The sequence below is a fragment of the Eublepharis macularius genome, chromosome 16 (genome assembly GCF_028583425.1).
Source record: "Eublepharis macularius isolate TG4126 chromosome 16, MPM_Emac_v1.0, whole genome shotgun sequence".
Lineage (NCBI taxonomy): Eukaryota > Metazoa > Chordata > Lepidosauria > Squamata > Eublepharidae > Eublepharis > Eublepharis macularius.
Window position 1 is genome coordinate 39,030,491 of NC_072805.1, and position 71,860 is coordinate 39,102,350.

Below are 71,860 nucleotides of genomic sequence, written 5' to 3' on the forward strand. Positions count from 1 at the left end.
CTAAGCAGAGTCAGCCTTGGTTAATAATTGGATGGGAGACCTGCAACGAAGATCAGGGTTGCAGAGGCAGGCAATGGCAAACCACCTCTGTTAGTCTCTTGCCACCAGGGGTCGCCATAAGTCAGCTATGATTTGAGGGTAGGATTTCTTTCACGGTGATAGATTAAGGGCTTGTCTTTTTCTACATACTCTAAAGGCTGTTTTGTGCATTCATATGTGCGAGTGTGTGTGTGGTGGGGACTCCTAGGCAAAGCCACACAATTTAGTAAACTTACAGTGCAATCCTAAACAGTTACACCAGTCTAAGCCCATTTACTTCAATGGGCGTAGACTGGAGTAACTCTTCTTAGGATTTCCCTATTAAACTATGTCAAGGTGAGGAGGAAGTGAGCTACTTACATTACTGGCAAAAGCCAACCAGGGTTTCCAGCATGGATGGCTTCTGCATAAATAGCAGGAACTGGTTTTCCCTGATATCACATGAATTGATAAAAAAAAGATCTGGTTAACGGACAAGTCTAATATTGTCAAATATTGACAAAGCATTATCTTTATTAGGAAAAAAAGGATACATTATCTATGGGTTTGATACTTATACTAATTGCAAATACAAATTACTTAACTGTTACTGTGATTTTTTTTTAAAAAAGATCATGATATATTCTAACTTTTAAAAACATTAAATATGTTTTTTTTAAAAAAATACATGAGAGTGAATCTTTTATTGTGGAGCGCTAGGGTTTAGCCTACGGTTTCAATGTCATTGAAAAGAAAGTAGGCAGTGGACCAATTCTTCCTGTTTGGAGAGGCCTAAGGTTCGAACAGGTGGCTGGTAGGAGAAGCTTGGCTGAGCGACTAGGTCTTCCCCTGATGGCTGCTGGTGTGGGAGGCACAGAGCTCTCGTCCCAGTCCTTGTTGATAAATGACACCATAATGAAATTTTTAAAAGGTCTGCGACCACCTGCACAGCGGTGTTCTTGGCTTGCTGGAATATTTGGCTGCCATCAAATAACAGAGAGTCAATTAATTGGTCAATTGACCGAATCTGACTTGTTAAAGCTAGCTGGATGCATTTATTTTATTTTATTTATGTGCTTCATCTATACCCTGGGGACCCAAAGCAGCTTATGTAGTTCTCTTCCCCTTTGTTTTTATCTTCATAATGATCCTGTGAAATAGTAAAGAGTCCAGTAGCACCTTTAAGACTAACCAACTTTATTGTAGCGTAAGCTTTCGAGAGCCACAGCTCTCTTCGTCAGATGCATCGTCAGCTTTCGAGAGCCACAGCTCTCTTCGTCAGATGCATCGTCAGCTTTCGAGAGCCACAGCTCTCTTCGTCAGATGCATCGTCAGCTTTCGAGAACCACAGCTCTCTTCGTCAGATGCATCTGACTCTGTGGCTCTCGAAAGCTTATGCTACAATAAAATTGGTTAGTCTTAAAGGTGCTACTAGACTCTTTACTATTTTGCTGCTACAGACTAACACGGCTAACTCCTCTGGACCTGTGAAACAGGTTACACTGAGAGTGTGTGACTGGTCCAAGCTCACCCACCAAGCTTCCATGGCAGAATAGGGGATTCGAACCTGGGTCTACCAGATGCTAGTCTGACACTCTAATGACTATGCTACATTGGTTCTCATATGGTAAGAATACTTCCAGTGCATTCATACAGAAATGATGCATGTCTGCACCCAACACGCCTATGTTTATGAAGGAAGACTGATAAATAGCTCCTTAGAGGAACCAACTATGCAGACCACGTCCCCGTACACACTGAAATACATTTAATGAAAATGAGTTTGTCCTTCCAAGGGAACAATAGCAAAATAACCTTATATGTGAATATTCCTATGGGATAGTTTTTCTGCCATTTCCTTGCAAGGAGTATTTTCTCTGCAAAGGATAAAGATGAATCATACCAAATTCTATGCTATGAGAGGTATTAGGGAGCCAGCCCATGACTTCTGTGCTTGAAAGAGACATAACTTTAGGGTTCCTCTGAGTCCTGGATCGCTGCATTTGGTATGCTGTATGGAGATAGAGGTTCTTCCTTAGTTGCATCAAGGACGCCAGAGGTCCCCTAAAAATTCAAAAACAAGCAAGATGGATATGGAGTGAAACTCTTTCCTACACCAGAGAGCGAATCATGACTCCTTATTTCTGCAGACTGAAGGAATCTGCCAAAGTCCAGAACCAGGGGAGGACAAGAGCACGCATCCTGACTCAACATCAGAGTAAAAATCTGTCAATGTAATGAAGAAGATCGGGGATCTGGAGGAGCAAAGATTCGATCCAGGTTTCCCCCTGCCAGTGAACACCTCCATGATAATCAACCTGACTCGTGTTAGGAGCCCATATACAAGGAGCTCTTTTGTATCTGTTTCCCATAGAGAATGGCATCAACTCCAGAAGAATCTCCTCGGCTGTTTCCTGGCGTGCTACCTCCTTCAATGTAGGAATGTGGGAAAACTCGTTGTTCTCCTCCCATTGCCATTTCTGGCAGTTCAGGCTTGCTCTTTGTTTCCATGAGAGCTTTTCTCTTGCATCCCTCATCTGTTGGTATCTCTGTTGTCCTGCCTCCTTCCACTTCCTCGCTTGGTAATTTACCATACACTTTTCCACCCTCCACGGAATCTTGGTGCTGTAGCCCCAAATCTTCCAGGTCTGCGTCGTCCTCTAGACAAAGCTCAGAAGAGCTGTTCAACAAGTCCGCGTTGTCCTTTGCAGCGTGCATCATCGCTGTGATCTCCAGGCAGTCCCTGTCCCTAAGCTCTGGGATATCATTTGAAAGGATGTCATGTACCATCACGGGCTCCCGATTACGAGCGCTCCACTTGGTTCCAGAAATGATAAGCATCTTTTCCATAGACCTGTATGGAAAGCGAATTTTTATTATCGGGTGAAGATCTGAATTTTAAAGGCAACGACTTCATTTTTCTTTCCATATTTCAGGGTGACTAACTGCATGATCATGCACAGCCTTTTTAAAACTATAGAATCCCCACGGTCCACTAATGCAGCTTGCCAAGAATCCAGCAGCTGCCCTTTTGAATCAGTTGTAGTTTGCATACACTCTGCAAAGGAAGCCCCACAGAGAATGGAAATACACGTTGCAAATTACGTGGGGATGTGTGGTCCTCGATTCACGTGCAGGCTGTTCTTGCTCAGCGCATGTGCATGCTGCTTTCACAGGTACTCCCTTTGTGTGATTGCAGCTGCAAGTGTGTCCAGAGGGCAGAGAGGCAATTCAGCTGTTTTTGCTGCAAGAACAAGTACTGTAGGCTCCTTTGAATGGTCAATTTGCATTTCTTTAAGGTGTGAGAAAGAGTCAAAATCTGCATTTCAATGAATTGAAGTGGAAGGTGGGGGAAACTGGGATACTTTTAGCAGTTGAGGAGGAACTGCTATCAAACACATGAATGTATTCACACAGAGCAAATTGAACTGTGACGGTGTGAGTGCATGGAAAGTTGGAGGGGGGGGGGACATGTGAAATGAGGTTCACTTGAGCATCCCTAGGTACTTGGTAACATGTATTTCCACCCTGGATTCTTTCACACAATGCTAGACCTGTTGCATTTCTTAAACAAGATCTCTGAGCAATAGAGGCACAGTGGATCTGTGTTAAGAGATCCTGATCATGCATAGTTGCTCAAGAGCAAGGCCTTTCTAATCCAGGTTTGTTTGCATTTTTATGAGGCCAATCAGAGTAGGCAATATTGACCTTGATAGACTAATGGTCTGCCTTGATATAAGGCTGCCTCGTGTGTTCAAAATGAAGATACAACCAATAAACTCGAAACCGTGATCACAAATAGCAACTTTTTCATCCAGAGGCCAGGTTAATCAGTGGGCTTTCCTTCCAAATTTAGATACTCTTCTTTCTTTCCTGGAGCCACAGTCATGTTATCCTTCTCTTTAACTCTCTGGAAGGCTTGAGCTTCCCTAGCCAGACCTGCCCTTCGTTTTAACAGTCCAACGAACAGAAAGAAACTGTACCTACCTTCTCTTTGTCCTGAAACAGCAAAGACAGCAGAAGATGGCCTCCTGGAAGGTTCTCCAGCCTTTTGAGGTCTTCATACCCTTTGACTGCAGCTTCCAATGACTCTTAGGAATGACAACCAAGTCCAAGACTCGAACAACAGGTAATCAGGTCGAGCTACTAACATCTAAAGTAACACCAACCCCTACCGGACTTTCAGCATCCTCTTGTAGCATGAATGGAGGTTCTTGATTAGTTAGCACCAAGTTTCCATGACCCTATGGTACGATCTCAGCGGTTGGGTGCTGCCATTGTGACACCTCTCAGCCAATGATTTCTCCCCATCCTTCCAAATAATTTGCATACAAGCAGCGCATTGGTGGAGATGTGCAGGCCGGGGGTTGCAAAAGCGGAGAGGGAAACCGAGCAAGTGGTTTGCAAGGGTGAAAAGTAGACCTACTCCGTAGGCACCAAGGGATGCTCTACTGACATTGGTAATGCAAAACTGTTTGGAATAATGAGGTTTTTCCGCCTTCGGCTGTGTGGGATAGTGGTTAGAGTATTTGTCTGGGATGTGGGAAACTCACAGTGCAATCCAATGCAGAATTACTCCCGTTACAAACTCATTGATTCCAGTGGGCTTACATTGGAGTAACTATGTACCAGATTCTGCTGCCAGGTATGAATGCGCATGTTGCCATCAAAGCTCACTGGGTAATCCTGGGTAGTTGTTCTCTCTCAGCCTAACCGGTTGGTGTGAGGATAAAGCGGAGGCGAAGAGAGCAATGGGTTCCCACGGAGGAGAAAAATGGCCTAAGGTTATTGAGTGAGCTGCCATTGCAGTGAGGATTTGAACCTGGCAGAGTGAGGATTTGAACCTGGGTCTCCCAGATGGAATCTGACACTTGAACCAGCACACAACACTCGCCCATTTAGAAATCACAAGACAGGCTAAATTGCTGTTAGCTGAGAGACAGTCCTCCTGTCACTAAACGAAAGAAACTCCGTCCCATAACCAGGCATATCATGCCAGCTGTTGCAAAGATAAACTTGTGACCAACACTGTAATCCTAAATAGAGATACATCCTTTTAAGCCCACAGACTTCAAGAGAATCAACTGAAACTGTTTAGATTTGCCCATCATTAACTCACTAGGCGGCTGCAGGTAAGCCACTCATGCAGTGCAATCCTAAAAAGAGTTACTCCAATCTAAGCCTAAATTAATGGGCTTAGACTGGAGTAAATCTTTTTAGGATAGCATTGTTGGTTTCTGCCTTGGGGATAACAATAATGGCCTGTCTTATAGGGCTGTTGAAAGGCATACAAATAGAAAATTTACCATATGCCACGTGTTTCGAACACTGAAAATGAGATACAAATATTAAGATGATGTACATTTCATTAAAAATCTAAACCTATCCCCATACACGTATTGCAGTTAAAATATTGCATACCTATTACATATTATCTTTGTATACCTGATTAAACCTTCTGCTCGTGTATTATATTTTAATTGTATCTATGTACAAGCCTGGAGGCGAATTACACAGTATGAGATTAGTACAGTCAATATGAAGGACACTTCGATAAACAATGCGATAGGGTAAATAAATCCAAGTTTACAAAGACGTTAGCAAGAATCCAATACAGAGTTGAAGAAATGCTGAAACACAGAACATAAGCAATTCTAGGACTGACATTAGACCACATGAAGCACAGGTAGCGCATAGATCTAGAGGAGTCTGTAGCAGCAAAATAGAAAAGAGTCCAGTAGCACCTTTAAGACTAACCAACTTTACTGTAGCATAAGCTTTCGAGAACCACAGTTCTCTTCGTCAGATGCAAGAGAAGTCTGTATTGGATTCTTGCTAACGTCTTTATAAACTTGGATTTATTTACCCTATCGCATTGTTCTCTTCATCAGATGCAAGAGAACTCTTCGTCTGATGAAGACAACTGTGGTTCTCGAAAGCTTATGCTACAGTAAAGTTGGTTAGTCTTAAAGGTGCTACTGGACTCTTTTCTAAGTAGCGCATGGGAGAACATATTTAAGACAACAGGTAGTATGTAAGGCAACATAGTGGGGATCTCTAGGGTCCTTAAATCATTAGCGAAGCATCTTAGAGCCCTTCCCTACAATACTTTTTTAGGTTTTGCATCGTTTGCGGAAAGCTAGGAGAGTGGGGGCTCTCCTGACCTCCTTGGGCAGGCTGTTCCACAGGGTAGGGGCCACCACAGAGAAGGTCTATGTATGGGCTGCTGTTGATGTTGCCCACGTGCAGGGTGGCACCTGCAGGAGACCCTGTTCAGGCAAGCAAAGCTGCTGTGGAGGAACATAGGGAGGGAGGCGGTCCGGTAGGTATTCTGTGCCAAGGCTGTGAAGAGCTTTCAGTATAAAAAAACCCCCTAAATATGCATTCAACAAATTAATGTGCTTTCATTCAAATTATAGTTTTAATTTTAATTAATTAAATGTTAACGGTAACTTAATTTTTAATTATATAATTAATTTTAATTGAATAGATCAATTAATTCATTAAAATTAAGTAATTTTTAAAAATAACGTCAATTCATTCGGAAGCTCGAAAGTAAGCGAGCCCACGAGCTAAATCATCAGCAATGATCTCTCTTTACCCTTCTGCGTTACATATATTGCTTTCTTAACCAATCGCGTGCAGACGTAAATTTAGAGATTTCAGCCAATGAAAAATCCTCTCTACCTTTCCCCTCCCGCCCCCTTCCCTTCTCCAATCATAGCAGAAAGAAAGCTAAATGGGCAGGAGCAGGGCGAATGAACCAATCAAATCCAGGGACCCGAGTGGGAGGGGTGGGACCTGCCCCCATTCCTCAGCCACTTAAAACCCGACAAGGAAACGAACCGTCCAATCCCACGCCTGCCTGTCTCCGCCTGTCGCGCCCACCAAACTTGCTTGGGGGAGGGCGGTGGGAAATCCCCCTCCGTTCCGGACGCCCGTGAGAGGCGGGCTCGGCTTTGGCCCGGAGCCAATCGCAGAAGAGAATGAGCCGCAGGGCGGCGCGCCATTGGCTGCTCCGGAGGACGGCTGGGCCTCGCGCGTGTGAGCGGGGTAGGGTGCGCCGCGCCCGCGGAGCTCTCGCCTGTGAGGGGACGGGACGAGGAGGCGGGCGGCGGGCGGCGCCTCCGACCGGGCCGTGAGGGGGAAGCGGCGTCCGCCGGAGCCGGGAGCGAGGAAGGGAAGAAAGGAGGAAGGAGATGGCTGCGCCGCAGGCGCTGGGCCCGGCGGGAAGCGGTGAGAGGCGGGGGGCCGAGGGAGCGGCTCTCCCTGTTCCCCAATTAGGCTTATTTCTGTTTCATCTTCTGTTTATTCTTATGCCTTATGGAGGGGGAGGGGGGACCTTTAAAAAGCGGTTTCTAAACAAAGGTAAAGATACACACAAAGTTATCATAAGAGGTAAAAGACAGCAAAGCTTGCCCTTTTATTATAACTTTAATTTTTGTGAAGATTTTAAAAAAGTTCTCCCCAAAACTATAATATTTGGAAGCTTTATGCCCCCCCCCCCTTCCAAGCTTTCAACATACTATGCACTCAGTATGTTTATTTCAATAAATTTATGTAATGTTTATAGATTATATATGGATTATTTATATATTATGCTTTCAGAATATTTATTTCTGTAAATTTGTGTAATGTTTGTAGATTTATATATTTATTATTTATATATATTTATGCATTATATATGTTATGCTTTCAGTGTATTTATTTCAATAGATTTGTATAATGTTCACAGATTACATATTTATTTGTGCATTATATAAATGTATTTATTTATTTTGAAGTATTTATGGTTTTTCAATATAGTTATCTTTCCATATGTTGATTTATGCCAGTATGTTTGTATATTATATACCTATATTTCACTATATTTGTAAAATGTTTATATATTGCATATTGTTCATTTATATATGAATTATATAGTTATTTAAATATTTATTCATATATTTATTTTGATATATTTATACTTAGGATATATTTATTTCAATGTTTTGTGCTTTCAATATATTTATTTTTCATTAAGTTTATTTATTCCGATATATTCATATATTATATACGTATATTTCTCTGTATTTATATAATATTTTATATATTGCATATTCACAATTTATATACATATTTATTTTGATATATTTATGCTTTTGATATATTTATTTCAATATTTTATGCTTTATGGAGATTTAAAATTTTGTATTCCTTCCTCCGCTCTTGGAGGTATTGAACTTCTGGTTTTGGGCATTAAAAATTCTTTCTTGTTCAGGTAGTTAAGGTAAGTTACAATGTTGGTCTGCAGTAGAAGAGCAAAATTCTAGTCCAATAGCACCTTAAAGACCAACAAGATTTCTGGCATATACACTTTTGAGAGTCAAAGCTCCCTTTGTCAGATACAAGGGATCTCCATTCCTAATTTTATCTGACGAAGGGAGCTTTGACTCTTGAAGGCTCATACAGTGGAAATCTCTAAGGTCCTACTGGACTTGAAATTTGTTCTCTCATGCAGGTATTTTAGATTTTGTGCAGTTACTTGAGTGTTGTTGTTATATTGAGTGCATTATGGCTATTAAATTTTAATAGGGTTCGGAAGATTTTAAAATTTGTATAAGGGAATTTAAGGCCTCCTTAGGGGATTTTATATTTCATGTCTTCCAGAGGAATTTTAAATATTGTTTGGTCTTTTCTGCTTTTTGAGTTTGGGGAATTTTGGACTTCAGATAGTTTGAGGAAATTTCAAGTTTATTTTGAGGGTTTTACTTTTTTTGTCTTAACATAGTTTTAAAATTTACTCTTGGGGGATTTAAAAGCATTGATACTTTTTGATGATGGCAGATTTGGGTACAGATGTGGAAGTCAGAACTTCCTTCCTGTTCAGTTATTTAATCTTTTCTTTGCCTTTCCTTTTGTCTTATTTACTTAATTTATGTTTTACTTTATCATAGGGACTATATTTATTTCAAGAAATAACTCTCCTAACTCATAATTAGTAATTTATGGAGTGCTGTTCCATGGGATGGATAGAGGAATATAAACAGGTGTCTTGTGCCAACTTTTTAATCACGTGGTTTTATTCTGGCACAAGTTTTTGTGAACTTGAGCCGTCTTTGACAGATGCACATAGTGTATTTCACTAAGCCACAAGGGGCTCTAGTCCTTGAAAGTTTACTCTAGAATTTAAAAATTGCCTTTAAAATGCCACAAGTTTGCAGCTTATGTTTTCTGTGAGAGGCTACCATGTCATTCCTTTGAAATAAGTAAGTAGCAGTTGGCATTGATAGTGGTAGCCAGGAGCCTAAATCGCTGTTAAAGGGAGTCTGATAGATGAATGGAGAATATCACCGGTGGTCACTGGATAGAACATCCATGCTCAGTCAGTCATCCTCTTCATATGACATAGGAAACCTGTGGTCCTAGGGGGGAGTTGGAAAACATGCTGGCTCCATCCCAGCGTATGGCTGAGTGTGTTGGCCATGCCTATTGGTGGGGCGCGCATATTCAGTTGAAAGGAGGCCGGCTCAAGATATCTGCGTCTTCCCCATTTATGCACGCTGGCTTCTACTTAAATATGTTGTCTGAAGAGGGCCAGTGCACTTCTGAATACCAGATGTTTAGAGAATAAACCACAAGCGAGGGCTGTGTCTTCCTGTCGTGCTGGTGGGCTTTCCAGAAACATGCTTGGCTGCAGATGGGAACAGCGTGATCCAGAAGAGTAGTTATTGTGTTCATGAAGCAGTCTCAGACTAGGCTATAACAGAGGATAAGCTGGGTGATAAAAATGCTGTATAACCCAGTTCTTGTTTTTTGACCACTAAGTTTCCTCCCATACAAATCCAGTCTGGTTTTTTTTCGGCAGCATATTAGATTTGTTGCCACGTAGCATTATGTCAGGATTCCTCCAAGGTGAAAGAGAAAGAGGGAGAGAAAAATATGCAGTCCATTTCACTGTCACTAAGCCGCTTCTATGAGATTGTGTTCCTCATCCCTCCCTAACCCCTCCCTATGTAACTCCTTTGAGCAACAAGTGAAAAAAGAGAGCGGTAGACAAATAAGATGGAAAGGTAGAAACAGGGTGAGTGGTATTTTCATTCTGTTTTTCTTGTTCTGAGAACTTCTTTAATGGAATGTTTGTGTTTGGTGGCAAAGAAACTCTGGGTATGTTGGGGAGTATGAGGTCAGGGTTTGGCCTCCATGCCCTTCCAGGGGCAGCTGGGTAGCCACTGTGGGAAAACTGGATGTCTGACTGGATAGACCATAGCGCAGCCATTCTTACTTTGTTACGAGCATGAAGATTCCCTTAGCTGTCATAGCAAACAGCCTTCAGTAGACCTGTCTCTTACTATTTTGTCTAATCTTTTTTTTTGTTGAAAGCCATATAAACAAATGACTGCCCCCACACTGCGTGCTTCTCAATTCTTGGCCTGTTGGAGAATAAAGCCTGTTCTTTGAAACAATTCTCATAGCTTCGTGGGAGCGGGTTGGTGAGTACAGTGCTTCCCACATGAATGGAAGAATGTGTAAGAGACCAAGTTACGTGGGTAGGGCCAGTTGCATGGGTCTTTTTGATGGAACTCTGCATCTGTGGGGAAAACCCATGTGATCAGTCCCATGCATATGGTTTTGTCATTCTTTTGACATTCTCACACTATGTGGGAAGCATTCTCGGATAAGCTGCTCCCATGTAACTGGGAGACTGTTTAAAGGGCATCAATTTCTCTCAAAACAAAATTATATAAGTAAAAAGTGTGATTCAGTGGATAGAAATTTGTACTTGAATGTGAGGTGCCAGGTTTGATTCCCACACCTGTTAGGTGCTTTATATTTTAAAAGCTTTCCCTCCGACTAGTTTACTCAATATGTGGTTTTTAGTTACCTGTCATTTGTGGCCTCTTCGGGCTTTCTTTTATTTCTGGAAGCATCCTTTATATCGCTGTAATAATAAGCTTATATAGTGAATGGTGTAAGAATCTACAGAGACAACTAATTCTACTCACTCAGAAATACTGTGTAAGGCTTAGTCTCACGCTTTGTATGCATTCCACCTGTGTCACAAAATGTGGATCTGTCCCAATCATGACTAAATGGTATTATAAAACATTGTGTATATGTATGTGCTTTCTTGCTTACATGAATACATGTATGTAGGTGCGTGGTTATATCTTGAACCCTCCCTCTGCATTCCGCTTTCCCCTAATCTGTCCCCCCCCATGTACTTATCCCAGTTGGGCTAACTTTTGACACTATTGAGTGGTATTGGGGCATGGCTTTATGGGGCGGTAGCCTGGAGAAGGTTCAGAAGTCCAGATGTGCCTTTTTGTATCTTTAAATTGCACCACCTGTTTTTAAAGCAAATACTGGATTCATCCTCCTTTATAGCATATACTTGTAAATTATTCTGTGGTTTCCAATAGCAGACCAGATGTGCACTTGTTCAAGTTTTAAATTAGGGCTTCACAGGTAAATGATTTGTACTAAGCATGGCCAGTCTTATGAAATTTCCGTTACAGAGATGATGAGTAAGCAAGTATTGGATCAGTTAGTTTTATCTGTCAGAGAAGATCCTCAGCTTGACCTGTGTTGCTACCTTAGAAGCGTTCTCGTTCTTGACAGCTGGTTGCTGTCATAGGTCTATAAAAATCAGTGATGTCGTTTGCTGTTGAAATGTGTTTGTTTTCTTGTGGTTTACTCTTATTACGGGTCCTTCAACCTCCAGTGATGCCATCTTTTATTTTTGTTTCCCAGATCATCTGCTCCGGATTTAGCTCACGAGAACATGAATGAAGAATCTTTAACCTGTTACTGGGGCCAGGCCTAGTGGAAACTTCTAATTCCTTTACAGCTATGCTGGCTGCTCATCTCCCTTGAAGATCTCTCTTTGTATTTGTACAAAGCTTTTGCCACAATGAATTCAGGCTTGTGGAGTCAAGAGAAAGGAAGTCCATCCTATTGGGAAGAACGCATATTTTATTTGCTTCTCCAAGAATGTAGCATTATAGACAAACAGACTCAGAAGTTACTGAAAGTACCTAAGGGCAGCATTGGCCAGTTCATTCAAGATCGTGCTTCTGGAGGGCATACCAGAAGTATCCCTAAAAGTAAAAAAGTGCAAATAGGAATCAAGATTTTGGAGCAGCCTCATGCAGTCCTGTTTGTGGAAGAGAAAGAAGTTGTAGAAATAAATGAGAAATTAGCGGAGCTGCTCTTGGCAATTACCAATTGTGAGGAAAGATACAGTATATTTAGGAACAAAGACAGACTGACTAAAGGCCTCCACATAGAAGTTGGTTTGCCGGTGAAAGTACAGCTGAGATCAGGAGATGAAAAATATCCTGGAGTTGTGCGCTTCAGAGGACCTTTGTTACAAGAAAGATCACTGTCTGGGATTTTTTTTGGAGTAGAGCTTCTGGTAAGTTTTTTGTATAAGTGTCTGTTAATTTTACAAGGGAAAGCATTTTGAAGAATGAATGTCATTAGTCATTTTTTAAACATTTCTTTCCGTCTCTCCCCCCCTCCCCTCAATTTTATGTTTCCAAACCTGAATTTGGTTGGAGAGAATAACTAGACCAAGGTCACGCAGTGAGCTTCAGAACTAAACAGGGATTAGAACCTGGGTCTACTCATTCTAAGCAGAATGGAACTTTCCTACCTTGTTCTGCCCACTGATCTCCACCAAATGCTGCTGAATGAATAATGTGAGAGGGTCCACAGGTGGAATCAGTGGAAATTGGTGGCCCAGTCTGGATCCAACCCATTATCAATATCCTAGTCACTGCCAACGATAATGCTGAATGATTTGTGTGTGGCTTTTTTCTCCTCCCTCAAATCTAGGAAGAAGGCCGTGGCCAGGGCTTTACTGATGGACAGTACCAAGGCAAACAGCTGTTCAGATGTGACGAGGACTGTGGCGTTTTTGTTGCACTTGACAAACTGGAGCTGGCGGAAGATGATGACAATGAACTGGAGAATGACTATGCAGCTCCAGTTGACTCAATGCAGGTAGAACTTCCTCCTTTGGAGCTCAACTCCAGGGTTTCTGTGAAGATAGGAAAGAATATAGAGTATGGGACAGTTATATTCTGTGATGTCTTACCAGGAAACGAGAGTTTAGGATACGTTGTTGGAGTGGACATGGTAAGAAATTCACCTGATTTCTTGTAACTTTTTGCATGTGTGTTAAATAGAAGTACATGCAACATTGAAGGGGATTGGTGTGTGTGTGTGTGTTTCATTTTAGGTTAATGACCTGCAGCTCTCTTCATCATGTACAATTGCAATGTACAATTACCATCTAGTAGCTTTTTAAAACAATGTGAAGTCACTCTTGTAAATAGCAACTTGTCTGGTTTCTTGGTAGAGAGTAAAAAAAAATCCCCTCCAGAGGATCAGGCAGGAAACTGACAAAAGTTTTGTTTCCTTATTTGTCAGTAAACGATACAATGTGGACAGAGATACTAGTCAAGATTATTATGAGCTAGTAATCTTTGGGCTTTTATAAAGTCCCTATTAAGCTTTGCTTGAAAGTGGTTAGGCAAGAGTTCTCTATTCATAACTGCTTCTGTGTGCCTGCCTTCTTAGCTGAGTAACATTTCAGTTGGCACTAGTGACTTTTTCCAGTTTTGCTCTGAAAAGATGACCATTCTGATTTTTTTTTGCCATTAGGAAGAATATCAGGTTCTTGTTTGATGTGATTGCTTAGCTCTCAAAAGCACTTCAGTAACCTGTGACATTCCACATCTTTACCGCTACCTGTGTTTCAGATTAGAGGGTTTACTGGAGCTTTGCAATGAATGAGAATTAAGGCAAACTGTTACACTTTTATAATACTAACAGGCATTGGACATGGGAAAATTATTTTGCACTTTTTTTTACATGTAAATGAGTGTAGTTCATCATTGCTGCTTAGCAAAGAAGCAGGCGAGTCTTCTCTGTACTGAAAATGACTCTTTAATACTGCAAGTCTCCTTTGTGCAAGTATGAGAGCCATTCGTGTACCTGTTGTGCAGCTTCTTTGTTGCTGACGGATCTTGCTTGGCTTTTCTCCTACAACTTGAATGTTGCATTCGTCAGTCTCAGTGTCTGTGGCAAACCAAACGATATTTGCAGAATATTACCCATTTCTGTAAACATAGGAAACGGAATGATGTCCCTGAAAGTGCTACTCTTGGAATGCTGTTGCAAGGCAATCGTGATGAAGTCTGTTCTCTTCCCATCTAGGCTGCATGTCCCCAAGACCTTTACTGAAACCTGTAGGTGCTACTTGAATGTAATGTCATCAAGCTCGTCTCTTGGGGCAACACGTAACGGGGTTTCTAAAATAATTTTTAGGACAATCCAATTGGAAACTGGGATGGAAGATACAATGGACAGCAGCTCTGCAGTTTTGCAAGTGTCGAAAGCACGCTTCTCTTGCATATCAATGATGTTATCCCAGGTACGATTTGTATAGTCCTACAGTTAAGCACGCTTTAACTGAATTCTAATGGTAACTTTAGTCTTGCTCAGGACCTTGGTCATTTTACCTGAGTTCCAAATAGAGATAAGCATGAAATGGGAAAAAAACAAGAGTTTTGCATTTTGTCGTGTTCCACGAATCACGGAACAAGAATTCCACGAAATTGCCCTGTTTCGCGATACAATTTGTTAGTTTCGTGATTCGTCAGAACCCGGGGTACTTCAACTGCCCCCTTCATACCCAGAGATGCCAAACTCACAGGGAGACTTCACCAGGTTCTCCTCCAACCACCCTCCAAGTAGCTCTCTTCAGGCTCTTTTTGGTGGCTTTTCCCTTCTGGCATCCTGCTTTCTGCCACCACTGGAAGAAAAGTCAAGCAGAGCGGATCTGTTTGGGTTTTCCTCTCTTCAGGTTCTCTTTGCTAACTTTTCCTTCCCATCCTTCTGTCCTCCCGCTGCTCTGACATGCCCCCCCGCCTTCAAGTTCTCAAAGGAAAAGCCAAGCACAGTGGATCTGCTCAGGATCCGCTCTGGGGAGCTTGGGGGAGGGGGAGGGGTGGGTGGGAAGGCATGTCAGAGCAGCAGGAGGATGGGAGGTAGAGAGTCAAGGAAGAGTTCCTGAAGCTGGCAAGCAGCGAACAGCAGCAGAAGGAGCTGCTGAGACTGCCACTGCCGCTACTCCACCACCCCGTTCTTAAAAACGGAGAAGGGAAACGGAAAGGAGTCTCTGACTACAGTTCCCAGGTAAACTTGTGCAGACCTGTATTGCTCAGCTCTCAGGTTAGCAGGAAGAGCTGCCTATCAAGGTTATGTGGGCTAAGATTGGGGTTTCCATGGCAACAAAAGGTCTATAGACATTCTGGGCCTAAGTTGCCTAGGGAATCAATGGATCGGCGCCAGCCTGTCTGGCATCATGAAACATTCACGAATCGAACAAATTGGCCCCCAAAGTCATGAATTTTGTGAAAAAACGTGGCCCTATGAAATGCGTTTCGTGATACGTGAATCGGGCCGATTCGTCACGAAATTTGATTCGTATTTCGATTCGTGCCCATGTCTAGTTCCAAAGATAGTGTCTAGGATGAAAGCTCATGCATCTTGGCGGACTTAGCGGTTGTGTGAAGGCTTTTTGCGGTCTCATTTTGCTGGAATGGTATATTTTGACCCTGTTGTTTTGTAAACCTTCATGCTCTCTGTATGGTGGAAATAGAAAGTGAGGAGCTCAGTAATGCATAGTCTTTATGCAGAGCCCAAACTTCTTGAAACTATCAGGACTTTGTGGCAACAACAAAAGGTTGCCTTCAGGGTAGTAGCATGTGCAGATGCATATACTACTTGGAATGTGCAGGCTGGAGTCATCATCACGTGCCGGTAGTTATGGGAACAAGATTGACAAAATACAATAGAGAGCAGCAGCAGCCCTAAAATCTCTCTGGTGTTTCTACATGAAGATCTGCATGTCAAACAAGGAGACTCCTTAAGTTACCTACTAGTGGCAGGTAGCTTGGAAGAAGGGGGAGGACTAGCTTTATGCCAGGTGACATTTTATGGCAATGGGGACCTTGTGGAAGGTGTCATTCTCATTTAGTGTGGGGCTTTGGAGCCGCTCAGAGTTGAGCTTGGCATGATGGTGGGAGGTCTGTGATTGGATCTATAAGTTATGAAAATGTTTTTAGCCCCTGGTTGTTGGGGCATATCCATTACATTATGGGGTTGCAACTCTGGGAGTTACAATATCAACCCAGAACCTCCTCCAGATCTTCTGCATGTGTGACAAGACTTGTTTGTAGAGCCAGAGATGGTAGCAGCTGTAAAAAAATTGCTGGCTGCCAAGACCAGCCAAAATTAGCAGACCCCAAGGATAGGATGCTATACAAGTGGTAAGGTTTGGCTATTACATCAGGAAAAGTGGGCTGCAGAGTGGAAGCCCAGGTTTTGCAAATTAATTGCAGGCAAAGATCAGTTAACATAAATAATCTTGCAGAGTAAAACCTGACCTTGCCATTCACTGTGATCAGCCATTCTATCCTGCATTGGTTATCTGGAGTATTCATGTGTTTGCCAAAGGAAAACATGCCTATTCATTTGGCAAAAAATCATGCAGAGTTGGCCAATAGAAAGGAATGTATGGTTCAGAGGGACACCTAGGGCAGGAAGAGGAGGATTAGGGGATGGGAAGTTGAATATGAAAGAGGAGTATGCAATTGGGGAGAAAGGACACACAAGTCCTGGGTGGGTGAGCGGCTTAGGGAGTTGAGTTGGCAGCACTTAAGAAAGAAAAAGAGAAGGGCAGGTGCATGGGAGTAGCGCAAAGCTCTCAGACCAGTGAAAGCAGCATAGTTGGAATAGTACAGTGACAGAACAGTGATAGGGAAAAATATTACCCGTTTGAAGATAGGTAGTAAGCAGTGGGTTAGAGGGCAGGAGGGTCAGGGAGCCGTGGGGTGTGAATAGGTCTCCCTCTTGGTCAAGTGCTGGAGAGGTGTTCAAGCTCCTCGAGACTCTGTGCTGCCGTTCCCCGTGCTGCTGTAACAATGCAGTACTGTAATTCAGGATTATAAATCTGCCCAGCCTTTGCCTGAGTTCTAATCCTGGTAACTGAGGGCTTGTGGCCACCATCCTATGGGGCTGGAAATCTGTGCCTGAGGATTTCTGTTGCACAGGCAGGGAAGGAAATGGAAAGGAAGTGCAAGCCTTGAGGAAAACTTGCTCGCTGCTGCTGAGTGACCACTTAATTACAAGGTGGTTTGAGAACATTTTAAAGCCAGTAAATAGTGTGAAATAATGTATAATGCCTCTCCTGCTGTCTGTATGTTTTTTGTTCCTTCCCAGACTGCATTATTTTGTTTAATAAGGCAGGCATTGTGGGTTGGATTGTTTTCTTGCACTTTCTTCAAAGGAATACATTCTAGTGATGCCCACATATGGTCTCACAAAACAATTGGCACTTGTGAGTAGTGCTCAGAACTCTAGGCAATCTGTTGTCCCCCCCCCCCCCCTCCATTGCTAAATTTTCTGTTCAGAAGCTGTGAAAGCATACTTGCCTGTATACTTTCTTTGTGACAGAATATGTGCATTTTTCCTGGCTTGAGACCCCACCGGAGCAGCGTGAACGGGGTGGGTAGGTGGGGAAAGACTTGCCCAATTAGCTTCAGGGGCAAAAAACATTGGTGCACCAAGGCAAGGAACATATCCTGGGTTGCTGTGCCTGACTTGGTTGCAGCCAGGACGCATAGCAGCAGTCTCAGGTGCTCAACAGGCAGAGCAGGCGCAAGGAGAACTGGAACTTTGCTACTGGGCAAAGGGGCAACGCCTGGCTTGAAATCCCCACTCATCCATTGAGCTTTGCGGGCCAGTTTCTCCACCTAATCTACCTCACAGGACTGTTGCAAGATGAATTGGTGGAGTTTCTTGCGGGAAGGAAGGGATAAAAATGTGCGAGAGGATTTTCCTTTACAAGGTTTAAGAGGGCAAGGGAAGTGGGGCAGGAAAAAAGGAGGAGAATCGTAGGTGCAAGTCATCCATGTCCCTCTAAGTTAAGATCACCTTGGGAACGATGGGGCCCCAGTGTGTAAGGTATATGGAGCAGGATATGGCAGGGGATGTGAGGTTCATCATCTGTAGAGAACATAAAGAAATGTTAATGAAAAACATACACTCGAAAAACATTTTTTTGTGATGGAAGGGGGCCCTAATTATAAGACAGCCGATACAGAGTATTTGCCATTTTAAACATAATTGTCAACTTCTAAGAACTTGAGGCAACGCTTTTCAAAGAAAAAAAAATACCAGTAGTACATTTTTTCCCTCTTGAAGGATTGGTCTTTTCAAGGGATGTTTTCTTTGCTGGCTGGCTAGAGATAAGCTAATGTACTCCAGCAAAAGTAACTCAAGTCTGCTAATAGCGTTATTCCCAAGGGGCAACTTGGTTAAAATGTAATTGAACAGCTATATTCCGGTTATGAAACATGAAGGAACATTTTCATTTGAATGCTCTTAATGGATATCTGGCTTGGTTGAGAATTTTCAGAAGTTATGCAGAGGAAATGGCGATTTTCTGTCTACGTAACATGTTTTCATGAGGAGTCCCATTTAGCAGCAAACAGAAGAAAACTTAGCATTTTAATTAAATTATTGTTTAGTATGCATGCCCGTCTCCCCCCCCCCCCACTTAAGATCTTTTAAAATTTTCTTGAACATCTCACTAGACTGGGGGAAAGAGTTCATTTTATGCTGGGAATTAAAAAGGGAACTTTCATCTCCTTACAAGTGGTGTTCCTGTTTGCTGAATGTCAGGCAAATTATGTGATGTAAACTAAACAAAAGGGTGAAACTGAAAGTTCTTGATGCATGTTTCTTGCTCTCAAACTGTGTGGTAAGCAAACAAACCTGACAAGGCTCGCTTTTGGGGGTTTTGTATCTGCGGTGCTCTTTAATGCTTTTGTTTTGTAGTCTCTGCCATAATTGATTTTTGGAAGGGGGTGGAGCTGTTCTGTACTCAGTTCTATGTAACTTCACTATGAGAACAAATCCAATTTAACATTTATTTTGTAAGCTGCCTAGGGGGTTGTGGAAAAGGGAGATGTAAATATTTTGGATAAAGAAATAAAATGCTTTTTGTTTCAGTGCAAGTTAAATAGTATGTCACATCCTAAAAAAATGACTGTGGGGGGCAGTGAGAATGGGAAAAGGCCAGAAAAATATCTGGCTTAGTTGTGACTTTTTTTAAAAAAAGAAAAAGTAAAGTAGCATTTTTTAAAATGTATTTCATCTATAGCTTGCCTTTGGGGACCCAAATCAACTTGCATTGTTTTCCTCTCCTCCATCCTTACAACAACCCTGTAAGGCAGGTGAGGTAGAGTGTGCATGAGTCACCTAAGGTCCCCCAGCAAGCTTCCGTGGCCGAGCAGGGATCTGGATGTGAGTTTTCCAGACCCTAGCCTGACATTCTAACCCACTAACCTTTGTTACGGGCCCCAAAAGAGGCCCATGCTTCACATAGTACAGTTCTCGATCATGAGAACATCCCTGCAACAGGCAGAGCTTTTACTCCCGTGTCCGTTGCACAGGGACATTTTGCCACAGAGGTATTCCTTGCAAGTCACAATTCTTTCAAGGATAAGAGGCCCTGCTTTCTTGCACTGATGGTTTGAAAGTGGGCCTGTGGTTACTCAGATCTTTTATGGTGTGTGCTTTGTTGTTTAAAAAATAACTAAAATTCTGTTTCTCTGCTCTGGTTTAGAGGCTGTTTCTCAGGACAGGAGACCTCCCAGACTTGCCTTTACCTCTAGAGGCGGCTGTGACAAAGGGTTCAGTCACAATAAGCCGAAGTCTACAGGTACTTGCATCGAAGAGTCGGATGCTTGTTTGTTCTTTTCTCCATAAGTGAGAATCAGTATATGTGGTTTCCCTGAGGGAATGAGGCTATATACGTGCACATACACTTGCTAGTACTGTGGCTTCCAGACTTGGGGGCGTATAGCAAGCAACTGTCTTGTCCTACATAGCCAGGGAACGAATGAGAAAATTTCATACATATCATGTAACCTTTGAGGTCTATTGTTGGATAAAATTGTAGGAAGGGTTTGCAGATCGCCAGATTCTTTCTCTCCCCCCCCCACCCCCCCGCTTTGAGTGCAAGTAGATGTTGAGAGGCTGCATAGCCCCAAACGTAGAATATGAGAGATGTGTTTAAATGACTGCTTGGCTGCCAAGTGTCTTTACCCTAAACTCCTTTTCTCAGCTTCAGCTGTTCACCTGTAACTGCAGAAACATATGTGCCACATGGGTAATATGATGAGGATAAGTAATAGTTAAATTAAAAGGGGTGTTTTTTTTGCACTTTGAGAACCACCGATTAAATCATCTGTCTTTCATATTTTTATCCCATCTTCCTTTCAAGGATCACAGAGCAGCATACAGAGTTCTTTCCTCTTTATATCTTGACAACACCCCGTGAAACAGGCTAAGCTGAGACAGCATTATTTGCTCAAATTCCACCCAGCGAGATTCATGGCAAGATTTGAACCTGGGTCTCTTAGAACCGAGTTCAACAGTTGTCCCCTCCCCCCCCCCGGCTTTGCTGTCCCTTTAACAGCCACCACCCCATTCCATGGGATTTGAAGACTGGGTTGTGCAATTTGAGAAGCTGTGTATTGAGAAGTTGTTTTATCTGAATCTAAAATGTTGTTGGTTTTATTTAATATTATTGTTTTTTTATCTTCATTTGTTTTGCTTAATGTTGTTATCCACTCTGAGCCCCCTTGCGGAGAAAGCGGGCTACAAATTTATTAAATAAATAAATAATAAATAACATCTTGACCACCGCCCTGGTTCAAATTCCAAATGTTTGTCTAGTGGCCAATTAATAATTTCCTCCAAGGATGCTGGGAACTGTACCACATTGCAGGACTTGACCAGAGGACTGCAGGTTTCTTTACTAAAGGTTGCGAGCTTCTAGGGTTTGTCTATCAACTCTGCTGTTACTTAACAGGCTTAGCAACTCCCACTTTAAAAGACCTTCAGGGCTGGCTTTCCATTAGTGTAACAATGCTTCTTTGTGTGTGTGGTTTCTCTTTCCTTTACAACCTGCTTTGTGTCCTAGGTGCACTCCCTGATCCTGGAAGTAGAAACAGATCAGAGTTTTTCTACGCTTTAAATGGCTCTTCAGTGGATTCCCAGCCTCAGCTAAAATCGAAAAACTCGTGGTATATTGATGAAGGTAATGCTGTGCCTAACAGCTGTTTGTGACACTGAATAAATACCTGATTCAGCTCATTTGACCGCATTTTGTGTAGTGAGTAGAAAGGAAATTTGATTTAGGGGCCTTTACTGGGTCGTGAATAGATTGTACTGCTGATGCACGCTCTTGTAATGTAGCTTTTTCAATCTGTTTGCGAGGCACTCCTTGATCTAGAGTACTTTCCCTGTATAACGACTATAAAGTCTGAAGCTCCATTGAAGGAAGGATCTTGGTGTCCAACTAGAAGAATGATTCAGTGTTTGCTTTGAATAGCTGCCCCTCCCCTCTTGCTACATTTCAGAATGTTTTTGAACCCCTTGGATTCAGTAGCAGTTTCCTTGGTTGGGGCAGGGAGCTCTGTAAAAAAACAAAGCCCCTTAGGCTCAGGGTTCTTTGCATACTGTCCAGTATTCATTAGGATAATGCGAAGCATTTTATTTGGCACATCTTCCACAGTTCACTTGAGCTTTTTCAGTCATGATGAAGAATGTTTGTGTCATCATTCTGTGAAAAAATGACTCTGCCCTCCTTATTAGACTTGCTAGGATGCAAGATGTTTATAAATAGTAACTTACCAGCATAGCAGCTTGTGACTTCATGCGCTGAACATTGACTCATGATTTATTTACATACCTTCAGGTAACAGGCTGGTGACTATCCTTTTGTGAACTGCTAGAGACAGTCTCTGCCTTGGCTTAGATAGAGATCAGGATTTTTCTTACAATATCTTGAATTGCAGATTTAAAAAAAATGAATTGTAGCAGTAGGTTTCAAATGTTCTGTCTTCAGGGAGCCTTTGTCTGCTTAGCATCCCCCCATGAAATGTGTGTGTGTTGCAGAAGATTGTGAGGGAGTGTGAATTTTGAGTCTCAGTTCATTCAGAGCACCAGCCAAGCCTATCTGGTCTTGCCGTCACTTTCAGGAACTGCATCTGCAAACACCAATAATATTTCCATAAAACTCTGACTGGGAGGAGAAGACTGGTGGTGGAAGACAAGCTATCTTCCAGGGAAATTTACCTTTTGTTACTGAGCTGCTCATTGAGGAATCCCTAATAAGCTTGCAAGGAGGACTAAGCCAGTTTGGTGTAGCAGTTAAGAGCGTCAGGACTCCCAATTTGGAGAACTGGGTTTGGTTCCCCACTCCTCCACTTGAAGCTAGCTGGGTGACTTTGGGTCAGTCACAGCTCTCTTAGAGCTCTCTCAGCTCCACCCACTTCACAGGGTGATTGTTGTGGGGATAATAATAACATACTTTGTAAACTGCTCTGAGTGGATGTTAAGTTGTCCTGAAGGACAGTATATAAATCAAATGTTATTATTAAAGTTCAAGGCATCGTAATACTTGTGTTGTTAAGGTAAAGTCTGTTAAGGTAAAGTCTGATGTCCTTCTGGTTTTCTCCATAGAACATTCACCAGCCTGCAGATAAAGGAATTGGAAAGCTAGGAATATGCTTTGCAACGCCACCCTAAGCGGCATTGCAGCCTTCTAAACCTATTAGCTTCTCTTTTCAGGCTCATATCCCTATTTAATATCTTCTATTCTGATGTTAGAAAAATGTCTGTCCCTTGTTAGCTCATGTTTTGGATGAGAAGTGCTGGTATGTTGTATAAATAGGTCAGTTTTGATAACAGAATCTCATCTGAGACGGCGATTACTTGCATCTTTGGTTCTCTCTCTATATGAAAAGCAGAGAGAATTAGTTCAGGCACTTAATAAATCCTCGTTCTACTTCCCAAATATGCTGATTTCCTTTCTTTTAATTTCAACAGTTGCTGAAGACTCTGCAAAATCCCTTAATGACTCATCTTCTGGATTTGGGCATTCTTCACCACCCCTTCAGCCTCCCCCAACAAACAGTTTATCTGCTGAAAACCGATTTCATTCTCTGCCTTTCAGTCTGACAAAGATGTCCAGCAGTAACAATGCTATCGGACACAGCCCACTCTCTTTATCTGTTCAGTCGGTTATTGGAGAGGGGAGCGCTGGGAACCCCCAGGACAGTCCACCGTCAGCAGTGGCGCCCATAAACATGCATGGGCTTGAAGCAGGTTCCTTGGCCGAAGTGAAGGAGAACCCTCCTTTCTATGGAGTAATTCGCTGGATTGGACAGCCACCGGGCGTAAACGAAGTGTTAGCTGGTCTAGAACTGGTAATTAATGTCCGTTTCAAAAGACTTCATTGCTCTGGTTCATCCGCTGTACAGCATCTTTTGGAAACAAGATACCTTGTTCGGCTAAACTTCAGAGCTGAAGCAAGCATCATTAAAGGAATCTGGTATTGGGCGGTGTGTAAAGAACTGGCAAGGGCAAAGCCAGTGGTGCAAATTTACCTTTTCCCAGTGTTGTTAGCAGAGGTAGAACATACCGTGTAACTCTCACCAGAGCAAGCTGGCAAGCTGCAGTCTTGTATCTGCGTCTCTTTTCCTTCCTGCTGTTTCACCAGCTCTCTGTCCTCTCTCTAGGAAAGAGCAGTGTGGGCATGCCCCAGCTGTTCGTTCCAACTTTAAAGAGCGAGAACTAGTAGCTGGGATAGCGAAGAGCGTGCAAGTGTGAATTGACCCACCCAGTCAGCTTTTTCCGAAAAAGCAAAACTGTGTTAATCTCTTTGGCCTTGTACCAGGAACCATTAACCTGTGTTTTGCAGGGTAGAAGAGTCCTGAGAGATAAGGTTAAATATTTATGCATTGAACTAGATCCAAAACTTCCCCAAGCCGCTACTGAACAAGATTCTCATGTTGCATCTAATTCTTAAAGGACTGAAGCTTCATGAGCACTCGTCACAGGCTGGCTCTGATAATCCATTTTTGGTCTGTGCAGTGGTTGCAGGCCGCTTTGCTTACTCCTTTCGTGTTCAGGTAGCACCAGGGCTCATTTCGAGGGGCAACGCGCGGGAATGGAGTTCCGGCAGTTCCCCAAAGAGGTCACATGACAGGTGGCCCCACCCACCTGACTCTTGGCCATTTTGGGCCCATTTCGTCCTAGATTGGGGCCGAAATGGCCCAGATCGGGCCTCTGATGGGTGGTGGATCACTCTCCCGCTCAGCAGTGGCCCAATTCTGACTATTATGGGCCCCCTTTCAGCCATTTTCAGCCCCTTTTTGCTATTTTGGGCCCAATTTCGGCCCTGAATGGCCAGGATTGGGTCCAAAACAGCCAGGATAGGTGATGTCAGGGGGTGTGGCGTATGCAAATCAGTTATACTGATGACACACTTCCGATGATGGCAAAAGGCATGGCATATGTTAATGAGTTATGCTAATGAGTTCCTCCAGCTCTTTTTCTACGAAATTACCCCTGGGTAGCACTATATAGTGGGCAGGTTATTTGCTTGATACGTAGCAAACAGAAATTCTTGAGAATACTGAGTTGGTACTGGTGTAAAGCCCTGTGCAGTGAATTACATGCAAGCTCAACTCCCACAAAGCCGAAAGACGGTGGTGGGAGGAAACCACACAGGAGAGAAAACACGATAGTCAAAAGTGGTTAGATACAGTCATATTTGCAGTTTTATCAGATTGCCAATGAAAGGCCAGCAGACTGCTTTAAAAACAAAAACAAAATCCCTTCATATCATATATCAAGCAAATAACCTGCCCGCTATATAGTGCTACCTGTACACAAAAGGAGTAAGCAAACGGACATTTTCTGTTTAGTGCACAACACACAGGTTGAGCACATATAACTGCTGTACATTATAATCCTTATTATATCCGTTATATAGTACCATGTGTGGTAACCTGCCTAGAATTCTACATCAGTGTCTTAAAATCTGTTCCAGAAAACTCTAGGTTTCCTTCGAACTTAGTAAGGTTCCTTAGAACATTACTAAGCGTATGAAGCACTTAGATTCAAGAAGCCCTTCTGACCACGTGCCTTAGAACCAAAGGGAAGTTCTTATTGCCCGTTAGGACTTACGCTATCTCTGTCATTTTTGGCATCAAAATATTTTAAATGGGAGTTTCTGAGGGGACGATATTGCCAACTTAGCTGCATCCTGGACCCTGAACCTTTAGAATTGGAATAGGTGGCACTCCAGCGGGTGAGTAGAATATGCACAAAGCTGCTGCTCAAGCTTTGTTCGCTTCAAAGCGAAGATCCAGATTGAGTGAGTGGAAGATGCTGCCGTGATTGCCCCCCGTCCCTGGTTTCGGTGGCAGAAAATTCACTAGGTTGCTTTCGACAATCGGATGCGGAATCAAGGTCTCGAGCCCCTTTTCATTCATTTCTTCTGTTTTGCTTCTTTCAGGAAGAAGAATGTGCCGGCTGTACAGATGGTACATTTAAAGGCACTCGATACTTCACGTGTGCACCCAAGAAGGCGCTCTTTGTTAAGCTGAAGAGCTGTAGGCCGGATTCTAGGTTTGCTGCGTTGCAGCCGGTATCCAATCAGATTGAACGCTGTAACTCCTTAGGTATTGTTTGTCGCCGCCTTTTGTTTGTTTTTAGTTCTTGCATTTTATCGCTTTCAGTATTTTTATGATGGGGGTGGGATAGGGTATTTCTGTTTAGTCATAAAATTTCAGCGAGCTCCCCAAAAGGAAATAAATAGAATTTTTTAAAGTCTTATTTTTGTTTGATATGCATCCACTATGATTTTGAAAGTTATTTCCTACACAGTGGTGCAAGTAGCGATAACACCGATTGAAATAAGAAGCACAGATAAGAAACTCCTGTTCACACAGTGATTGACTGAAGCAATTCTCTTACGAAATTGAAACAAGAAAATTAAAAAATTACACTGAAAATCCTCGCTAGCTTCTCAGTGGCTGCTAGCTCAGGGATCTTGCTGTGAAATGTGGAATAAATTTGAAATGTATTCATTATAGCTGGTATTTTTCATTCTTGCAGTGTCTGAGAGTCATTATCATCTCTGCTCTTAAAGCAAATGCTTATTTACAAAGCGGAAACTTAAGATGAAAATTAGTGCTAACATGTAACACTTTTCTTTTGGCACGGAGGGGCTGCTTTCTTGAATCTGGGCTTAACATCCACAGTGTTGCTTGTTCTTTCTAGGTGGTGACCTTTGATCCACATATGGAGAAAAGCAGGGCTTTTTTTCAGCTGGAACGCGGTAGAACGGAGTTCCGGAACCTCTTGAAAATGGTCACATGGCTGGTGGCACCGCACCCTGATCTCCAGACAGAGGGGAGTTGAGATTGCCCTCTGCGCAGAGGGCAATCTAGACTCCCCTCTGTCTGGAGATCAGGGGGCGGGGCCTCCAGCCATGTGACCATTTTCTCCGAGGGCAACCCACTCAGTTCTGCCACCCCTTTCCCCAGAAAAAAAGCCCTGGAGAAAAGGTTATTTTTATGGGAGAAATTTCTGCCACTGCTGCAGCCTCTAAAGCTGTGCATTGCTGGAGGAAGGAGCAGTGGCTCAGAGGCAGGTAACATCCCTCCCTTCGTTCAGGCCCAGTGGGGTGGCGCTGTCTATGCAACAGAGCTACCACTTTATTTTCCCTCTCTGCTGTGTTGTTCAGACCCATGCTTAACTCTCAACGTTTTGTTCTCAAGCTTTTGGTGGCTATCTCAGTGAGGTGGTTGAAGAAAACACTCCTCCAAAAATGGAAAAAGAGGGCTTAGAAACGATGATCGGGAAGAAGAAAGGAATCCAGGGTCATTACAACTCCTGCTATTTAGACTCCACCTTATTCTGGTAAGTTTCTCAGAGCTGTAGTTTGAAGCCCCTGTGAATTTTCTCACGGAAGAACCCTTCCATTGCCCTGATCTTAAGTTAGGATCAGATCCAGTACTGGGTTTTGATTTATTGTTGGCTGCTAGATCTGCTTGTTTTGTTTTGCTCTCATGGATCGTTTTAACTTTAGATTGTGGGCTTCTTGGAGGGCCTACGTTGGGGAGGAAGGTAGGGTACAAATGTCTGTTAATTTTATGAAATTTAGGTTGTTACAATGGGTCGGAGGGAGTTTTAGCAAATCCTTCAAATCTTTTTACCTCCAGTGAGAAACAACTTGGTAGTTTTTGCCCTGCTGAAGACAAACTGTAGCAACAACCAAATAATTCAATGTGCTTGTCAGCCTTAAAAATATCCTTTCTGCTGGGTTTCCAGGTTGAAAGTATTTTCTCCTTTCTTTCAGCCTGTTTGCATTTAGCTCGGTTTTGGATACTGTTTTGCTTAGGCCAAAGGAGAAAAACGATGTAGAATATTATAGTGAAACTCAAGAGCTTCTGCGGACAGAAATAGTCAATCCTCTCAGGATGTAAGTAAAGGACAATGAACTGTACTGAAATTTTTGCTAGGAAACTCATCGCTTCTTATTGCTACCAGTCATTCCCATATAATTCGCAGTTGGGTGTCTGGAGGTGGGGAAAGGACTGAGAAGTTTAGAATGTGCTCTCAGTTCATGCAGCCTGAGTCAACTGTCTCTGAAAAAGTGGTCATCAACTATTCCAGGAGTTGGGTCTCACCGAGTGTTGGGCTCCACCGAACTGCAAATATGTGACAATGCACTAAAACCATGTGACAGGAAGCCAGAATTACGACCTCAAGGATGGTCAGGCACATGGGTGGCAGACAAAGAGGTGGGGGACAGGAAATATCCCGGGAAGTCTACTATAGGGAAGAACAAGCTACGAGGCAGAGCCTTGGAGGAGAATCTGAGCAAGGCGAAATTCCGTTGGAGGCTGACATTATATTTCGTTCCCGAGCTGTTTTGCTTTCATGAGCTAGCCTCCCTTTGGTGGTTCAGTGTCTCTCAACCTGTTCCTCTTTATGTTACAGATACGGATACGTGTGCGCCACAAAAATTATGAAATTGAGGAAAATATTAGAAAAAGTTGAAGCTGCTTCCGGATTCACTTCTGAAGAGAAAGGTACTGAGAAGTTTTTGAGCTTAGCTCTGTGGTGGTAGTAGTGTCAAGGAAGTGGAAGTGAACTCTGTTTTACGGAATGCATTGGAAGAAAGTTAACTAACGAGACGGTATTTGAAGACCACAAGAGGGAATTGATTTTGGACTTGAGGGATTTGGCGGTTAATGAGACTGTAAACCTGTTTCGGGGTTCCTTCCATGAGGATAGTTTTTGGCGGGCAGCCGTGTCGGTCTGCAGTAGACAGCAGGATCTGAGTCCAGTAGCACTTTAGAGACTTAGAGTTCAGAGGCACCTGTCTGATGAAGGGAGCTCTGACTCTCGAAGGCTTTGAAAGTTTTCTTGGTCTCTACGTGCCGCTGGACTCAAATGCTGCTGTTTCTGGATGCATAACTTCAAATAGCTGGGGGCTGATATGGTGGAATGTTCCTAAATACCAGTATTTCGCCTTTCCATATAGATAACTAGATTCTGTGGAGAAGGCTAGGTTAGGAACTCCTCCCCCATCCCAACCTATAGTTTTTTTTTATTATCCAGGGAATATTTACAGTCTGCAGGTTTATTCTCTGTTTTTTAGGGATATATAGGCTAACTGCTTTTCAAAAGTGCCTTTGGTTTGATATCCTGGTGTAACTTCTATTTTTTTCCCCACAGATCCAGAAGAATTTTTAAATATTTTGTTTCATCATATTTTGAGAGTTGAGCCATTGTTAAAAATAAGGTAACATATCCCTCTTCTATGCAACTTTTCAATGAAATAAGCTGCTTTCTGGTCTGTATCTTAAGGCCAATAGGAGTTTTACCTTTCAGAGAGTATTTGGATCCTTTCAAGGATTTTGCTTCTATACTGCTAGAAGAATAATGTTTTACTTTAGCCTTAGTGACATTGTTGCGGTAGCAAAATTTTTCAAAAAGGGCTCTCACTAGATTCAAAACAGAGTTGGTTAAATTAGAGAGTTTCTCTGTGACCTGTGAGACTTCAGTGGAGAATCCTTTAGCCTTCTCTATCGGGACGTCAGGCTCGTTTCTTTGATCCTTTTCCTTGCACTGTTGCTATTTGCCAAGCAGGAGAAATATATGGGGGGGGGTCATCAGTATCTGTGTATTTCCCCCTGTGGGGCAAATAGAAGTTCCATTTGACAGGGAAATGGGAGATTTAAATTGGAGGAGGAGGAACAGCACAGGGGAAAGAGTCCCATGTCTCCCAATGCCACAGCTCCAGTTCAGGTCCCCTCCCCGACGTAGCTGATTTTTAGGATTGGAAAAAAGAAACCTGTGAGAGATCTGTCGTCATGGATCTCCTGCTTTATACAACATTTAGGTGCCAAGTCTAAATGCTTTTCCCTGGAACCTGTTTTTAAAAAGTTCTCTTTTTCTTAGATCAGCAGGTCAAAAGGTACAAGATTGTTACTTCTATCAGATTTTTATGGACAAGAACGAGAAAGTTGGTGTTCCCACCATTCAGCAGTTACTGGAATGGTCCTTCATCAACAGCAATTTGAAATTTGCAGAGGTTTGGAGGATATTCTTGCTTTTGCTGTTCTGTTAATTGGATTTACATTTAAGGGGCAGGTGCTGGTGGTTTACTAGATGTATGTTTATATTGGGGAGGGGGAGGTGAAGCTACTGACGGACCTGTAAGTTAAATAAGACAAATGGATTTTCTCTCGTCTTTCTCGTTTTTTAGGCACCCTCGTGCCTGATTATACAGATGCCTCGATTTGGAAAAGACTTCAAAATGTTCAACAAAATTTTCCCGTCCCTGGAGTTAAATATCACAGACCTTTTGGAAGACAGTGAGTATAAAATAACACGGCAAATCCGATGGTCCCTGGAAACTGCATTCCATCTGGCATCTTGTCCTGATGCCGGGATGGGGACGGGGGGGGGGGATGTCGTCTGCATGAAAGGATCATAGGGCAGAGCAGAAGAGGGAAGTTGCACGGAACAGTTCCGTTTCATTGAGCGTACGCCAAATTAAAATGGGGCTGATGCCTTCCTCACAGATGTTTGAAGAACTGATCTGGTGGTTTGCGGATAGGCTTCACAAGTGGCACATCTTGACGAGCGTCCCCCTTTTCTTTTTCTCATTGGCTTACCCACGAACAATATGAAATAGCGTGTGTGTGTGTTTCTCCAGTGAAGTGTTTTTATTAATAATCATGTTAAGTATCTGCCAGAGAACTTCAGGGGGTGTACGACGAATTCCTAGGTAGTCTCCCGTGGGCACGGATCACTTGTACCTTCGTAGCTGCTGAAAGGTTGATGCCACCTGCCTTGAGATCATATCATGAACTTGTATTTGCTTCCCCTCCCCCTGGTGTTCAGTGAGGTCAGAACATGTAATTTCCCCATCAGACCCCAAGAGAGAATTCGTTCAGGTGCCTTAAGACAATTGTTCGTTCTCTTTGCCGTCAGGTTCTTTATAAAACCAGGGCAAATCGTGCTGAGCTCTCTCTGCCTGTCCCCGGACAAAATGGCGACCTTTCGTTTGTTGTTCTCACCCTTCCCTTTCCTCCTGTTGTAGAAAAGAGGAACTGTTTTGAAGTAATGGAAGTTCCTTCGTTTGATTTCAGTAATACTTTGTAAATGACATTAAGGGGTCCCCCCCCCTTCAACACAAAAAGCATAAAAAAGCAATCCTTACTAATGTTTGGTATGTGTAAGCTAGTGTCAAAAATTGATCTGATCTCTGTTTGAGAAACGGCTGTATCTGCGTTGCTTTTACCCAGTAATGATCTGTGGCTTTTTTCTTACATAATGCAGCTCCCAGACAGTGCCGTATATGCGGAGGGCTTGCAATGTATGAATGTAGAGAATGCTATGAAGATACAGACATTTCTGCTGGCAAAATCAAGCAGTTTTGCAAAACCTGCAATACACAAGTAAGTTTGCATGAGAAAAGTGGTCCTGAAGTGGGATTGCACTTGGCAGCCGAAGCCTTTCTGAGGGCAGTGACCAACTTCTGTGGGGTGGGGGAAATGTGATGTTTAAATGCTTTCAAGAAGACAGGATTAAACTGTTTTGCCAAGAATGGGATCTTAGAAGCTCATGTTTTAACCCTCCTGATCGATTGTAGGTTCACCTTCATCCCAAAAGGCAGAGTCATAAATTCAATCCGGTGTCTCTTCCTAAAGACCTACCAGACTGGGACTGGAGACACGGCTGTATACCTTGTCAGAAGATGGAGTTGTTCGCTGTTCTTTGCATAGAGACGAGCCACTATGTGGCTTTTGTTAAGTATGGCAAGGGTGACTCCGCCTGGCTCTTCTTTGACAGCATGGCAGATCGGGATGGTATGTCTTTTTTTTTTCATTTGATCCCTTTTCTGTATTTCTTATTTGTATAGTTTCAGGTGGGTAGCCATGTTGGTCTGCAGTAGAACAATAGGATTTGAGTCCAGTGGCACCTTAGAGACCAACAAGATTTTCCAGGTGTAAACTTTTGAGAGTCTGGAGATATCCCTTCTGGTATCTGGAGAGTGCTGACTCTCGGAAGTTAAAACGTGAAAATTTTGTTGGTCTCTGAAGTGCCACCGGACTCAAATCCTGCTGTTCTCCTTTTCGTGTTGTCTTCTGAGAGACATTTCAAGGCTGTCCTAGCCCTTGAACCTTGCATGAACACAGCCCTTCCCTACTTTTCAGAAATGATGTCATTATTATTTTGCACTTTATTATATTGCATTTGCCTAAATATACTAGTGTAGAAGTGAGTTGGTTCCATTATGGTAGTAGAAGCTCTTTCTTCTGGAAGAAGTTTTCCCCCCAAATGTTTTGCATCAGCTGGTGGAACAGAGCCACAGGATCCAACTCAAGGAATCACTCAAAACAAACATATGTAGCATATTAAGAACTTCTGGATCAGACCAAAAGTCCATCATTTATTTCCCCACAGCGGCAAATTGAATGCCTCCAGGAGTCTCTGTCTCTTTTTACCTATCACATTTCCTGCCCTTGTAAGGAGAAAGTGTATGTATATATACACTCATATACACGTAAATATGTCTATCTGAGTCATCACTTCTGTTCCTAGTCCCAGTATAATCCTCAATTAATCCTCTCTCACAAATTTCAGAGCTGCTGTAGTATAGTGGTTAAGTTGGCTGGGCTGTCAATCAGCACTCTGCAAGTTTGACTCCCACTGCTGCCATGAATTCTACAGGCGGCCTTGGGTAATCCCCTCCTCTCAGCTGCAGCTCCCCAGCTGTATTGTGGGCATAATAATAACACTGACATTGTTCACCACTCTGAGCAGGGTACTTATACCAGAAAGGGTGGTATATAAGCACACTGTTTGTTATTATTTTCAGCCCAACACAATATAGGGACTAAATACATTGTTCAACCCTTGATTTCTTTTCCATTTTTTAATGCAGTCAGTCTTACCCGTTTACTACATCACATTCCCCTTTTTAACCTGGAACCTGGCTTGTTTCCCACTGACTAGCTAATGTCACCCTTGTCATCGTTAATAGATTTAAAATCACTTCTTGCACACAATTTAGTAGAAAGGTTTTGGGTGGACCCCCCTTTGCTCTCTGTGGCTCCATCCTGCTGTGTTCATCACTCGGGAGCAGTTCCATTCTGTCATATAAATTGGAAGGAGGTCGGATGCATGCTGTTATCCTTGCCGATACACCAAAAACAATCTCACGACTCCTTATTTGGATTAGATTCATTATCTGCGCTTCCCTCCTTTCTATTTTTTTAATCGTGATCTTTTCCTGATCTCCCCAAAGGAGGCCAGAATGGCTTTAACATTCCTCAAGTGACTCCATGCCCAGAAGTCGGCGAGTATTTGAAAATGTCTCTAGAGGAACTGCATTCCCTGGACTCTAGAAGGATTCAAGGCTGTGCGCGAAGGCTACTTTGTGACGCTTACATGTGCATGTATCAGAGCCCAACAATGAGTTTGTACAAGTAAGACTTGCCACCTGGACAAGGAGGACGTGGGCTTCTCGGTGACCCCCGACCCCCTATCACAAGAAGGCTCAGCAGCACCAACGGATCAATCGGTTGCTCGTGCATCTGTTGCAGGCAATGGATGCTTCACAGGGGTGGACACGATGTCTGCAACAATAGACTGGAATGTTTTCAAGAGAGAGAAGGAAAAACACCCTACCAGAGATACTCTCTGTTACTAAAGTACTTAAGCATTTTGCACTCTAGGAAGTGTGTGTGTGTGTATGTGTGTGTGTCGTATTTTTAATAAAAAGGTCTAAATGAAGCGTTGAAAATGTTCAGGCTACAATTTGGAGGCACTGTGGTGTACGTGGAATAACGTCTGTACGTGTCTTAAGTTGCCTTGTGGAACGTTCTGCAAAAACATCCGGGAGAACCACAGAACTCTTCAGGGTGCATTGCATGCTTAAATTTTGTGCAGGTTGTGCAGTTAAGGAACTTCACTTTGGGGGAGTTGCTGGACGGTGACCTAAATCTCAACATTGTGATTTTTCTTGACTTTTGTAACACAGCACAAGTTAAATCATAAAACAAACAGCCTTTTGTAGTGCTTTGTGTGAGAGTGCGTAAACACACATCGGTTGTTGGATTGCTCCGCTGTGCTCCTGTGGACCAAGAATGCTCTGTGTTCTCTATGTGGCTAACGCCTGCCTTCAGGAAACAGTCAGAGTTAAGCTGATGCAAATATTTTGCAGTCACGGGATGGCTTTTCAAATGAGTTCCCAAGAAGCCAACACACGGAGGGGTTTCATCACAGTGGACCATCCACACAGCTTGCTCAAAGACTGACATTCAGTTCAGAAAACATTGGTAGAATCATCTGTGAGCAGGTTGTATGGATGACTCATTCTGGTAAAACATGTTTGCAATGTGTGCACCCACACAAAATCATCCCCAAAGGCATTTCACAGCTGCAAAATGTTACATCAGTACTCTCTTAAAGCTTGGTTTTAATCTGTTCTGTGTCCCTCCCCCCCATCTGTGTAGGAAACTCCTTAGCAGATATCCTGCATGCCTCCCCTTACTGATTTCTGTGCTTTTTTTCAGAAGCAGCATAACCTGTCGCAAATTCCAGCTCCATGGTTTCTCTTGCAAGAGTCAAAAAACGAGTTTTCAGTTGCTCTTGGGGACAGAGGCGACAAGGTTAATTCAGATTTGTGCAAGAATATTGGTAGGGAAGTTTGTGGATGAGTCTGCTTTTTGAAGTGTCTTTTTCTTTGTTTCGTTAGATAATTGTGTGTGTTTGTGAGACAGAGGGAATGTGTTGATTGCATGCATAGAGGAGAAGTGGGGCGCAGAAGGAGTCTAGCCCCATAGAGGACATGAATTGCAGCCCCTAATCAAAGGAAGGAATGCGTTCCCCTCAAGTCGTTACACCCTAGGGAAGTCGACTGCCAGTTTTGTCTTACCATTTGAGAAATCGGTGATCAAGGTAGCACACATACAAGGCCCTGCCTTCTTTGTGCATATTCTACTCACCCACGTATGGCGTTCGGGTGCTGCGTTCTTCTGGAGCAGATTTCAGTGGCGTTGCGCCAAGGTGATTGGAGAGAATGATACTCAAAATACCTCAAATTGTTGGGGTAAATGGTCCCCTGCAGTCTATGACCCTTGCGAGCGCTGCACACAGGCTTCTGGGACACAGGATGGCAACCTTAACTATGTATTCGCATTTTGCCTCAGGGAATGTCATTGAATGAAATAGCTAGTTTGTTAAATAGATGCTGTTACGTGTGTGTGTGTGTGTGTGTATTTTTCTGCCTGAGTATATGCTGTGGTTTTGATTATTTTGTTTAGGATTGCTACTGTTTTTTTTTTTAATCTAGAAGAATAAAATTGGATCAGTATGTAGTTAAATCATTCAGCCTACCTTTCAGTACATATGAAAAAATAACTTAAGTTTCAGCATCCCTGTAAAGTATTTAGTGTGTGTGTATGTGTTTTTTTAACAAACTGTAAATTGAACAGCTCTTTGCAGTGGGAATAATCCTGTTATAGTTGCCTTAAGCATCTTTTTGAATAACTTTGTCTAAAGAGAAGCAAAATTGTACATCCAATTGCGAACAAAATGTGGCAGTTGCAGGGGGAAATGGATTACCTACTACACTGAAATAGCTTTCAGCTTGTTTGTGTGGGGGAGCTGTTTGCATAAATAGTTGTGTCTTGACCACCTTTCTGTGCAGAGATGATGAAGGAAGTAGGGCTTACGTATCTAGGGCTGGTTTCTGTGAGCTGTAACTGAAGTGCGTGATTGTAACTGCCCACTTGGTTTCCTGGTGTGGATCTAGGCCTGCCAGGTTAAATCCAAATTACTCCCTTCTGATGCGATGGAGGGCCTGTTCACTCAGTGAACGAGAGCGGTTGGCACCAACCCAATGTTTGCATCAGGTTTGCATGCAAAAGGTCAGTTTGTTTGGGCCAGATCATAATGGTTGTTAACTTGCCTAAAATTGCGGTCAGCATCTTGTGTCTTGTGCTTTACCCAGTAAATGGTACAGGCCTGTAATCTGGAGACCTTACACTTTAAAGTTTGAGACCCGGAAGACGACAAAAGGAGGAGAGGAAGGCAGAAGTGGGATAAATTGGAAAAATACGCATTTGCTCCAGTTATACATCCTTGGGCTTAGCTTTAGCGGGAAGGGGATCCAAGGGCGTGTACCGAAAGCTTTGTGGGAAATCTGTACTTCTGAAGCATAATTGCTGGCGGGGGGGGGGGGCGGGGATCAGCAAGAGGGGAAAACACTGTGACCTCTGTGGCCTGCTGGGAGGACTTACGGGGCATCTGGTTGACTATGGGGAGAAACATTGTATGTATGTAAATGGACCTTTACAGTGCAGAGAGTTACCTTCCCCCCCATACCACATCAAGAAGGTATTGAAATGGCTTGGTGGGATGCTCTTAACTGGAGAAATGGGGAAGCCTTGCGTGGCTTATGGGGGAAACCTTGTATGGTTTCCCAATAGTTAGTTTGCACAACAGGTTACTGTAGGGTAACAGCTCTTGGTGCTTGATGGTCATTGCTGGAGAGGCAAAGAGATCAGCTGTTTCTTCAGAGGGACTGAAGCAGGTTACCTAGCTACCTGACTCTTCAAGCTCATCCTTTAGTAACAACTCTCAGCCTCTGGCTCTAGAATACAGAATTCCCTAGAATTCTAGAATTCCCTAGAATACAGCTGCACTGGCCACATATGATCCCTTCTGTTTCTCTGGAGCTTTTGAGACCTGTCAAGTTTTATGGGTAGGTGGGTAGGTGTTATACTCTTTTTCTAGGAAATGCACTAGCCACTCCTCCCAAGCACTGTCCTTATTGCTGCATTTTCACAATTATTTGCCTGGTTAGCACATTTGCCGGCTTAGCAAGGGGTCTTACCAAAGGATCTTCACGTCTTACTAACGTTGCTGCTTAACAGCTGGGTACTTATGCAGAGCTGAGGTGTGCAGAAGAAAACGTTCCTCGCAAATGCGTATTGGCAACAGAGTAAGCCAACAGAACATTTGAGGAGGCTTAACTGAACCCCACAATTCTGTGTGAACCGCTGTTGGCATTTTTTGATGTGTGTCGTTATGACAAACAAGTACCAAGCTGTGGTTCTTAATGACCACTCCCAGGGAGTATAATTCAGTTGGATGTCGATGTTTTGAAAGTCCTGCCTTCTTTGGAATATTTGTTCATCTTGTACGCAGTTTGTGAATTGCACTTCATTGGGCAACAAAGCCGTGGGTTCAGTTTTCCTCTTCGTTGTTGTCTCGCGTATGACTAACCCAAATTACCTCTTGGATGAAGAAACTCCTGGAGAAACTGGACTTCGTAGTACTGACACAAACTTGAAAGAAAGGGCCGTTGTAAACGCTTGTTTTCTGTGAGCATCTCCTGTGTGTGGCTGGGGTAATGTTAATTACTCCATAATTAATGTATACACAACAAAAAATGGAGGCTGTTGATCTTTGTGCTTTTGGTGGTACCTGTATGTTGAAATGAAGATTCCAATGTGTTTCTGTTTAATAACAAAGGTCTATTTTTTTCATGCTTACATTAATACATTTCAAAACCATTCAGAGGGTATTCTGATATGTCCTGTTATCCCTGTGTGTGTGTCTGTACACAACGTGCAAGTGGGGGAGGAGCATTGCCACTTCATACTGTCGAACAATGAAGTGAGGGCAGTCCATGTTTGTTTTTCCACTGCACGAACGATGTAATTACGTTTTCCTCGCCATGCTTTTGTGTGAATGAGGCCCTGTTCACGTATCCGTCTAGTGACATGGGAACTACTTCCCTGTAGTAAGATAGGTATGCAGTTATGGAAGGATTGTGTTTGTCAGGTGACCGACAAATGAACTCCCTGTTTGTCTATGGTCCAATATTCCCTGAAGCTGCCAATTTCACTGTGTACCTATAGCTCATTTTCCTTTTGTTATAGTGTCATTCATTATCTAGGGCTAACATTGTTTTGAGAAGGCCATAGCTTCTGTGCCCTGTTCGTTGGCCCTCTAGGACAGCAGGTTGGTAGCTGCATGAAATGGGATGCTGGACTCGATAGACCACACATCTGATCCAACAGGACTTGTCTCCTAGCATAAAGCTGTTAGGAGTAACCAAAATGGCATAGTAAAACTTTGCCTGCTTGCCCAACCTATTGTTAAGTGCAGGTATTTCCAAGCTGGAGTGCAACTGTTAATTTCACTGCTTTGCAAAAGCAGTTCATTTTTTCCCCTGTAATTCAGCCTAAATATCAAATCTGTTGATAAACCAAACTATCTGAGGTAATTCTAACATGTTTCACAGGCCACAAAGCGAGTATTTCTAGCAAAAGTTTGTCCTAATGCTGTGAGAATGGGTCTTGCGCAATACTATCCCCTCTTGCTTTAAAAAAAAAAAAACCCAATGTCGCTTCCTGGTCCTACAATTGCATACAAATGTACAGCTTGAGCCAAAGGACAAACTAATCATGCAGTGAAAGGCCTGGGTGGGGTGGGAGGTAGAGAGGAGTCTGTAAACCAAACATCTTCCCTTTTTTGTACAGTATTTTATGTGATAGGGCATTTTAGTTCTGTGAGGTTTTGTTACCGACCTTGGCATGCAGTGGATTGCAAATTTCAAACAGTGCTTATAATTAAAAGACAAGCACTCCTTTGCAACTTGTTGCAGTGCTATTTGATTGTATATTGGAGGGAGTGGGTAGGAGTCTTGAACATCAAAGGTCAGGCAATTCCCCTTCCCCAGCCCCTCTCCTCTGCAGCTCTTCAGTGATTGAGAAGAAGCTGTGGGATGATTGTTGCACGCAACTGTAGTGTCGCTTAGCCCTTAGCTAGTGGGCACAGAAGTGTGTGATGGTTAGGACTGAACTATCTTGCTGGAAACAAACTTTGAATTTGCCATTCCTGCACTCCCGGGGATATTAAGAGAGTAGAAGGCCTTACTCCTTTTCTAGTGTGAAAAATTCCTTGCCTCCTGTTCATATGCCATTATACGATGCTGTTCATCCAGTCTTTAAGCAGCGGTTGCATTCAAGTGTCGTGAGCCAGTTGAGAACGGGCTTGTAAATCCTTGGGTCTGTGAACTTCCCTTGCTTCCTTAGCTGAGATTGAAGACTTTGTTGGGCTAAAAGTAATTGCAACTTCGTGGTGGTGTCCAGATCTAGCATTTGAAGAGATTGTCTTAAGAATTTCTTTCTTCTCTGCAGCCAGGATTCTAAACCAAACAGCGTCTGATTTGGATGTCATAACAAACTGAATTCTAAATCAACACATCTTACATTTTGGTGTAAGGAGTACTTGCTGTCCTGTTTCCGTCATGAACAAGCACAAAGTTGGATGGGTTTTTACTGCTTTTGGAAAGTGTTGCGTTTGAACTGGTATGAAGCCTCCACGATCTCTGATGATGGTTTTCATACATTCGAATGCTTTCTCAATGTAGCACTCCTTGGCGTGCGGAACACACTTGAGTGAACTCAGTTGCAAAGCTGAACACATTTAAACCTGGTGCCATCTTTCTAACAACTGTCCCTTTTCTGTTTTGTTTTATATGTTCTTCTGGCATTCTGATACAGTGCTTAATGCTTTCATGTGTAGCCGTACACAGCATGAACCTTAATCGAGCAGGGGGCAATATTGGTAGATGAAAAATGTTTTCCTTCAAAGTAGCATTTCACTTTTCACACAACCTCTGATACAGTAGCAGAATGTCCAAATGCGAATTCTGTGTTCCTGGGCATGAGATTAAAGACCAGTGGCTGAGTGCATGTGAAGGTTGAACCTTACTTTTCAAAATATTAGATGGCCTGTTTTAAGGGTTGAATCTCTTTATTTGCCGTTGTAACGGAGTGTGTTTTGCATCGGCTTGCACAGTTTGTGGTATTTTGTCAAATAAATTTCCTGTGTCTGGTGCAGTGTGTCCTCAATAGATTTGTCTCCACCAAGAACGGAGGGAAGTCTTCTGTAGCAGGTTGCTGTAATACAGCCTTAATTTCCCAGAGAAGAGGAGAACTGTACCATATCCTGTTTCTGTATTGGTATTTATTAAATGTTCTGTTTTTATGACTCTCTCATTTCTTTGGGGACTTAGAATGCATCTGATGTTTGATCAATGTGCTAGGGATTTAATTCTCAATGTTTAGTCCTTTGGGGGGTGTTTAGTAAGAGGCATAGACACAAACTTGGGGATGTGCTTATTATGTTAATACATACAGTCTTGAGCACCCTGCAGCTATGACCCCTTGCTGTGTAAAACCTACATCTGGTAAGGGATCAGGTGCCTATGATGGGCATATTGCTTGATCCATACCATGCATGGTCTCTGCTGAGTCATGGTATGTAGACCTGATTTCCACTCCTCCCTCCTGCACTTGCCCAGCCCCTTCATATGCACCACAATGCATGTCAGCCTGGTTGGAGGCAGCAGAAATGTAGCAATTTATCTTCTGGCACAGGCTTAGGGTCTCCACACGCGACGCCTTGCATGTGTTCGTCAAGTGTAGGGAGATGCAGTATTAGCTGGGAAGCATAGTTTAAAAAGACAGAGCTGGCGGCGATCACTCCTCAGAAGGTTTGTTAATTTTATCTTTGCCTGGAGAGGTTCTAATGGGCTGACGTTTCCCTTCTGGCATTTCACAGCCCTTTTGCACAGGTCCCGTGTATAGCAAAGCCTTTGCCCTGCTGCTCGCTCTGTCTTTTTAAACTATCCTTCCGTTACCATTGCATCTACTGACTCATGTTCTTCACATGTCAAGATGTCTTGTGTAGAGAGACACTTAGTAATGGGAATGTTGCTACATAGGTGCTGCACTGTGGTCTCCCATACTCAACTTGAATGCTTGTGGTGATACACAAATCCAAGTCTCTCTTCACTCTGTGTGTGTGTGTGTGTATCCATACTTAATAAAAGGTCTTGGCCACTGTTTTTGTGTGTGTGAGAGAGAGAGACAGACAGCCTGGAAACCCTTTTATTCCATTTATCCATTTTTCTTTCTCTACACAAGCTACTTCAGGATGAAATGTATGCATAAGATGCCATCTTGTGGTAGACAAACACAATTTCCACTTTTTCTTTACTTTTTTAAACAGCCCACGATTTTGTAAGATTAACTAACAGTGGAGCTATTTTATTAATTTCTCTTAATGTGCTGTTTAATTTGTTTAGATGTATCCTAAATGTTACACACACACAAGCAGAAAAATTGTTTTAATGACCGATTTTTAAAAACGAATTCCAAGTTTCGTTCCATTTATGTCCTAAGGAGTTTGCTCACAACTGTATATAGGCAGAGAGAAGGACGTAACCAATTTTGAACTCTCCGCTTTTTGGGGAAGGACTTGGGGGCTCGGTTGCAGTGCACGGGGTTCGCATGTGGAAAATCCCTTCTCTTTTTCCTACCCTGGAGAGCTGCTGTGGCATAGTATACAGCGCTGAGCTTAATATATAGCCAAGTGGTAAGACTTGGCTATATATGTTCAAATAATCCTGTGATATAGGCGAGGCTGAGAATAATGGATCATAGATGCTGAATGAGCAGAGATAATAATGCAGATCTCTTTAAGCAAAGTCCAACATTGGTTTTCCCCACACACTTTATTGTTACTTGATTTGTGTTGCCCCAAGGTCACAGCAAAACAGCTGGAAGGCTTGTTGCTTGGGGCAGATGTGGTGGAGAGCATCAGTGCGGGAATCAACCTCTAACCCCTCTGTTCTTGAACATGTGTTAGCAGGCGTCTTTGTTGTTACTTCCTTTAAACCCTGTCACTCTCCCCAATGGCTCTCCTAAAGCGATTCTTCTCCATTTTATTCTTAGAACAGCCTTCTGGAGCAGGTTGGGCTGAGAGTATGACCCATTCAAGGCCACCCAGCAAGTTTCCATGAGTGTGAGGATTTGAACCTGGCTCTCCTGGCTCTAACCACTAGACAATACTGGTTCTTTAGTGCAGAGCTCTTGAGCCTTTCCGCTCCTGGGACCCGTAAGCTCCAAAGATGATAGAAAAGTCATGAGAAAGGGAGGAGAACTGACCTCATGCAGCCACCAGTGTCAAAATCAGGACTGTGGGCAGCAGACCAAGTGAACGAGATGGGAAACAAGCTGATCACCAGGAAGTGAAATGTGGCGAGGAACTACTCTACCTAGCCTTTCTGAAACTGACTAATATCATCTAGTTCCTTCCTGTTATAAATTTCTTTCTGCTTCGGTTATCCCTCACCTTTTGAGAACAAAATAGCAAAGAGTCCAGTAGCACCTTTAAGACTTTAACTATTGTAGCATAAGCTTTCAAGAACCACAGCTCTCTTTGCCAGATGCAGAGAAGAGAGCTGTCGTTCTTGAAAGCTTGTGCTACAATAAAGTTGGTTAGTCTTAAAGGTGCTACTGGACTCTTTACTATTTAGCAACTACAGACTAACACGGCTAACTCCTCTGGATCTTTTGAGAACAGAATTCATGAATGAAAATAGCTCATAAAGAAGAATGTCTTTTTCTTGCACGATATATGTTCAGGGAATCCTTTTTAACCATTTGGGTTACCAGATCTGTAGAGCAAAATGCTCAATCCAGTTTTTTTTTTAAAAAAAAACCCTCAATCACATGTTCACATCCCACACCAAAATACTATCAGTTCATGGGTTTATATTACCATTATCTTAGAAATAAAAACTTTGTAGTCAATATAAATTTAATCTCTCTTATCTGGTACCTCTCCATATTTAGTCATGCCCCCCACTGACCAGTAGGAGGCAGGCAATACCAAAGAATGCTCTGAAAGGCACCCCTTAGGACATGCCCCTATTCAGAACTGGGGTGGGCTTCTGCCTCAGTAAGGGGCTTTTGTTTGGTAGGTGGTCTGTTCACAAAAAAGCAGGGAGACGTGTAATGAGAAGAGGCGTCTCAGGACACCAGTTAGATGGTTACCTTTAGATCATTAGGATGTAAGGATGTAGGAACTAAGTTAGCTATTCTTTATCTCCAATGTATCCTATTTCCCCCTATATGTAGTAAACATTTATTCGAGAAGCTGAACACACATGTCTATGATTCTTTGTCTGCTGTGCAAATAATTTCTACTCTGCAACAACACTTACCTAACAAAAAGGGATAACCACTCCCATGTCTGCCACGCTAAACTCCATAGGAAAGGTGGTTGAATGAATGGAGCCTTCTGGTTTTCTGCTCTGTATGCCCTCACTATTGTGACAAGAAGAAACAGGGCCTTCACTGTGTTGGTCCCTAGGTCTTCTGTTCAGGAAGTGGTAGATTGTTCTAGAGATCTCTATGAGGACCAAGCTTTATCCACAATACTGCTTTTGATGTCAGTTTGGAAGGCTGGCATCTTGCTAATTCTTCTGTAAGATCTTCAAGTCTTCCAGATTTGTCAGACTTGTCAAATTTTTTGTCAATCAGTTGGATTTTTTGTTGTTGTTACCATTCATGTTTACCGTTAGGCTTTTATCTCATTTTTTTCTCTTTTAATTTTACACTGTTTTCCATGTTTGAAAGAGGACCTCATAGTAAAATGTTGTCTAGTTAGTGCCAGTGAAGTGGTTAAAAATGAAATGAGGGGAAAACCGTACCTTGGTCAACTCTTGATAATTTGATGAGCTATTGTTGTTGCTGTCCAGCAGATGATTAAAATAGTTTCATCATCTGTTTGGGGCAGTCAGGATACTTGGGGGCAATCCTGCACCCCTTGAAGTGTCATAATAGGTAAAAAAGGTAAAGGTCGTCCCCTGTGCAAGCACCGAGCCATTACTGACCCATGGGGGGGACATCACATCACGCTGGTTTCATGGCAGACTTTTTACGGGGTGGTTTGCCATTGCCTTCCCCAGTCATCTACACTTTGCCCCCAGGAAACTGGGTACTCATTTTACCGACCTCAGAAGGATGGAAGGCTGAGTCAACCTGGAGCCGTCTACCTGAACCGGGCTTCCGCCAGGATCGAACTCAGGTCGTGAGCAGAGCTTGGGCTGCAGTACTGTATCTTACCACTCTGCGTCACGGGGTTCTGGGGCTCTGGTGTCATCATAATATGTCCAAATCTATGAGGGAGGATATTTTTGAGATCTTGTATAGGGAGGTTTTGCTGTCATCAGTGGGCGAGTGATGCCCAGGTTTGTGTCTCGTTCTCAATGGACCTTGACGGAACCGTTTGCTCGCCTTCTGAATGCCTGGCTGATAGAAGTATCTGGAGAATTGCCAGTTGGCAGAGACCTTCCTCCTTACGGCCCAAGAGGAACGACTCATTAGCAGAAGCAAGGGCTTTCAAGCACTGCCAACAGCAAAGGAAGTTTTCTCAAGAAGAGTGAACGGCTGCTTTCCGCAAGATAGGCCAGCAGTCTGATTCTGTTCTGCAGAACGCATGAAACAATCGCTCAGGAGGGTATTTCCATAAAGCTTTCGCAAAGCAGAATAGACCATGATGGGTTTTTAACAGAAAGAGAGTATCAAGCTGCAGTAGAGCAGAAAAGCTCAAGAAGGCATTTTGGTAAAGGTGAAAAGGAGTCTGTCTTTTATATCTGGAAATTTCAGGCAGGTTTTTGTTGTTTTTCTGGTTTGTGCTTTTTTAAAACTCTTGCATTGTTTGTATGTTTGGCACTGTTTGCATTGATTTTAATTAAAAAAATTTTTTTTGCATTGTTTGAAAATATATTTTGATCTTTGCTGTTTGGTATGATTGAAGGAATGGGTAATGCTGAGAAAAAAGGGCTATTGGAGTTGGAAGGTTGCGAACTAAGATTCGGATGATATGCCTATTTATGGTACGATAAAGTCAAAGTTAATGTGGATTTTAAAAAACATTATATTAGGCGTGCCATTCTGAAAGTATGGAATAAGTATCAGTTTAGGTTGTGCCCCCAAATGCCTTTGTGGACCTCCTAAGTCCTCTTTTGGCCCTGACCTGGTTAGCCCAGGTGAGCCTGATCTCGTCAGATCTCAGAAGCTAAGCAGGGTTGACCTTGGTTAGTAATTGGATGGGAGACCTCCAATGAAGACCAGGATTATGGAGCCAGACAATGGCAAACCACCTCTGTTAGTCTCTTACCATGAAAACCCCAGCAGGGGTCGCCATAAGTCAGCTATGACCCGAGTGCACTCTCCACAGCTCCAAGTCCCCTTCTGATGCCTGGATATGTTACCTTCATCAGTGTGGTTTCTTCCAGAGCTCAGAAGAAATTAGTTGAGAGTGTGAGAAGGTATGTGTTAAATAGCGGGTTCTAACACGAGGTGATTCAACAGCTCTTTATTTAGCAGGAACACAACACAGACTGAACAGAAGCCTTCAATATATATACAGCAGCTCCACCCCAGAATAACTGATAGCCAATGAGAATACATACTTTACAATACCATCATTTGCATAAACTATATACAATGTTTGAAGTAGGCAGGCCACTGATTGCTCTTTATTATAGAGGACCGACTGGCTGCTGCCTTGAGAAAGTAACCTGTGATATTGCAGGGATTAAGGACCAATGAGAATGCAGGCGTTGGGAGCCTTGACTGAATCTTAAGCTCAACACAGTATAGTGCATTGCAATCAATACAGTAAATACTTTAGAGGCCTTGCTCGGCCCAGTACACAACAGTATGTTAGCTATTAGGGTTGCCAATTGTGTATTAGGAAATTCCTGGAGAGTTAGGGTGGAGCTTGGGGAGGTTGGACTTTGTGGATGGAAGAGACCTCAGCGTTCTCTAATGCTGGAGTCCTCCCTCCAAAGCAACCATTTTCTGTAGGGGAATTGATCTCTGTGGTCAGTTGTAATTCTGGGAGGTCTCCTGCCACACGGAGTATGGCAACTCTATTAGTCTTTGAGGTGAGTGCCTATTTTGGGACCATTTGCAGGCAAGATTGGACATCCATGCTGCATGACTGCAGACACATGTCTTTCTAGCGCTTAGACCGGTGAAATGCTAGCGTTTAGGAAACGAATATTCTGCCTCCCATGCTTTAGCTTCAGCAAGTCTCTCTTTCCGTGAGCAAAGCTACTCAGGGCAAGCGTGATGGGTTGTTCTTGCATATCTAATGAGTAAAATTAATTAAAATCTCCTTTTAGCATCCTGAATGCATGTTGATTCAATTCATAACCAATTATGCCGGAGTCAAGGGAGCGTTAGTCCAACCTGAAAGGAAAATCGTTTTATTGAAACAGTAGGCCTCGGATACGCGTTGTTGATTCTGAAAACAACAGAACCCTGTAATGAAGCTGCCGTTCCGGTGGCCTTCAATGGCCAGGACTGAGGCTGTTTTGTACTCACTGTGATTGTATTGATCGTTCCACAGTCATTTGACAGACGTTTCTTTTTGTGTAACCCTCCCCCTAAAGCGTCTCTGCCAAGAGGGCTGTACCTGTTGGACTGCTGCCTGCCATATACATTTTTAATAGCACAGGAGCTCTGCCAGGGGAAAAGAAAAATAATAGATTCCCCCCTCCCCCCCCCATTTATTGCTGGAGGAGCATTGCTCAGTTTGGTAGTGGGCTGGAGCACATGCTTTGTATCCTGAAGGCTTTAAGTAGCTAATAGGTTAACAGCCATTTCCCCTGAATTTGTCAAATCTCTCCTTTTGTTGTCACCTGTGCTGGTGGCCATTCTTATATCATGTTGACTGTGAGTTCCGCACGTGAATTAGCATTCGTTGTGTGAAGTTCTTTATCTGTCTTGAATCTACTGCCTATCGACTTTATTAGGTGCGTCTGCATTTTGGGAGAAGGGATGAAATTTTTATCTCTCTGTCCACTTTTTAAAACATCCCCTGTATTTTTATAAATGTCTCTTGTGTGTTATTAATCTTTTTTTGGAAACTTGCGGAACCCCTTCTATATTTTGCCTTTCCTCTTAGAGAATGCGCTCCAGCTCCTTGATCACTTTGGTTACCCTTTTCAGCAGATTTTCCAGCTGTAGCCATGTAGATAAGGCAGGTCTGGATGCCGAATTGTTGATGGGGAAGTGGTAGCGGTAATAGTAGGCTGACAAAGCATGGGAATGTTTTCGGCCCAAGTTCCTTGGCCCCAAGGAGGCCCCAAGGAGGCCCACCTACCCTTGACTAGAGCCAGGGCCTTTTTGGTCCTGGCTCCCACCTGGTGGAATGCTCTATCTGCTGAAATCAGGGCCCGGCAGGACCTCCTGTCTTTTTGCCGGGCCTGCAAGATAGAGTTGTTCCACCAGGCATATGGCTGAGCCTGGGCCTCCGCCGGCCTGGAAAAAGGGGTGTATAAATCTTAACCCTCCCTGTGAAGGCTGTCCACCATCCTATTTTAAATGTGTTGTTTTTAATGTACATGAATTTTTTAATTGTATTTTTAATAGGTTGTTATCCGCCCTGAGTCCGCTTGCGGGGAGGGCGGAATACAAATCTGAAATAAATAAATAATAAAAATAAGTTTCTACCTATGAGCTAGTTCAAAGTTTGTAAACTAAGAAGGCAGGGAAATGCCTAAATGCCGCTTTGATTGTCAGCGATGTCTCGTGCTAACAGATGGGCGGCTTGAACTTTCCTAAATGTGTTGCTAGCTAGCTAGTTTGATGTCACCCAAGGTTCATCATTTCCCTCCTGGTGAACACCGCTCTATTTTCTCCTTCCAGAATTAGTCAAAGTCAGGAAACCCTCAGAATTCCCAGTCTTTAGTGGAAATACAGGGATTTTGTGGCACTTTGAAGACTTGACATAAATGTATTCCAGTGGAAGTTCCCATGGACTTATAGCCCACTTTTTAAAATGCAGTGACATTCATTAGCTGATTTGCCTTCCCTATGGAATTTTTTTGCTCTCGCTGTGTGCTCAGAGGCCCACCAGAATCAGTAGAAACACCTGAAGTTTCTTAGCCCCGTGGGTATTTTGCTCGATTCTCTTGGCTGCGTGTGTTTTTGATCGGAAGCCTATGGAAGCAGTTTTGCAAATGAGAATCCTATTTCCAGCCTTCAATTACAGTGAATCAAGAGTGTATAATGCAGCGTTTACGGGTGTAATGAGATGGGCAGCCGCTATTAATGAATGCAGAGCTATATGCCCAAAGGTGAATAAGCTCTTCCTATCACCCTCCACTTTCAAGCCAGGTGATGATCTTTCTACCACGGTGAAACTCAGCAGCTGTTATTCATGCAAATGAACTCCAACAGCGAATGGCTTCTACCCTTCATGCTTTTCTTCAGGCCTCATTAGCACAATCACAGTATTGGCTCTTCCATGACTCCCCCCCCCCTCCACCAACCCGAATATCTAAAGATATAGGAATGTTGTGGCATTGATTATCTTTAAAATGCAGTTCCCCGTGAATGAGTTGTTCCTTTATTGATTGCATGATCTTTTATTACACACACACAAATTCATCTAAAGATAGATTCCCATAAAAGCTTTCATTTGCAAATGTTTACCACCCTCCAGTGGGCAATCGAATGGGACTGGTTCTTTTGAGTGGGCCTGGATAAGATGCCATCTATAGCATGGTCGATCAGTTGCCCCATTTGGGAGGTTGCGTGGCTCAGTGGCTTTTGCACGCAAAAGGTCCTGGGTTCAATCCCCGGCATTTCTAGTTTAAAAAGTGTCAGGTAGAAGGGATATAAAAGACCTGTGACCCTGGAAGTTAGCTGCCAGTCTGAATAAACAATATTGACCTTGATAGACCATTGCTCTGCTGCAGTATAAGGCAGTTTCTTGTATTCATAGTAAAAGGATCTGGAAAATAAAGGCATATTTAGGATCTAAGGCACAAAACTAGTGCGAAGCGTGTCACTCATTGCTTGTAGGAAGGGGAGGAAAGTTGCACAGATTTGTACCTAAATTTTGCACAAGCCGAATATTTTTGTGAGGTCTTTTGGAGTCTGAAACGGCACTTTTTAGTACAAATTCAGATGTGACACTGATGCCTTGCAGATTTTTAAAAAATAGATTAACAAGCAAATTTCAGTAGCTCTGACCCCTGCCCTTCTTTTCTGCTTGGAGTTTCTAAATTCAGCAAGAACATTCATAATTAAGAATGCTGAAAAAAGAAAAGAAAAAAGTCCAGTTAGGAGAATGAGTTCTTCTAATTCTTGCAAGCAAAGTTAGGAGAAAATGCTTGAGGGCAGAAGAGCTATGTCCTGAGCAAACATACTTCTGTGGAAAAGTGACTGTGACTTCTACTCAAGTGTTGTTGCTAGTAGCTAATGGCTGGAAATCACAACGTGAAGCGCTGGAGACAAAAAACGAACAATATTTAAATTGGATGTAGCAGTCCATATATTTTGCATTTATGGCATTCTTGTGGGATTGTCCTGTCATTTCAGAATTGATAACGTTTGAAGTTTTCTTATACCAAATCAAACCACCGGTCCATCTAATTAAATATGGCATGGGTAGCTGTTCGGAATCTCAGGTAGAAGCATTTCTCGACATGTCAGATGCTCAAGACTGAAATTGAGATGTTCTGCATATGGGGGGATTAGCGGCTGAGCCATGCCCCTTCCCTCATCCTAAATTGTAACATGGAAGTCGAGGCTGACAATGAAAGTGTGCCTAAAGCTACCTATGATCAAGTTGGATACTTGGGGGAGATTAGCTCTTCCCTGCCCAAAATTTTATCCGTTGTGTATTTGTGCAGATTTGAGGCCACGGAAGCTGATTGCAATAAACGTGTTAGTCTTTATGGTGCCACGGCACTCTTGTTTCGACTGCAACAAAATTCCTCCTTAGAATTTGTAACCATTAGTGGTAACCAACCATCCTTCAGGGAGCCTTCCTCTGGCTTAAGGAGCTTTCCACCAGCTTAAGTGGCTCTTTGGTCGGAGGAAGAGCCTTCAGTGGCTCTTTCATTCGAGGAAAAGCCACTTAAGTTAGCAGAAAGCTTCAAGATTTTGCTCAGTGGAGTGGTAGGATAGGGGTTAGATCCACTCCATTGGGTTGAATCTTGTGGATCCCTTTCACTAGCTGAGGTTCTTTCCTTTAATGGAAGGAACCCTCCTCCATTGCAAGATGTTCAGAAGAGCATCTTGGGAAAGGGAAAGTCTCCTTCCCTCCAGAGGAAAGTGCCTCCACTAGTGAAACTGATCTAGATGATCCAACCCATTGTGCTGTACCAACTTTTGAGAGGCGCTTAAGGTTTCTATTGGCAAGTTGATTAAAAATAAGCGAGTCTTTGAGTCTAGGGGCCAAGCTACAAGTGACGCCTGTCACAGGTTGTAGATCCAGAGGAGTTAGCCGTGTTAGTCTGTAGTAGCAAAATCAAAAAGAGTCCAGTAGCACCTTTAAGACTAACCAATTTTATTGTAGCATAAGCTTTCGAGAATCAAGTTCTCTTCATCAGATGTTCATCAGATGTTCGGATCATGCATCTGATGAAGAGAACTTGATTCTCGAAAGCTTATGCTACAATAAAATTGGTTAGTCTTAAAGGTGCTACTGGACTCTTTTTGATTTTGTCACAGGTTGGACACTTGTCAGCTTCCCTCAAGCTTTGATGGGAAATGTAGGCGTCCTGGTCTTGCAGCTTGGCTCTCCGACTGCTGTCCAATGGACTTTTCAACTGTCACTTGTCCAACATTCTGCCAAGCTGCCTACATTTCCCATCAAAACTTGAGGGAAGCTGACAAGTGTCCAACCTGTGTCATTCGTCACTTGTAGTTTGGCCCTTAGACTCCAATGGTATGCTTGGAGGTTTTACAGACACGGTATGGCTGCTTCTTTTTGACTACAGCAAGTGGTAGGGCCCCAACATTGCAAAGTGGACTGTACCACTCGATGCATTATAGGCGGAGTCATTGTATGACTCTCTACCACATTAGATTACAGGTGGAAGATTTTTTTTTTTTAAAACAGATTAAAAAAGGCTCCCTCCACAACGTCGCCCTGCTAGTTTTCTACCCGAACACTCCCAACCGTTGCTGCACTTGGCCTGGCAACCCTAGAGAAAGGTGCGGGGGGTCCCACAGGTGCATTGTTTGGGGGGGATGCACATACCTTGAAAAGCCGCCTGCTGCATGGGTAGTCCAGGCCTCTGAAGGAATTTCCAGGCAGAGCGCATCAAGTGTGTCAAAAGGAAAACACTAACAGTGGAGAGGAAGGAGGGGAGCCGAAAGCGGAGCTCTCTCACTGCAAGGCAAAGAACTCCTGTGATAAATAGATCTGTGCATATTTCTTTAGCCTCATTCCTCACTTGCCAAGTCAGATGCTATTTTCATTAGGTCATGTTACCCCTCCATGTCATTTTATACCAAGGTGCCGTATATCACAACTTAGGGGTTGAGGTGCTTGTAGCTGAACACCGAATGAGCTTGTAATGGTCCATCTGCTTTGATTTTATTTAGTGATCCCTCAAGGGCTGGGAGCTGAAGTGAGAATAACAATGCTCCATCCCATCTGCTATTGTAGTATCAGCTCCAGTTTGAATTATCACATGTTCTGAGTGGCTGGCATATGCGCTCGCATAAAGCTACCGGGAAGTGTTGCTTTCCAGCTGTTGTGTTGACATAGTTTTCAGCCAGCCATTAAGTTCAGCTCAATAACTGGGGTGGAGAAGGATGGGAGGGGAATGCCGCTAAAAGTTGATTATTGCTCTACACAGATATATTTTTAAAGGATCGCAACAAAAAGCACGTGCATTGATGTGAGGTTTGGGGCCTTGACAAGTTCGCTGTTTCTCACGGTCTCTAATTGACGGCGCCAAACGGTAGGAATGAATCGAAAGTAACAGTGTGCACGTTTGCCCAACTCCACGTGATATTTTTTTGGGAGCTGTTCTAAAAAAGGATTTCCTGCAGAAATGGATGTTCAGAATAGATGGCGGTCCCGACAACCAATCCTTTGCAACCTGGAAATCAGGGAAGAGCCCTCAGAGCTGAATTCCTTATAAGGAATGTTGAGGTTAGAGAATGGGTGAATAAAATGTCTCTGAGCATAGGCAAAATATATTTCCTTTGCTAATGAGCAGCTACAGTGAAGAAAGCTGACAGGAAGAAAATTGATTCATTTGAAATGTGCTGGAGGAGAGTTTTGCAGATACCACAGATGGACGAAAAGGTTCTAGATCAAATCAAGCCTGAATTCTCCCTAGAAGTTAAAATGACAAAACTGAGGCTCTCGTACTTTGATCACATCATGAGAAGACAAGACTCTCTGGAAAAGTCAATAATGCTAGGAAAAGTGGAAGGTAATAGGAAAAGAGGAAGACCTAAAACGAGATGGCTGGACTCAATAAAAGAAGCCACGTCCTCCAGGGAGGGACCTCAGCAAGGTATAATGCCATACAGTCCCCCCCCCCTGCCCATCCAAAGTAGCCATTTTCTCCAGGGAAATTGAACTCTGTAGTCTGGAGATCAGATGTAATTCTGGGAGATCTCCAGAACCCACCTGGAAGTTGGCCGCCCCACCTCAGGCATTCTGGGAAGGCCAGATGCTGGTCATTTGCCATTAATAGGTTCACTCCTAACTTTTTAGCTGATGAAAGATGGAGGAAAGGGATCCCTTTTGACCGCTCAAAAATCTGTGTCTGGGACTGTGGGACCAATGTGGCCAAAAGCCGTATAAGGATGCGGGAGATGAAGTGAATTAGGTGAAATCAGAGAAGATCTTAGGATCCAATCCAGCATTTACATATTAAGCCGTATAGTATCAGACTAGAATCTGGGCGTCCTGGATTCGTATATCTACTCTGCGATAAAGCTCACTGAGTGACCTGGAGTTAGTTACACGCTCTGGGAAGTGAAACTACTTCACTGGGCTGTTGTCAGGATAAAATGGTGGGAGAACCACACATGCCACCCTAAACTTGAAGAAAGAGCAGGATAAAAATGTGCTAAGTAGGTGGCTAGATATTATTAATGCAGGAGCAGAGGTATGTAATAATATTAATCATAATTACATTCGATTTATATACCACCCTTCAGGACAACTTAATGCCTGCTCAGAGCAGTTTACAAAGTATATTACTATTATCCCCACAACAATCACCCTGTGAGGTGGGTGAGGCCGAGGGAGCTCCAGAGAACTGTGACTAGCCCAAGGTCACCCAGCTGGCTTCAAGTGGAGGAGTGGGGAATCAAACCCTGCTCTCCAGATTAGAGCCCTGCGCTCTTAACCACTACACCAAACTGTATTCTTTGTCCTCATTTTCTCTCCAGGCCAATTCACATATACATATAAGCCATCTAGGAATACAATACTTGATGTCTTGTGGGCAAATGTGAATTGCCTGAAGGTTCTGACTTATTCTTCTCTTTTAAATATGGGAGAGTTTGTAGGGCTTTGCTACAGTATTTGTTTGGTAGGGTTTACTTTGGGTAGGGTAATGACAACAAAAAATAAAATAGTATTATAGCCTAGCCCTTTGATTGTGATAGGATGTCTTGGAAATTCAAAACATTTAACACAGTCCCTTCTTAAGATCATCTATGACTGTGATGATCAATTGGTACTCTCTTGACAACAAGCATATCTGACAAAGGGAACTTTGGCTCTCGAAAGCTCCTTATCTTGGAAATCTAGTTGGTCTTTAATGTGCTATTGGACCCGGATCTTTCTCTTTGACCACAGACCCACACAGCTACCCCCCTGAAACTATTTGCTCTTCCTGTGATAAGCCCTTTAAAAAAAAGGAGTGGCCAGTACAAAAGATTAAGGTTTATTAGAAACTGTGATAGGCTCACGATACCTGTGTGTAGCGGTTGGAGCATTGCACCCGGCCTGGGGAAACCTGGCTTTCAAAATCTCTGTTCAACCACGAATCTCATTTGGGTGCCTTTGAGCCAGTCACACAAATTCAACGTTCTTTATCTCATGGAGCTGTTTTGAGGGGAAAATGTACTTTCGGTGTCTTCACCTTCCAATTTTTCTGTCTCCAGGTGCTTGGAGCCACATTAAAGCAAATTTGCATTGGTGTGGAGGGCAATATACTTGTTCCTGCTTCTCTGTGTGCGTGCATGTCATATAACAACAACCACCAAGGGTCATTTCGTAGAGAAAAAGAGCTGGAGGAACTCATTAGCATAACTCATTAGCATATGCCATGCCTCTTGCCATCACCGGCTGTATGTTATTAGTATAACTGATTTGCATATGCCACACCCCCTGACATCACCTATTCTGGCTGTTTTGGACCCAATCCTGGTCATTCAGGACCGAAATTGGGCCCAAAATGGCAAAAAGGGGCTGAAAATGGCTGAAAAGGGGCCCAAAATGGTCAGGATTGGGCCACTGATGAGTGGGAGAGTGATCCACCACCCATCAGAGGCCTGATCCAGGCTGTTTCGGCCCCAATCTAGGCCAAAACGGGCCAAAAATGGCCGAGAGTCAGGTGGGCGGGGCCACCTGACATGTGACCTCTTGGGGGAATTGCCGGAACTGCGTTCCTGTGCGTTCCCTCTCGAAATGAGCCCTGACAAATACATTTGATGCATATGCCTTCCTTCAGGACAACTTAATGCCACACTCAGAGAAGTTTGCAAAGTGTTGTTATCTTCTTGACAATCACCCTATGAGACGAGTGGGGCTGAGAGAGCTCCCCAGCAGGCTTCAAGTGAAGGAGCGGGGAATCAAACCCAGCTCTCTATTTTAGGACTGTAACCTAAAAGAGGAACAAACACAGAGCTGAGAGGCTCCGTTTTCCCTTCAAACCGGGCATAGCAAAACACCAGCAATGCGGGGCTTAATTGAAATACATGCCAAGGTAGCCCTCAGATGCTGGGTCCACCAAGGAGAAGTGGTACCCGAGGCCTGGCCCCAATCATATGCTTGGGTACAGTTTGGAGTTGTGTTTCACAGTTCCATTCCACTAGTAGACAGCCATTTTGTTCAGCAGAAGGAGTCTGCCCTGAGGCACAGGGCGTGCTGGGTTAGGAGACGCCTCCTGCTTTTGGAGGCAAGCATTTCCCCTAGTGAAATAGATCTGCAGTATCCATCCCTTTGCATACCCCTCACTCTGGATATGAATGGTTTTGGAAGACTGGACTAGATGCCCTTCAGGTCTATTCCAGTCCTTCTCCTTCGGATGCCTTCAGATATCAAGAGAGAACGCACATGCGCAATAGAGTCGCCAGCCTCCAGGTGGTGGCTGGAGATCTCCCAGAATTACAACTAGAGATGGGCACGAACCACAAAAAAACTGAACCATGAGGTTCGTGGTTCGTGGGTTTTCACGAACCAGGAACCATGAACTGGGGCAAGTTTATGAACCAGTTCGTGGTTCGTGGGGTTTAAATGCCCCTTTCCGGCCGCTTAGCAGCGGCAGGGAAAGGGGCATTTGACAGTTTAAAGGGCCCTTTCCTGCCTTGCAAGTGGCAGGTCCTTTTAAACTGCTGGCAAGGGGGGATTCCCCGCTTGCTGACTGCCTGCTGATAGTTTAAAGGGACCTGCTGCTTGCAAGCAGCAGGGCCCTTTAAACTGCCCAAACCTCAGCCCCACACCTTGCCCTGCGGGCCTGCAGCATCCTCCCTCTCCTCCCGTGAGGGTCAGGAAGGCCATTTTTGGCCTCTTCCGCTGCTGCATGGGCCTGCAGAGTAGTGGTGGCCGATAACGGCCTTCCCACCCCTCAAATGGTTGCTGCTGTGGGAGGAGGGGAAGGACGCCACGGGCCCACAGGGCAAGTAAAGTGGGGCTGGGGCTGGAGGGCTGGGGCTTGGGCAGTTTAAAGGGCCCTGCGGCTTGCAAGCCACAGTTCCTTTAAACTATCAGCTGGCAGGCGGCAAGGGGGGGATATTCCCCTGCCGCCTGCCAGCTGATAGTTTAAAGGGACCTGCCGCTTGCAAGCCGCAGGAAAAGTTTATATGGCCATTTCCCTGGGGAAATGAGCTTCCACGAACCACTGGTTCGTGTGTTTTTGGGGTCGTAATTCAATTCATGCCCATCTCTAATTACAACTGGTCTCCATACAGCAGAAATCAATTCTCCTGGAATAAACGGCTGCTTTGGAGGGTGGAGTGTATGTTAGTATACCCTACTGAGGCCCCTCCTCTCCCCATTCCCACTCTCTCCAGGCTCTACCCCTAAAATCTCCGGGAATTTCCCAATCAGGAGCTGGCAACCCGCGTGTGCAAAGCTTTCCATTAAGAAACTACAAATGCTTGCTAAGAGAAGCATTGCTACTAGAGATGTGCTTCTCTCCCCTCCTCCCTTTTCAAGTCCTGGGTTGTCTCGCATTTGCCAGTCATGTGCCAAACCAATTTTTTTTTCATTCGTTGGCATGTAAGGTTGCATGGCTCTTACTGAGAGTGTTTTAGCCACGGGCCAGGGCTTTTGAATTCTTAAATATTACTTATGCTTGTATTTCTCTTGCGGTACAATAGAGACAAGTTTATGTTGAAGTGCTGCAATTCAAGAGGTTTATGTTTCTCATTGTGTCCCAAGACCTGCGGGTACCAGCTGTCTTTGGGGCTGCCGCTGTTTTCCGATCCCCTGGCTAGCATATGAATTGTTGATTAGATTCTCTTTTGATTCAGTTGATTACCATGAATAATAGGGCAAGAAAGGCTGTCAGCATTTTGACTTTAACTATAACTGTTACAATTAATTATGGGTTTAATTAGCATACACGTCTGGCAGCAGTGAATATAACACTTCAATAGTTAACAGATGACCCCACAGCTGTACCACCAAGTATGATACGGAGCCCCAGGACAGAGAGAGTTATTAATAAATGGCTTCTATTGTTTGATGTCCTTATTTATACAAATTAGTAGGCACTACATAATCAACTTAAACTGTATAATTTATAATAATTGATTTCATTTTGAATGACCACCGGTCACTTCCTGGAAGAAAAATGGCCCTATTAGGATAAGTTTAATCCTAAACATAGCTAATGAATCCTATTACTTTAAGGTCATATTTGAAGCTTTTGTTAATTGTCAGAACCATTTTAAATTGATTAGAGTTAAATTAAATCAATGTAATGTTTAGAAAAAACAATATTTCTAATGGATGAGGCCGGGCTGACCTCGAATAAACATATTTATCAACCGATTTCAGTGAATGAGAAGGCTAACAGCTGAGCTCATAATTCACAATTGTCTATAATATGGGAAATGTCACTATCGAGGCAATTAATTATGTCAGGTTATAAATCTGTTGCTTACCATTAACCATTTGCCAGTTGGGAAGGTTGACAGGCTTTGGGGCAAGTTGGTAAGTATTATGAGCTACCCTCACCCAAACTTTACTCAAGAGTAATTTTTTAAAAATATGTTTTTTGGGGAAAAAAAGAAACCTTCACGAGTCCATAATCTATTTCCCAACAGGCTTGTGTGTCTTAAATTCTGGGTGGGCATAGGGTTGCCAGCTCCAATGTGGAAAATTCCTGGAGATTTGGGATAAGAGCTAGGGAGGGGAAGGAACTTGAGAGAGTTTGGGGACGGAACTTCGTAGGAACGTGATGCCATAGAGTCCACCCTCCAAAGCTGACCTTTTTACAGGGGATATGATCTCTGTAGTCTAGATATCTGTAGTCATTCCAGGAGCACTCCAGCCTCTACGTCATACCGTCCTGGGAATGCCAACATGGTGGTGTACTATTGATTGAAGCATTTGCTATACTGAAGAAATGCCTATGAAGAAGTGAATGTATGAAACAGGAGTGGATAATATATGCCAGCAAAACCCATAGGTGTGGCACTTTGAAGCTCTGCGGCTTCGCAGACACCAGCAGGCAATTGCATAACAGCAGAAGATTGACTTGACAGTTACCATTTGAATTTAGCTTGAATGCTTGTGTGCATTTTAGATGAATGAACTATTTTTGTATTGAATTTGTGTTAACGTTGAGTACTGTATTTTCCCACCAGTTGGATATTGTACAAATATGCTCATTTATTGTTATATTCATTGTGCTTTATGATGAAATTGGACATATTTATTGTAACTTATTAATGAAATTGTGCACTTTTTGCACTTTACACATGGATAAATTTATTGAAATCTATTGAAATTTATTGATGTTGACTGTGCTCCAGGAAGGGTGGTGTTTTGTTAGTTCCACCTGGAGATTGGCAACCCTATGTTTTGTAGCCTACCATGAGCCTTTTGGACCTTCAGTTGTCAGACTTCTGGTGACAGCTCAGATAATTTTTTTTGGCAGATTTTGAGCTAAAATTGATTCAGCTTGATGTGCCTTGAGAATAGGGTTGCCAGTTCTAAGTTGGGAAATTCCTGGAGATTTGGGGGGTAAAACCTGGAGAAAGTGGGGTTTGGGGAGGAAAGGACTTTGGCATGGCATATTTCCATAGAGTCCACCCCCCCCCCAAAGTAGCCATTTTCTCCAGGTGAACTGATCTCTGTGTCCTGGAGACTAGTTGCAATTCCGGGAGATCTCCAGCCACTACCTGGAGGCTGGCAAACCTACGTGAGAATGAACTAATATTGTTGTTTTAGGTGGACTAAAGGACCCTGCAGTTCTTTGGGAACATATTGGGCTTTCTCAGTTGAGATATGCATAATGGCAATCAGGCTTCCCTGAAAGACAGCCGGCTCACCGCCACTTGTAATGTTCAGCTACAAGTAGTTTCACATTTAATAATAATGATAACATTCAATTTATATACCACCCTTCAGGACAACTTAATTCCTGCTCAGAGTGGTTTACAAAGTCCTCACAACAATCATCGTGTAAGGTGGGCAGGGTTGAGAGAGCTTCGAGAAAGCTGTGACTGACCCAAGGTCACCCAGCTGGCTTCAAGCGGAGGAGTGGGGAATCAACCTGGCTCTCCAGATTAGAGTCCTGCTGCTCTTAACCACTCTATCAAACTACTCACTAAGTGGAAGTAAGGTCCAATATGGTGGGTTATCATCCCATATAGGGCTGCCAACCCAGAATCCCTACAACGACGACGACGACTACTACTACTACTATAATCAGTTCCCCTGGAGAAAATGGCTGATTTGGAGGGTAGAGTCTATGGCATTATTCTGTTGAGTAGGGATCTTACATCCCCTGGTGGGGGCAGGGGATCCTCTGCTCTCACTCTCTGCCCCCAGCCACAACTCACCTGTCTGGTGAGGAGGAAGGGCACAGGAACGGGCCTTCTGGGCATGCTCCAAGGGTGGTGCAATGACATCACATCCCAGGAGTGATGTCATTGCACCACCCCAAGAGCGCTCTCCTGCTTCACAGCGGGCTGATTTGGCCAAAATTAGCCCTCTGCAAAGTGCATGTGTGCTCCTGTGCTTCTGCAATGATGTCACTTCTGGGAAGTGACATCACCACTCAGGCATGGGACCATGCACGTGCTTTGAATGTGTGTGAGAAGCAAAGACAAGGTAAGTGCTGTCCCCTCTCCCACTGGGAAAGGCTCCTGAAGTGTCGGAGCGGATAGAGAAGGTTCATGAATATGTCTCAGTGCCCAAATGAACCACTTATGCACATAATAAGACCAATAGTTGAATTTTGGGGGAAATGGAGGGATTTATTTGATTACGTAGGCCGGAACTAATATTAAATTAAGGCAACTTAGTATAAAGATAAAAGGATGGAACACAGGGAACGATTATTGAAATAGCTGATATTAAATTTTGTATAAGTAACCAAGGAGAAGAAAGGAGATTTGTTACACAACTAGTTTTATCAGTTTAATTCAATTTTAAATGTAGTCCTTGTTTAAGTTACAATATTATTTCAAAGGTACTACTGGTACAAGTCAGTATCAGTCTCAAATTAATTCCAATTACCGCCTGTATAAACTTTATTATTCACTTTCTATTGTTATATCCTGTCTTTTCTTTTAAATAAAAACTTTAAAAAAATCTTCAGGAATTTTCCAAGCAACCTGGAGTTGCCAACCCATAATCCCATGCTTATTGACGCCCCCCTCTCGTGGTCCATCTAGCCCTGTACCCTGTGTCCCACACCGAACAGCTAGATTCACTGGAAGACGAATCACCTGCCTGGTGAGGGGGAGGGGCACGGGAACGGGCCTTCCGGGCATGCTCCAAGGGCGGCGCAATGGCTGGAGTTCCTTCCTGATGTCAGCCCCCTCGTACGGTGCCTTTGAGCAGCCATTGGAATTCAAGCTGTTGGTGGACCCAGTTTCTTTAAAACTAAGTTTCTTGATCGGTTTTTGCACACTGACCGGATGCAAAGTGGTAGTAAGATAAGAAAACAGGGTGGCTGGATCCAGGCAGGTTTTGTCAGTCTCCGTGAACTTAGAAATGACTGCCTACTAACTCGGGAGCTAGAAGCCAGTCTGGTTGACAATAACTGGTTTATACAATCTGTTATCTTAGACAACAGGGGAAAAAAGTTAAAGCAAAGCACTGTTTATACAAGTCTCCTGTACTTAGGGAAGAAGACAAACCCTGAAGTCTGTGGAAGCGCCACTCGTGCGCCATGAGTAGCAGAGTTTTGTGCGCATCAGGATTTTGCAGCTTCTCTGGACGGGTAGAGACTCCAAAGGCTTTTGTGCTGTAGGGATAGGCTGTCCATTGTTGTACAGTGGCACGTTCCTGGCCTCAGGCCAACCAAACCAACAGACTTGGCAAAGGTATGGGGCTGGCTATATGCCCTATTGACCTGAAAAGAAGGCTAGATTCCTGCCCCCCCCCCAAATGTCATCAAGAAAAATAGAGGGTGATCTTAAATTTGCATACAAATTACAGGTCTGGACAATAATAAAATACTTTGTACGTGACCCCTTTTTTGGAGTTTGTGTGTTTTACACGCAGCGTAGTCTTTCAGGTAAATATGATTTGTATGTAAGTTACATGTGCCAGGACAGCAGCACCTCATAGCTGACTTGTGGTACTCCATGCCAACATGGGTTGCGCACTCCTGCCTCAGTCTCTTCTAGGGGTTTCCCTTTGATCTCTTTGCTAGCGCGCATGCTGGAGGAAGAGCACTGATAGGGCAGAGTGATCCTCATTGCATTTAATGAATAAAAGTTTGCTTTCCTTGACTTGGAGGAAAATTGCTCCTCTCAACTGCCTTTCAAAACATAATAACTTTACCTGCAAGCAAGTGACTCAGACCCTGACTGGACTTTGAATTATTAGCGTGAGATGAAACATTTCTTTAACAAAACCAAGTCCTTTAATATCTCCCCAATCTCTGTTATTAGATGGACAAATGAATTTCACTTTGAACATAACACGAGGCATTGTCTGAAAATTGCCGGTATGAACTGAAGTTGGCAGGTATTTTCTTGCTCCCCTCGTCAGTGATTGTCATTTATTATATGTTGCACCTTTATCTGTCAAACGTTGCGGCGCGTGATATTGATTTGTGTCTGCTTGCAAAGCAAAGGTCACTTTGATCAACATGCCACAAAACCAGAAAAAGTAGGGTTCTGACATTTCATTACCTGAGAGAGAGAGAGAAGAAGCCTAAAATAAATAAGAATATGTTTCGAGAACCGAACGCTTTAATATCAGAGTGCGGAGTAGCTATAATTAACAAAAAGCCTGCTCTATTGAGGTTAAAGAGGCGGGAGGGGACAGGGGCAAGAGAGCTGACGTGTAGGGCTGAGCCGTACACAGCGGAAACTGTAATATTGCATCTGTGATCTTAAAGATGAGATGCGTCTGTTGCAAATAAGATAGAGGCGCTCCTTGCAGGTGAGCTTTTTAGGATCGATACAACCTGAGCAACACTTTTAATGAATTTGGCGGAGACCTTTGCAGGGCTCTTTAGTGGTTTGGGTCCGAGAATTTGGGACGAGCAGCGTAGAAGGAGACAGGATCTAAATGAGACTCGGACATTTACATTATGTTGGCATCATTCCTGAACATATCCAGGATTGCTTTAATTTAGGGATGGCTGGGGGGGGGGAATGTCACATACAATTTCATCATAGCCCATCCCTTTCTATTGCATGGAAATGCTACCATATTGGTGAATTTGTTTTTTCAAGAGAATTTTTAATTTTATTAGTAAGACTAAAAGCCCAGTAAAAAGGGCAAAGAAATAAAAGAAAAAAGTAAAGAAGAAAGAATACAGAAAAAAGAGAGAAAGACGAAGATTAGAAATAACATTAAAAAGATACATATTTCATTTTCCATTTTTCTCTGCAACACCTATCATATTTTAACAAACATTATTCTTTTAGTTTTGGTATCTCCAAAATTTACCTAAGACACCAAAGTATCATAGGTCACAGATTCCCCGAATTTGTGACCTATGATACTTCGGTGCCTTAGGAAGAAAAATCGAGATGACACCGCTTTGTGGTTCAAAAAACATATAATCAACTACGTTAATGACCCTTGTGATCTTTTTATCAATGCTCCCAAATATGCTGCTCGAGGCAAACTATCTTATTATGGTAGCTTCCATCCTGATGTTGAGATATGTCTATGTTAGAACATGCCCTAGTGTCAGGTCAGAACAGGATAGAAATGATACATGTGGTGCTCTCGCCCAAGTCTCAAGAGCATGCCCACGGAGAAATGTTGCTTCAGAGCGATGTGCCCAGGTAGATTCTCTAAAGATGCATCCATGAGAAGGCAGCTGTCACAGGTAGTGTTCTCACAAGATATTGTGGTTCCTTGGGTGAACAGTTTGGTGGTGTGGTTAAGAGTGGCAGGACTCTAATCCAGAGAGCCAGGCTTGATTCCCCACTCCTCTGCTTGAAGCCAGCTGGGTGACCTTGGGTTAGTCACTTAAGAGCGGCAGGACTCTGATCTGGAGAGCCAGGTTTGATTCCCCACTCCTCCTCTTGCAGCCAGCTGGGTGACCTTGGGTCAGTCACTTAAGAGCGGCAGGACTATAATCTGGAGAGCCAGGTTTGATTCCCCACTCCTCCGCTTGAAGCCAGCTGGGTGACCTTGGGTCAGTCACTTAAGAGCGGCAGGACTCTAATCTGGAGAGCCAGGTTTGATTCCCCACTCCTCCGCTTGAATCCAGCTGGGTGACCTTGGGTCAGTCACTTAAGAGCAGCAGGACTCTAATCTGGAGAGCCAGGTTTGATTCCCCACTCCTCTGCTTGAAGCCAGCTGGGTGGCCTTGGGCTAGTCACAGTTCTCTGGAGCTCTCTCAACCCTGCCCACATTACAAGATGACTGTCGTGAGGATTTTTACACACTTTGTAAACCGCTCTGAGTGGGCATTAAGTTGTCCTGAAGGGTGGTATATAAATCGAATGTTGTTGTTGTTGTTGTTGTTATTATTAACAATCCAAAATGGTAGTTTCAAGCAGGTAGCTGTGTTGGTCTGTAGTAGAAGAGCAAGGTATGGGTCCAATAGTTGGTGTGTAAGGTGCTACTGGACACGATTCCAAAATGGTCCATCTTTTAGGGTAAATAAATAAAAATTGAATTTTGGCCTGTATGTGCCACTTACTTAGTTATTTTATCATATTTGTATTCCACCCTTCCTGAGACGGACTCAGAGTGGCTCACAACAATAAATACAAAATACAATGCTGAAACACCAGAAAGTGCAAAAGAACAATCATGGCAACTGAGGATTCAGGTGTTGTTTCTGTAAAAAGCTATAGGCACACCTATGATATGTACTCCAGGCAGTAGGGGATGGGGTGTGGTGGCCAGAAGTGGGGACAGATCGCTGGCACTCAACCAAAGGCCCAGTGGAACATCTCTGTCTTACAGGCCCTGCGGAACTACGGAACAAATTCCACAGGGCCCGAATCTCCATCAGGAGTGTATTCTACCAGGCTGGAGTCAGAGCTGAAAAGGTTCTGGCTCTGGTCAAGGCCAAACAACGTTGCTCAGGCTGGAGATTACCAGTAGCTGCTTATCCGCAGAGCCCCTCCAGTTCTACGTTGGTCACCATGTTGGAGAATCAGTAGAGATTTGGGATGGTTAACTTACTCTGAAAAGAATTCTCTACTTTTCTAGCTCATTGACTGTCAGGAGTAGTCCACGCCCACTGGGACTGGATTGCTTACTCGTCTGTTCCGAAAGGGACCATGGCTCAGTAGCAGAGCATTTGCTTGCATACAAAAAGCTCCTGGTTCAATCCCCGGAATCTCCAGTTAAAAGGATCAGGTGGTCAGTGGTGTGAAAGACATCCACCCAAGACCCCGGGGACCTGCTGCCAGTCAGAGTAGATAATACTGACTTGAAAAACCAAGGGTCTGACTCAATATAAGACAGCTTCACGTATTCATGTGCTCTTGTCTTCATCTCCGCTGTGCAATGTAATGCATCTTCTCCGGGAAACTGAACCATCTAACCTTTTTGCAATAACTCGCTCCTCTTCTGCTGTTTATAGAATGTGTACGAGGTAGGCGTACTGAATGCTTCATGCACCTGACAAATTGGTCTGCAGCACATGAAATCTTATGCTGTAAGAAAAGTTGTCGATCTTTAAGGGACCCCAAGACTCTACTTATTTTAGCTTCAGCAAATGTTGGGTCTGATTAGATACATTAAACGCGAGTTGTGTTGGCGAGTTGGGGAGAAACCCCACTCCAACTCATGTTTAATGTGAGACCTGGGACTCGTCTTAAAAATAGGGGCAAACTGGCTCCAGAATGCAATGCCATGGCCGGAAGGTGTTCAGCACCCCTCCCTTCCTTCTTGTGGCCTTTTGCTAGAAAAAATTGGCTGTGGGGGTGGGCTGTTTTTCCCATTGCCAGTTTTACATGGTTGTCCAGGAGACACATGGTACCTACAGTAGGACAAATATTCCCCCCCATTGCCACTTTTTTCTAGCAAAAGTGTGCCGGGTGGAAATGAGGGAATGCACCTCCTGCTACTGCACCACCTTTGGAGCCGACCTCCCCCACTATTTTAAGGTAAGTCCTGGGATACAGGTTAAACATGAGTTGGGTTTCTCCAACCCAACCTGCATTTAGCATATTGTCTAATCAAATCCTAACTCAGTTGACCCTCTGAGTGTTGGAGAACATAAGCAGCTGGCTTCTAATGGTTGCTGCTACAATCGATACCCATCAATTGACCTGAGAGACTGTCTCTTCCCATATACTCCCCGGAGGGTGCTGAGATCAGCTGGTAAGCACCTACAGGTGGTCCCTGGCCCAGGGAGGCTCGATTGGCCTCAACCAGGGCCAGGGCCTTTTTCGGTCCTTGCCCCGACCTGGTGGAACTCTGTCTGAGGACACCTGGGCCCGCCAAGATCTTGTCTCCTTCAGAAGGGCCTGTAAGATGGAGATGTTCTGCCAGGCGTATGGTTGAGGCCATCAGGGTTTCCACCAAATGAGCCTCTCTCCCGGTCTCCTCTATGTCTGTAGAGGGTATTGACCGTCTACCCCCCATATATGAGTGACCACATATGGTTAAGCTGCACCTCCGCCTCCATCAGATGCTATATGGTTTTTATACGGTAAGCAGGTGTTCTATTAGAAAGCTGTGTTAATTGATTGTGATTTTATCTTGTATAGTTTATCGTCTGTTGTGACCCACCCTGAGCCCACTTGTGGGGAGGGCAGGATATAAATATAATAAATAGTAATGATAATAATAAAGATGAGAAGTACCCCCCATATACCCCCCATATATGAGTGACCACATATGGTTAAGCTGCACCTCTGCCTCCATCAGATGCTATATGGTTTTTATACGGTAAGCAGGTGTTCTATTAGAAAGCTGTGTTAATTGATTGTGATTTTATCTTGTATAGTTTATCGTCTGTTGTGACCCACCCTGAGCCCACTTGTGGGGAGGGCAGGATATAAATATAATAAATAGTAATGATAATAATAAAGATGAGAAGTATACTTTGCCCCGAATAGACCTGACCCATCTTGGAAGGAAGCCATCAAAGCCCTTTCAACTGAGGTGGGGCAGTTCCCTATGCTGGCATTCTGCTCTCTGAGATTCATATTCTTCTCAAAAGCACCCCCACCCCGCCAAATTCAAGAAACCTTTTAACCCATCTCCTAATCTTGCATATCTTGTTATACCTACAATCAACTGGGGTGTATGCATGGGGCAGCTTATAATGTCTATAGGGGCGTTTGAATAATGCAACTCTTACCCGCAGTCACCTTTTATTATTATCATAGCTCCATCATGTTTGCTCTCTCCCTTTTTGTGTGTGCTGCATGCAGAATTTTTCAGCCTGCCTTTATTAATTATATTGACAGCATGATTGAATTAGCCAGTGGATTTTGCCAGAAGGGATCAAATCTTCTCCAGAAGGGCGTTTTCTCACAAGAGATTCTAAACAAAAATTTTGCCCTGCCTGTGCCTTAATGGATGGTATTGTTACTTTGATTGGAGTACATGATTGATCTATTTATTTCAAAAACCTTTCATGCTTTCCATTAAAAATAATACCCAAGGCTGCATGTGGCAATTGCCAAACCAAAATAAACTAAAAACCTGTCGTATTAAAAAAAGCTTTCAAAAAACCTTACCTATTTAAATCAGTAATCAAAGCCTAAAAGAAAATAAAAAGCAAACTAGCTCAGATCTAACAGCTACTAAATTCATGTGGGTTGTTTCTCCCTCTCTCATCAAAGCACCAAAACTTATGCACAAATTATGCAACAGGCCGATCAGAGCAATCCTAAACCAAGCTGCTCCTTCTAAATCCATTGAAATCAATGGGCTTAGAAGGCAGTAACTCTGCTTAGGATGATATTGTATATCAGGTTAATTAAATAAACCTGTATAATGCCTCTTAGTAGGGTAATTTATTTTTCAATTTCAATTTATTTTGCATAATTGATTCTTCTTGAACTATGGGGGTGGGGGAAGAAGCTATTTAGAGCCGAGGAGTTCTATCCTCTGAGTGCTGGAGACGATTTTTTTTCCAGACATCAGCTTCTTGTTTTCAAATACGGTTTTGTAGCCATAAGGGCTACAAACTTGTTCCTTTCCCCACCAATTTAAGCAGATTGTATTGAACTGAATTCTTCTGTCACTGTAAAATTCTGCAGCTCTTTTAATCCAAGCGCCTCCTGCACTTCCTCCGCTTATCTAAAGCATTCTTTCGGTTTCATTCACATTGTACTCCGCCGAATTCAAGATAGAACTTCTGATTGAATTTGTTTTCGAGAATCCCATATAATTCTTCACCCACTCCCAGCGTTAGTTGGGGAAAAAACATGCCATCGGCTCCCGAGATGTGGTATTGGAGAAGATGCTAAGGAGAACAGATGGGCAGCAGTTGTGAGATGAGAGTCACTATTCTAAAAGATCCAGAGGAATTAGCCGTGTTAGTCTGTAGTTGCAAAATAGTAAAGAGTCCAGTAGCACCATTAAGACTAACCAACTTTACTGTAGCATAAGCTTTTGAGAATCACAGTTCTCTTCGTCAGATGCATCTGACAAAGAGAGTTGTGGTTCTCGAAAGCTTATGCTACAAGAAAGTTGGTTAGTCTTAAAGGTGCTACTGGACTCTACTATTTTCTAAAAGACAACATTGACCGAGGATAATACTGTAGAGGTAGACTGGCTTCATGGCTGGGGATGTCACTGACATCATTAGAGATGATGTGCTCTTATTTTATTTTTGAAATGGAAATATCAGAGGCATTCTTTTAGAAGTTTTGGCAAGTATTTATTTTTGGAAGCTAAAATGGGAAGCATAAAAAGAACAATGGGGTTTGAGTTCCCAAACTGATGTCTTTTGAACATCAGCCAGCATTGTCAAACCAGGATCTGGGAGAACCAGGTTCGAATCTCCACTCCACCATGGAATTTTGGTGGGTGGCTTTGGACCAGTCACATGCTCTCAGCCTAACCTACCTCACAGGGTTGTTGTGAGGATAAAATGGAGAAGAGAAGAATGATGTAAGCTACTTTGCACCCCCATTGGAGAGAAAAGCAAGGTATACATGAAGTAAATGATCACTGAGGACTCCGGCTTGAATATCTGATTGTATTTGAGAAAAGCCAACTTGGTATCAGTTATCCAGATGTGAAATCAACATTTATTTCATTTACTGCATTTATACCATCTCCTTTCTCCTGAGAGACCTTGGGGAAATCATCATAGGGGAAATGCATTTGTTTACGAGTGAATGAACAACAAACCAAAAAAGGTCAATTGGTTGCATTTGTCAGGGTTTTGTGCACTTCTTTAGTACTGGTGGTCTGGTGAGAAGGATGAAGGAGGACAAAACTCAGAAAAGAGCTGGAAGTTGACAGTGAAGCTTTCCAATCAACAAAGTCAAGTAAGCCTTGCAATAGAGGCCTGAATGGAGGTTGGAGGGAGTAGAAAATTTGGAGGAGGGAGACAGAAATATAAGACTGATATCTCAGCTTCCCCATCAGCTAAAAAGCTGATTTGTGTACGGTGTTCAGCCACACAATTGTTTCTCACGCTGACCTTTGCAATATGTGCACATGCCCCAAAGTGCATACACAACTCTGCACATGAAAAATGTGAGTGCTGGAAATATTTATAGCTATACCAAGTTAGAAAGAACCATTGGGCAGTGGGTGAGTGAAACCATGCTCGGGCTTAAAGGGCCCATGCTGCCCATTTCCCTCCCCCAGGGTTGCCAGCTCCAGGTTTGAAAATTCCTGGAGATTTTGGAGTGGTGGAACCTGCAGTGGGTGGTGTTGGAGGGGGAAGGACCTCGTCAAGGTATAATGCCATCGAGTCCACCAAGTCAAGCAATGGTACAAGTAACCCAATATTGTCCAATACGACATGGCAGGGGTGCCTACTAGGAAATATTCTTTTTGCTGGAAGTTTCCAGGGACCTCATTGGAGGCCTTCACTTACAAAGCATGCATTCTGCCACTCAATCATGACCCTTCCGTATTGTGACTTATCACAAAAGGCCACCCAGGAAATGCGGAGTTCAACTGCTAGCCACTTTTGATGGAGGCAGAGGGAGTCACAACCCTCTGCAGAGAAGAGACATCTTGTCACTTGAAATGATGGCGACCGTTCGTTGCCCGCTTAATTAGACAGAAGTTTCCAAATATAACCCCCCTCCCCTCCACATACACACATTTTGTGAGCAACATGGCAGCAGCTGGGGCGTGCGTCAATCATATTGTATTGACTCTCCTAACTTGTAAACAAAGACGCGAGACAATTACAGGTTCAATACTATCGCTGGTTCTGCCAAGACCTGCCAATTATTCTTTATGGTTCAGGAGGCACCGGCTTGCCAAAAAGAGCCACGCTGAGAAAATGAGCCTTTTAGAAAGAGAGAAGGGAGGAAATGAAGGGGAGAGAAAGCACCAGGAAAGGAATATTGTGTTTAAAACCCAAACAAACGTCTGTTCCGTTTGAAAGGAGTTTCATCTCTGTAACTCGATGGGGGGCCTTGTACAACATGCCGTCCCTTCACCTAACCGACTTCATAGAGTTTTGTGCTGATAAACTGAGAATCTTTAAAGCATCTTGTATTCTAAGAAGGGCTCCCAGAAGGATACATTATAATGAGATAAATAGATTTGACTTTTTATAATTAGCTGTTTTGGAATGTTAAGTGTTCCTGGTCTCTTTGACAAATTATAGATTATAAGTACTTTGAGGAAGGGATGTTTTTCGTGTTCATTTGCGCTATTCTGAAAAATGCCATGCATGTTGATGGTGTTGTGTATTTGTCAGAGCTTGACAAATCCCAGGTGCCAGGGTGCCACGGTGCCTAGAAATTTCATTGTGCTGCTTAGCATTTTCATCAGTCACTTATTGTCAGTGTCTCTTGGTGATTCTCCACAGAAGTACAAGTTTGCTTATTTAGGTGAGGGACAGAGGTTAGCTTTTTGTTGAGATGGTTATCCTGAATTTATTTATATACTAAAACACTTTTGTTATAGCTTGAAAAATGACAATAACAATGACAATAAAATGCAGTGTAGATGGTAACAATAATAAGAAAGTATGATCATTAAATTTTAAAACTGAAACATAAATCTGGCTCCTAAATTCTTGGGGTGGCTCATAAAGCTGAAGAAAATTTGTGAAGGCCCTGATGCATTATTACTTTTTATTTATTTATTATTATATAATTAACTGCCCTGACCTGGATAGCTTAGGTGAGCCTGATCTCGTCAGATCTCAGAAGCTAAGCAGGGTTGGCCTTGGTTAGTAATTGGATGGGAGATCTCCAATGAAGACCAGGGTTGCAGAGGCAGGCAATGGCAAACCACCTCTGTTCATCTCTTGCCATGAAAACCCCACCAGGGGTCACCATAAGTCACACACCTACAATAGTTAATTAGTTAAACTCACTGCTATGGGATTGTAGCAAAGACCATGAATTTTAAATGGCTTTAAAAGGAGATTAGACAAATTTAATAAATGACTAGATGAATTTGGTTTAATCAGACCTCCATGTTCTGAGACATTATGTCTCCAAATGTTGGCTGCTAGTAGGGGCCGTTGACAATTGAGTCTTTGTCCTCTATGGGCCTCCTGGGTATTTATCTATTTACGTATTTAATACAATAACAGTGCACCTCTATGCCGCTCTTCTAGACAGATTACTGCCCCTCAAAGAGCAGTCAATAAAGTCAGTGTTGTTATTTCCCCCACAATACAGCTGGGGAGCTGGGGCTGAGAGGAGTGGCTTATCCAAGGCCACCTGCAGAGCTCATGGCAGGAGTGGGAATTGAACTAGCAGAGTGCTGGCTCGGAGCCCAACCATTTAACCACTATGCTGCAGCAGCTTTCATAATGCGACCCCCGAGTGGTGCCAGCCTGTACATGGGCTTTCTCTGTGGTGGCCCCTACCCTATGGAATGGCCTGCCTGAGGAGGTCAGGAGAGCCCCCAACCTCCTGGCTTTCCACAAACGATGCAAAACCGAAGCATTCAAAAAGGCCTTTTTCTCAGCGAAGAGGTTGGTATTGTAGGAAAGGGATCCCAGATGATCTGCTTAGAAACCATAGATTTCACCATTAGGTTGCAATACGTATTATCTGTTGCTTTAAAAATGTACTCCTATATATTACCTGTGTTTCATGTTGTTTAATGTAAGTCCTAGAACTGATTATGTTCTGTTTCAGTAATTCTTCAGCTCCATATTGAATCCTTGCTAATACTATGTCTTTGTAAACTTATATTCATTTGCCCCATGACATTGTTTATGGAAATGTTCTTGACACGGTATGGAAATTCCTGCCCTTGTCCTTGCCACTGATTGTACCAATCCCACACTATGTAATCTGCCTTGAGTCTCAGTAAGAAAGATGGAATATAAATTACATTAAATAAATAAAAACTGTGCTTATATACCACTGTTCTAGACATTAGTGCCCACTCAGAGCAGTGAACAAAGTTAGTGTTATTATGGTCCCTTTAAGTTAAATGTTTCCCAACTTGGAGCTGGCAACCATACCCCCATCCTAGTCTGACACATTAACCACTACTCCATATCAACTACAGACCTGATTTATGAGGCTATACAAAAACAATGTATTTTAATGGGGGAGGGAATTGCTATTTCAAACACTTCCAAAACAATAATCAGGAACTGTTGGAATTGTACCTGTCATATGATATTGTATCCATCAATTTTTGTTGCTACCAATGCTGGGGAGCTGGGGCTGAGAGGAGTGGCTTACTCAAGGCCACCAGCTGAGTTTGTGGGAGTCGAATCAACAGAGTGCTGATTCACAGCCCAACCATTTCACCACTATACTACAGCAGCTGTCTGTAATAATAATTGTGCTTATATACAGCTCTTCTAGACAGATTAGTGCTCCACTCAGAGCAGTGAACAAAGTTAGTGTTATTATCCCCACAATACAGCTGGGGAGCTGGGGCTGAGAGGAGTGGCTTACCCAAGGCTACCTGCTGAACTGATGGCAGCAGAGGGATTCGAATCAGCAGAGTGGTGATTTGCAGCCCAACCACTTAAACACTATACCCCTCCTTTCTGCCCAACGGGGACCCAAAGCAGCTTACATCATTCCCCTTGCCTCCATTTTTCCCTCAGAACAAACTCCTGTGTGGTAAGTTAGGCCGAGTGTGTGTGACTGGCCCAAGATCACCCAATGTGCTTACATGACAGAGCAGGGATTTGAACCTGGGTCTCCCAAATCCTAGTCCAGCATTGGCTGGTTCCACACACGTTGGATAATGCACTTTCAATGCACTTTATCAATTGATTGAGGTGGATTTTTTGTTCCGCACACAAAAAATCCGTTCCAAATGATCTATAAAGAGGATTGGAAGTGCATTATCCAACATGTGCGGAATCGCTCATTCTTAACTACCACACCACACTAGCTCTCCACTAGGATACTGGAGGGTCATTGGTCTTATTCAGCAGGACTCTCCTTAAATTAATATCAGTATAAATAATAACCTACCAAGTATGATGAGCAGGAGAAGAGGCTAATTGGAAAGCCATGGCCAAAGTGATACAGACCTACAACTTATGGGCCCAGTTCTACCCTTTCCCCTCCTTCCCTTCTGGAAAACATGTGATTTCATGTGCAGTTTCCTCCACCCCTGCATGTATTAAACAAATTGCACAGCTGAATAGCTTTTCTTAAAAACTGGACACTCACCAAAAAGAAGTTTGGCAGCATAGACAATTAAGCTTTCTTCTTTTAACAATGGACTGACTGACTGGCACATTTGAAATGCAAGCGAATTT

General features: G+C 43.3%; 1 protein-coding gene across 2 annotated transcripts; it reads left to right on the forward strand.

The window, feature by feature from the left end:
- Positions 1-7,121: 7,121 nt before the first annotated feature.
- Positions 7,122-39,528, forward strand: CYLD (CYLD lysine 63 deubiquitinase). 2 transcript variants are annotated; one of them, XM_055000504.1, is made up of 17 exons: positions 7,122-7,254; positions 11,752-12,415; positions 12,838-13,140; positions 14,335-14,440; positions 19,703-19,798; positions 21,065-21,181; positions 22,975-23,354; positions 25,451-25,616; positions 26,718-26,859; positions 27,299-27,421; positions 27,943-28,034; positions 28,684-28,750; positions 29,410-29,542; positions 29,717-29,825; positions 30,796-30,914; positions 31,109-31,325; positions 32,768-39,528. In XM_055000504.1, the coding sequence occupies exons 2-17, from the start codon at positions 11,912-11,914 to the stop codon at positions 32,950-32,952; spliced, it is 2,859 nt and encodes a 952-aa protein (XP_054856479.1). In that variant the 5' UTR covers positions 7,122-7,254; positions 11,752-11,911; the 3' UTR covers positions 32,953-39,528. The 2 variants fall into 2 exon arrangements, with proteins under 2 accessions (XP_054856479.1, XP_054856480.1); XM_055000505.1 differs by having other exon boundaries at positions 12,838-13,005.
- Positions 39,529-71,860: the final 32,332 nt, after the last annotated feature.

Bases quoted from the DNA above. Each gene is read 5' to 3' on its own strand.
- CYLD (XM_055000504.1), top strand. From the start codon at position 11,912: ATGAATTCAGGCTTGTGGAGTCAAGAGAAAGGAAGTCCATCCTATTGG. The intron at 12,416-12,837 runs GTAAGTTTTTTG...CCTCAAATCTAG, and splicing joins TTTTTGGAGTAGAGCTTCTG to GAAGAAGGCCGTGGCCAGGG. The intron at 14,441-19,702 runs GTACGATTTGTA...GCTCTGGTTTAG, and splicing joins TATCAATGATGTTATCCCAG to AGGCTGTTTCTCAGGACAGG.